Source organism: Lethenteron reissneri, unplaced genomic scaffold, assembly GCF_015708825.2.
Source record: "Lethenteron reissneri isolate LAM-NWPU_2019-01 unplaced genomic scaffold, ASM1570882v1 scaffold_1436, whole genome shotgun sequence".
Taxonomy (NCBI): Eukaryota; Metazoa; Chordata; class Hyperoartia; order Petromyzontiformes; family Petromyzontidae; genus Lethenteron; species Lethenteron reissneri.
This window is the reverse complement of record NW_026891153.1, coordinates 8,646-69,203: the sequence shown is the minus strand read 5'-3', so window position 1 is coordinate 69,203 and position 60,558 is coordinate 8,646. Positions and strand designations below refer to the sequence as shown.

Below are 60,558 nucleotides of genomic sequence, written 5' to 3'. Positions count from 1 at the left end.
ACTATTGCTGCTACTACTGCTCCTATTGCTGCTATTACTGCTACTATTGCTGCTATTACTGCTGCTACTACTGCTACTATTGCTGCTACTACTGCTACTATTGCTGCTATTACTGCTGCTACTACTGCTACTATTGCTGCTATTACTGCTGCTACTACTGCTACTACTGCTGCTACTACTGCTACTATTACTACTACTACTATTACTGCTATTACTGCTGCTACAACTGCTATTACTGCTGCTACTATTGCTGCTATTACTGCTGCTACTACTGCTCCTATTGCTGCTACTGATGCTACTACTGCTGCTATTACTGCTACTATTGCTGATATTACTGCTGCTACTACTGCTCCTATTGCTGCTATTACTGCTACCATTGCTATTACTGCTGCTACTACTGCTCCTATTGCTGCTACTGATGCTACTACTGCTGCTATTACTGCTACTATTGCTGATATTACTGCTGCTACTACTGCTACTATTGCTGCTATTACTGCTACTATTGCTATTACTGCTGCTACTACTCCTCCTATTGCTGCTATTACTGCTGCTACTACTGCTGCTATTACTGCTGCTACTGCTGCTACTATTACTGCTGCTACTACTGCTACTATTGCTGCTATTACTGCTGCTACTACTGCTGCTATTACTGCTGCTACTGCTGCTACTATTACTGCTGCTACTACTGCTACTATTGCTGCTACTACTGCTGCTGCTGCTACTGCTACTATTGCTGCTATTACTGCTGCTACTACTGCTACTATTGCTGATATTACTGCTGCTACTACTGCTACTATTGCTGATATTACTGCTGCTACTACTGCTACTATTGCTGCTATTACTGCTACTACTACTGCTACTATTGCTGCTATTACTGCTGCTACTACTGCTACTATTGCTGCTATTACTGCTGCTACTACTGCTACTATTGCTGCTATTACTGCTGCTACTACTGCTACTATTGCTGCTATTACTACTGCTACTGCTGCAATTACTGCTACTATTGCTGCTACTACTGCTGCTGATACTGCTACTATTGCTGCTATTACTGCTGCTACTGCTGCTACTATTGCTACTCCTGCTGCTGCTGCTACTACTGCTGCTACTACTGCTACTCCTGCTGCTATTGTAACGGGTTAATGTAGTGACATAAGAAGGGAGGGGCTGCTGGGGGCTCTGGGTCCCTGGGAGGGCCAGGCGCTTAATCCCCTTGGCGCCAGGCGTGGGTTCTCAGGCGCTTAATCCTTTTGGCGCCGCCAACGGGGGGGGGGGGGCTGTGTGTGCTCTGTGGGATATCTGGGGGCGCACACGGCCCCACCCCTCGTTGGGCTAGGCATAAAAAGGGGAGCTCCCTAGACGATCGGGGCCAGTTGTAACTCAAGACCCAAGACCCACGACCAGCCATCTGAAGACCCTGGGATGTTGTGAGAGCGGGTGGTGGGACTCTGGAACTCCCGACTCTACGACCTTGTGAGGGCGAGTTCCAGAGCGTAGCCAGAGTAGAGTATCTAGGCTGTGTATCTAGGCTGTGTACCTAGGCTGTAACAGAGTATCAGGACTGTTGGAGTGTTGTGTTGTAATAAAGAAGTTACCTCTACAAGTGTCTCCGGAACCCGTTACATTTGGTGTCAGAAGTGGGATTGGAGACAAAAAGTAAGCCACGTACCTTCAGTCCTGACGGCGATGTTGAGGAGCAAGCGGCGACGGGGCAGCCAACTCGGGCCGACAACGACGCCGCACCGCCGGCTGAGCAGTCGTCCACCACACCTGCCGATCCTCCTCCAGCATAGGGAGCAGCAATGGAGGAAACGCTGCTTCGCCTCACCGAGCTGCTCCACGCCACCGTCTCCATCCTGGACGACATGCGTCACTCACAGGCGGAGAGAGGAGGGAGAGAGGCGGTGCAGCGGCCGCGCCATTCCGCCGGCTCCCACACAAAGATGGCAGCCGTTCCCGCCGCAAATACATCCGGGTGTGTCGTCACTTCTGCTGGGGGAGCAATGACCGCTGGGAGCGACGTCACTTCCTGGCCCAGCGTGTGCCAACCCGACGACGCCGCGTCATCAGCGCTGCGTCCCTCACCGCCGAGTGACAGGGCTGGGAACGCGAAACCAGCTTCAGCCGAGTTGCCAGGCAACGAGCGCGGGGCTCACGTCCACCAACGCCTGCCGGAACTCAAGGCATTTTCTTCAGAGGGAGGTGAGTGGGCAGCATTCGAACGCCGGTTCGTCTCTCTTATAGAGACGTCCGGCTGGTCGGAGTATGAAGCGCTCCAGGGCCTTCCGGCCATGCTCGACGACGACTCCCTCGCAGCACTCCTTGCGGTGCCACGGGCGAAACGTGCCACGCTCACGGATGCCCTTCATCAGATACGGCTGATTTATGGACCCCCGTCCGAAGCACGTCACCGCTTCGATGCGAGAAGGAAGAAGGCCTCCGAGTCGGCGATGGGGTACCGCAGCGCGCTGCTGGCCATGGCGCGGGTTGCCTACCCTCGCATGGATGAAGACGCTGTGGAGTCACTCGTGCTGCAGAAGCTCATGAGCTTGGCCTGCCAGCTTCGAGTTGCCATGCCGACAGCCGACGACGACGACTTCACGTCGCTACGTGCTGCTAGGTGCATCCAAGCACACCTACATTGCGATGAGGACACGACCATCGCCGCCTGCGCAGGCCCACCTGATGCACAAGCCTATGACGTGCATTCGGAGCCTCATCAGGCCTTCGCGGCAACAGAAAATCGCGGATCGTCCAACTGGCGATCCCAGCGAGATCACCACCAGCGGAACCGGCCAATCTCGCGCCAGGATGGGGCGTCCATCGTCTGCCACAACTGTGGCCTTCGGGGCCATGTGGCGTCCGGCTGCCGGGTCCCCCGACGCCGGACTTCAGGACCTCCGGCGCCTCGGCCACCACCGTATCCTCGGCATACCCAGGCGAGTCACGACACCTCGCACTCTCGGCCCCCACTTACAACAAGCACGCACCCTCACACCACACAGGGGGGTCATGCTTCGGAGGAGGGGGATTCGGGCCCATCATTGAACAACCAGGCGCTCGGACCAGGTCAATGGTCCGAGTTGGCCCATAGGGTCGTTGCCGCGGCGGCAGGGTCCTCTGCCGTAGTGGGTTCCATTGAGGGCGTTGATGTTCGTATGTTGATCGATACGGGTGCGTTGGCGACCATCATTTCAGACATAATTTATAACATTCTGCCCGATACATGCCGTCCCTTGCAGCCAGTTGATGTGCCATGCTATGCCGCAAATGGGGGTTCGTTGGGCATCACCGGACGGATCAATGCTCAGATCCGCATTGCTGACGTCCAATTAGTTGGGCCCATTTTGGTCTCATCAACCCTCGCCGTTCCGTGCCTCCTCGGAACAGATTTCTTGGGGAAGATGCCCATTAAAATTCTCATTAACAAAGGGTGTATTGAGCTCCCCTCCGGCCGACGCATGGCCTTCCTACCCACACCCACTCGGTTGAACTCCGCATCTACGACGGTGCAGGCGTTGGCGGCGTGCACAATTCACATTCCTCCAGGCTCTCAGATGTTAGTTCCCCTCCGGTTTCGTAAACCCCTTGATTACGACGCGTTCATGGGGGGTGCTGTGATCGGGCCTTCGCGTTCAGCTGAGCGGGTGTCGGACCTCGTGTGTGCACAAACACTCGTGCGAAGCGACTACGACCCCTTTATCCAGGTCCTTAACGCGGGATTGGAAACGGCCGTTATCTGTCAGGGAATGGTGCTTGCTCACGCGACGCCAGCCCCGCCAGAAGATGTGATCGTGGGTCACGTAGGGGGCGAGTCCTCTTCCGTTGCCAAGCCAGGTCCTGACACAGGATGGCTCGACGCGCTTTGCTCCACTTCTGCCGATTTGTCACCATTACAGCATGCTAAATTACGCACGCTGCTGAGCGATTTCGCCGACGTTTTCAGTCAAAGCAAATTCGACATTTGCTGCACTAAATTGCTAAGCCACCACATCGACACGGGTGATGCCGCTCCAATTCGTCAAAACCCATTCCGGTTGAGCCCGGCCGAAAAGGAACATGTACAGGTGGCCGTCAACGATATGTTGGCGGCCGATGTCATTGCGCCATCAAAGAGCCCATGGGGGGCGCCGATCGTTCTTGTTAAGAAGCACGACGGGAGCCTCCGCTTTTGTGTTGACTTCAGGAAACTTAATAAGATTTCTGTGGCCGACGCCTACCCGCTTCCCAGGATGGACGAGTCGCTCGATGCCTTAGCAGGTGCGCACTACTTCTCCACCTTGGATCTCCTCTCGGGGTTTTGGCAGCTACCCCTTGATGACGCATCCAAACCAAAGACGGCCTTTCGCACGCCGCAGGGACTGTTCCAATTCAACAGACTTCCCATGGGTCTTCACTCGGCCCCGGCGACGTTCCAGCGCCTGATGGAGCTGGTCCTCGCTGGGCTCCAGTGGGATTCCTGCCTAATCTACCTCGACGATGTAATCGTGTTCAGCAAAACTTTTGATGAACACCTCACGCGATTGAAGGCAGTTTTCCTTAAAATGCGAGCGGCTAACCTCAAATTCAAACCGCAAAAGTGCCACCTCATGAGGGATTCGGTTCGTTATTTGGGCCATATTGTCAGCCGCTCTGGAATTGCCACAGACCCCGAAAAGACAAATTGCGTGCGCTCATGGCCAACTCCTACCTCTGTTGGGGAGGTGCGGAGTTTTATTGGCTTCGCCTCATATTATCGACGATTTGTTGCGGGATTCGCATCCATCGCGAAGCCCCTCCACGCATTAACGGCCAAAGGGGTCAAATTCCGCTGGGGAGAGTTAGAACAGGCATAGTTCAATGCCGTCCGAAAAGCACTGGTCGATGCTCCTATCCTGTCTTATCCAGATTTTACCACTCCGTTCATTCTGAATACAGACGCCAGCAACACCGGAATTGGAGGGGTGCTGTCGCAAATTGTCAATGGAGTGGAGTGCGTCGTCGCCTATGGCAGCAGGGTGCTGTCGCCCGCGGAGCAACGTTACTGCGTGACGCGCCGCGAATTGCTTGCTATCGTTTTTTTCATAAAGCAGTGCAGACCATACGTGTATGGCAGGCATTTCACAGTACGCTCCGACCATGCGGCACTACAATACGCCTTGCGAGTGGACCAACCATCTGGACAACTTTCGCGTTGGCTCGAGATCCTCCAGGACTTTGCGTTCACTGTCATTTACCGCAAGGGGATTCAACACGGGAACGCCGACGGGTTGTCGCGACTGCCGACCAATGGGCGCTGTGCTTGTTTTTTGGGTGCGGGGCGTTGTAGGCAGCCTGACGGGGTACCGCCCCCATCCCTTGCGGCCGCGGCCGGGGATGGGGTCGGGGACCACGGGGATCCCTCCACGCAAGTTCCGCAGGACGCATTGCTGGGCCTCAGGTTGGACGACTGGGGACATCTTCAGATGGAAGACGTCTCCCTCCTCAAATTGAGACGCCGCGCTAGAGATGCCGAGGGTCACAGGGGGCAGGGGGGCCCCGTATCATATGTCATCCGGGAAGGCGTCCTCATGCATTGGGATGGGGGGTCCCAATCCCACACATTGGTGGTGCCCACCTCCCTGCGGGGGCGACTTGTGTGGGAAACCCACAGTCGCCTCTTGCACTTGGGTGTTCAGAAAACACTAGCTAAAATCCAATTGGAATTTTTCTGGCCGGGCATTGCAAACGATGTGGCTGATCTTGTGCAAGGTTGCACAGAATGTGCACGGCGGAAACCACCTGCTAGGCCGTCCTGCCCGCCGCTCCAACCCATTAAGATTTCCCGGGTCAATGAGATCGTCGCATTGGATATTTTGGGTTCGTTTCCCGCTACTCCTCGGGGTAGTAAGTACCTTTTTGTTGGGGTCGAATATTTTACCCGATGGGCCATGGCCTGGCCACTCCCCAACCAGTCTGCAGCAGCCATTACGGAAGCCTTTTTCCAGGGCTACGTCCTGGATAAGGGTGCTCCCGAACGACTGCTGACCGACCAAGGGAAAAATTTCTCTTCCACCCAGTTGCGGGATGTGTGCAACCTGCTAGGGACACACAAAATTCGCACCTCGCCATATCACCCCCAGACTGACGGTATGGTCGAGCGATTACATAGGACACTTACCTCCATGCTAAGCCACCAGGTGTCTGAGTCACAGACTGATTGGGATCTCCACATACCTGGTGTCTTGGCCGCCTATAAAATGGCGCCCCATGCTGCCACGGGGTACTCGCCATTCTATCTTATGTATGGTAGGGAGGTTTGCCCCCCAATCGACGTACAATTGCACATTAAACAGCCCGCACCTAAGGCTAAGATTGCCGACCACATCCGTGCTAATGTGCGTCATCTCGTGGATGCCCGGGAGGCTGCTCAAAATAACTCAGAAGCCCGTCAGCTTGCCAACGAGCGGTTGCGGAATCTCCACACGTCCCGCCACGTTTGGGTAGAAGGGGACCGTGCCTGGCTTCACTGCCCGCAGGTACCATTGGCTACTTCCTCAAAACTGCTTAAGCCTTGGAGAGGCCCGGTTGTTATTATTCGCGTTCTCCGCCCGCAGTGTGTCAGGATCCAGCATGGCAAGCGACGTTGGTTCGTGCACCCGTCACGTCTAAAACCTTACATTCAACCCTACACACCTCCTTCACTTCTCCGGGGCCGAGAGCGCGACATGTCTGACGAGCCGCGCCGCGATGATGCTGCTTCTAACTCTCGGGCAGGTCCCGCTGTCCCGCCCTCAGGTGCCTTGGGAATGAAATCCGCCACGGCCGACCAAGCGGGAACAAGCTTGCCCGCGGGATCAGCGACCCAGGACACAAGCGCAACAGCGGGTCGTCGGTCCCCTCCCGCCTCCGTCGCGACCGATGGACCTGCCACTCCGACTCGCTCAAAACTCAAACGATTTTCATGACCCCCGCCCACGAACTCTCGTCCCAACGCGACGCCACTCACCTTGCCATCATGTATAGTGGGCGATTGGGGCGTGCGTTCATCCTGGATATATGTGTTTATACAGTGTTGTTCTGCATCGGTGGCCTGGAGTTTTTTTTTATATACGCGTGACCACAGGAGGGGGAGAGGCGCTTTCTTCTCATTTTTTTTTTCTTGATTGTCACACACTCATTCTGATGGGTAACAAATAATTTATTGTACAATTGTATTTTTTTTTGACAGCCGGGTCGGCTGGAGGCTACGTAGAGGGGGGTAATGTAGTGACATAAGAAGGGAGGGGCTGCTGGGGGCTCTGGGACCCTGGGTGGGCCAGGCGCTTAAGCCTCTTGGCGTCAGGCGTTGGGTTCCCAGGCGCTTAATCCCCTTGGCGCCGCCAAAGGGGGGGGGCTGTGTGTGCTCTGTGGGATATCTGGGGGCGCACACGGCCCCACCCCTCGTTGGGGACTGGGCATAAAAGGGGAGCTCCCTGGACGATCAGGGCCAGTCGTAGCTCAAGACCCAAGACCCACGACCAGCCATCTGAAGACCCTGGGATGTTGTGAGAGCGAGTGGTGGGACTCTGGAACTCCCGACTCTACGAACTTGTGAGGGCGAGTTCCAAAGCGTAGCCAGAGTAGAGTATCTAGGCTGTGTACCTAGGCTGTGTACCTAGGCTGTGTACCTAGGCTGTAACAGAGTATCAGGACTGTTGGAGTGTTGTATTGTCATAAAGAAGTTACCTCTACAAGTGTCTCCGGAACCCGTTACACACACACTAGCAATCTAAAGCAACGCAGTAAATTCAAAGGAGCAATGTTCCAAAGCCAACAGCCGGTCAACTTTAATCTTCGCCAGACACTTCACCACGGCCAATGCGCCAATATAAATTCCGCAACATTTAATGCCGCCTTGTGAAATACAAACACAACTCAATTAAATTGTCATGTCCATGCTCATTTCAGATTAAGACCGGTCGCACAAAAGCACCCATTTCAGGAGACAATTTAAAGTCCGACTTAACAGACATGTTTTACCTTCACCCATTAGACTAAAGTTCAAAACTTTCTTTAAAATTATAAACGTCTAAAGTGTTCAACCAAACGCGGTGTATACCTTGTGTACACACCATAAACATTGCAAGAATCGCGTATCAATTAACAAAACCCACATGCAGACTTTTTGGTTCTTCCAGTAAAGTCACGTAGAAGGGAAATAATAAAACATCATAAATTACAATTCTCACCACGTTTCGGCCACAACGCAAGCAGCCGTCCTCAGGTGAAGAACAGGTCTGTCGGAAAGACAGCGTCTGAATGAAACACCACCAGGTTTGGCAGCGTATATTGCTGTGTATATTGCTGCCAAGCTTGGTGTGTTCATTCAGACGCTGTCTTTCCGACAGACCTGTTCTTCACCTGAGGACGGCTGCTTGCGTTGTGGTGAAGAACAGGTCTGTCGGAAAGACAGACGCTGTCTTTCCGACAGACCTGTTCTTCACCTGAGGACGGCTGCTTGCGTTGTGGTGAAGAACAGGTCTGTCGGAAAGACAGACGCTGTCTTTCCGACAGACCTGTTCTTCACCTGAGGACGGCTGCTTGCGTTGTGGTGAAGAACAGGTCTGTCGGAAAGACAGACGCTGTCTTTCCGACAGACCTGTTCTTCACCTGAGGACGGCTGCGTGCGTTGTGGCCGAAACGTCGTGAGAATTGTATTTTATTATGTTTTTATTATTTTATTATTTCCCTTCTATGTGACTTTACCGAAAGAACCAAGAAGATGAATCCCTGCAGTCACGAAAGAATCTTTAAATCGAAACCCACATGCAGTCCTTAACGTAACGTTTCTTCAGACCCAACAACATTTTTTTTTAAATCAAATAAACCCCCGATATGTGTACGCTCTGGGTGGGAGCTGTGGTTCTCTGCAACCTGCAACAACAACAACAGCAGCAGTAAGCAGCATTAGCGACGTCAAGAAGCAACACGACAGATCGTGGTCAAACCCCGCAAAGGGCTGGATTGTCACTTGGAGAATTGGCGATTGTGGCCGAGATTTCTCCGTGTCATCCAAACTCTAACGTGGGGCACGAGAGCGTTGACAAGCGACTGCCGTTTGAAACAAACTCCTCCACATCTTTATCTCACCGGGTGAGACCCACGCAGCTGTGCGAGCGCTCTTTGATTTAGAAGTTGTTCACGATATAATACGCAAATTATATCACACTGGTCAACAAAACAAAACAACAACATGTAGTTCTGGCCTGGACTTTTGCAGCTGTTCTGGACTAAATTCAGGGTGCCGATTTCAAATCTGATCTCAGATTTGCTCCGTCCGTCGCATCTCATTTTTATGCTATCGGCATACCCCGTCAAATGGTCTCTCTCTCATCCTCCAAGGAGCAGCGTGTTCTCACGAGGAGAACCTCACAAGCAACATCAACAGACTTCCGTCATCGTGTTGCAGCCGGAAAGACAGCGTCTGAATGAACACCACTAAGCTTGGCAGCGTATATTTAAGCTGGGTTAGAGGAGGAAGAGCGCCTTGACAAAGGGACTCACATATCAACAGATGAATGTAGTATATTTATAGGAAATTCAGATATGGGATTAGTCACTACTTGTGGAATGTGTAGGAGGTGGGCGGGGGGTTTCAAAGTCATATTATGCAGGATTAGCAGCATCAAAGGGAGGGAGTAGGGGTAGCATTAATAAAGGGAAGGAATCATATTCTTAGGTTTTTTTCGATAAAGTCACGTAGGTAAAAAAATTTAAATTAATAAAAGTTAAATAAAAAAAGCTTCCGGAAGCTTGTGTTGCCTCCGAAACGTCGTGATTTTTATTTTATGTAACTTTTATTAATAAAAATTTTTTTTTACCTACGTGACTTTACCGAAAAAACCTAAGAATACGAATCCTTGCAGTCACGAAAGCTTCAAATCTAGAAAGGGAAGGAATGTTAATAGTATGGGAGCTGCAGCAACTAAGCCACCACGTAAAAAAACTAAAATATAAACTACATCAGTATCATCAATATACTAAATATACTCTCCAATAAGCCGAGCTGCTGTCACCGTCACCGTGGTCGTCACCTGTCTAGGCTGCACCTCGGCCAGAGGAGGGGAGGTCCGCCCCGAACGTCGCCACGTTCAGGCGCCGCTGCTCCGCCAACGTCACGCGGCAGTTCCTGGCGGGGCGGGAGGAGGAGGAGGGGGGAGGGGCGGGGGGTGGGGGGGTGAGCACGGCTGGTCAGAGGTCGCAGATGGGTTTTGATTCCTTACCCGTACCCGGCCGCACCAGGGTCGCAAACGGGTACCCGTACCCTACCCGTACCCTACCCGTACCCTACCCGTACCCTACCCGTACCCTACCCGTACCCTACCCGTACCCTACCCGTTCCCTACCCGTACCCTACCCGAAATGAGTGACAAACGGTGACTCACCAGTGACTCACGGCCTACCCGTACCCGGCCGCACCAGGGTGGCAAATGGCTACCATTGGAACCTCATTTGCCAGCAAAAAATATTATAATTGGTTTTTTACCCTTTTATCTGGCAAACAAAACTGACACCTTTGCATAGACCACAATACCTGCAGCCATAATGCGTCATCTGGTCCAACCCATGTGAAACTAGGCTCTAAGGAAAGCTGTCTCGGGTGTGGACCAATCAACTTCAAGGACAGTGCATACATTATCAGAGTTGTCTTTTTTGTTTGCATTATGACCGCAGGTATTGTGGTCAATGCAAACACGACTCCTCGTAAAAAAGGTGTCAGTTTTGTTGACAGATAAAAGGGTAAAAAAACAATGATCATATTCTGCTACTGCTGACAAATGATGTTCCAATGGTCTAAACCCGACATCAGAGAGGTCTCTGCACGGCTCCACGCCATCCTGCGTCTAGACAAATGTTCGTCTGGTGCCCAGTCAAAGAGTTGCACGTCCTTCTCTTATTCTCGGGGCTGGGATTTTTTCCGAATCAAGTGCAACTACGCAATTCACGCGGCGTGCAATTTTTTTTGGCGCGCCGATTCAAGTTAACGTCACACATTTTTGCGACGCCCAAACTTTCCAGATGTGCCAGGAACGGCACAAACAATTTGCCCAAGCTCTGTCATCCTATAATGGGATGGTTAGGCCAACTCCGTTTGTGAGTTTCTATACACGAGGTGGGGGGTGGGGGTGGAACAGCAACACCATCTCCGCACAGACGGAGACGGAGCCCGCTTGCTGTACTGCCGCCTCCCCCATCGCCTCCCCCAGCAGGCGTTGCACTTGAAGGCGAGGAGATCCAACAAGAACACACACACACCACGAGCGAGTGGCAGAGGCGGCCGTTACCTCCCGCCGTCTTTGGAAATGTTGTCAAAGAAGCTCCTGGTTTTGTCGTAGAAGCAGCCGTCCAGGAAGACGGGGGAGCTCGTGCGGGGACCCCTCAGCTTGTCCGCTGCTCAAGGGGAGACGCAACGGCAGAAGTGAGGGGGTGGCCTGGACAATTAAACACACAAAGATCCGCCCCCCCCACCCAACTCAGACTCCACTGGTCAACACACATTCAGACGCTGTCTCCTCGACAGACCTGGTCTTCGCCTGAGGACGGCTGCTTGCGTTGTGGCCGAAACGTCGTGAGAATTATTTAATGTTTTATTTTTATTATTTTATTATTTCCCTTCTACGTGATGACTTTACCGAAAGATCCAAGAAGATGGTCAACACACTTTTACTGGCATAAGGTATTCCAACGGTTTTAAGGTAATTTAGTTAGTCAACATCTCCTAGCCACCGTGATGATGATGATGAGAGAAACACACAAACTCCAAATATACAGCAGCAGGCATCGTCAGGGTTGGGATCGAACCCACGCCCTCCTGCACACCAGGCGAGGTAGTTAACATCTCATAGCCACCGTGATGATGACAAGTTTGCAGTCGGTACCACATTGAGAAGTGTGTCAAAATTGAGTGACAAGATTTCTATTCTATGAGATCTCTTTTACCATTGGCAAAATATAGTAGTAGGTTTTTACCCTTTTAAACTGGTACAAAACTGACACCTTTATTCAAGGCATCATGTTTGCAATAACCACAACACAAGTAGTCAAAAAAGCAAACAAAAAGAAGCAACTCTGATAATGATGATAAGGACAGTGCATATTATTATCATTATCAGAGTTGCTTCTTTTTGTTTGCTTTGTTGACTACTTGTGTTGTGGTTATTGCAAACATGATGCCTTGAATAAAGGTGTCAGTTTTGTACCAGTTTAAAAGGGTAAAAACCTACTACTAAGATTTCTATTTTGCCGATACAGCAGCGGAGGACGAAGTGAGTTGTTGAGTGGCGGCAGCGTGTGAGTGAGTGAGTTCCCCCACCCCAGTATGACGCAGCTTTACCAAGTTTGCAGTGGGTACCACATTGGGAAGTTTCTAAAAATTGAGTGACAAGATTTCTATTTTGACGATACAGCAGAAAAATTAAAATTAATCGAAACGTCGTGATTTTTTTTTATTTTTTTTTTATTTTACTTTTATTAATTTTAATTTTTTACCTACGTGACTTAGTTGTTGATCAGTGGCGGCAGCGTGTGAGTGAGTGCCCCACCTTCTCTCCGCTTGGCCTCCCTGCCCCGGAACTCCCTGTCCAGCGCCTCCCGGTCCAACTTCGCGTTGGCGCTCGCAAAGTCAAACTCCGCGTCCAACTCAACGCACGGCTCCGGGGCCCCACGGGGAGTCTGGGCGGCAATCCGCTTCGTGCTCCGACACCGTCGCTGCTGACGCTGGGGGGACGTCTGCACCCCCCGCTCCACCGTGGCGCTCTTCCTTGCGGCTGTGGGAGATAGTGCAGCTGCGTGTGAGTGTGTGTGTGAGTGTGTGTGAGTGTGTGTGTGAGTGTGTGTGAGTGTGTGTGCGTGAGTGTGAGTGAGTGTGTGTGTGTGTGTGAGTGTGTGTGTGAGTGTGTGTGTGAGTGTGTGTGAGTGTGTGTGAGTGTGTGTGAGTGTGTGTGAGTGAGTGTGTGTAGGCTGGCCTGCCTACGATCCATCCTGGGTTTAACCAGGCTGGATTGTGTGAGGAGCTCACAAATCCTTGAAAGATCTGGGCAAAGTCCCATCAGTGAGCTCCTCCGGCAGGCAAGGCTGCGTTGGCTGGGTCATGTAGCCCGCATGCCCAGCAACCGCATGCCTAAACAGCTTTTGTTCGGCCGGATCGAGGGGGCTAGACGGGCGCGGCACGGGCTGGAGAAGAGATGGAGTGATGTGGTACAGGAGGACGTGGAGCTGAGTGGACTTGCCGATGACTGGTACCAGCGGTGTCAAGATCGGCCTCAGTGGAGGAGGCTCGTGAAGGACGCTACTGGGCAGTTGGAGGCAGTCGCCCTCCAACAACAACGGAGGGCGGAGGAGCGACGCTCACAACAACGAGCGGAGCGCCGGGTGGCTAAAGCACAGCAAGTTGGTACAGTAGGGGGCACAGGTGGTGCATTAGCCAGTCATCTCGGTCAGTCGACCCGTGGCACCTGGGTCTGCCCCGTGACCTCCTGCCAGCGGGCGTTCGACACTTCACGTGGCCTCAAGGTGCACTTGGCACAAGCATCGTGGTGACGTCACCGCCACTTAGTGGCGAATGGCGGTTGTTGTTGTTGTGAGTGTGTGTGAGTGTGTGTGAGTGTGTGTGTGAGTGTGTGAGTGTGTGTGTGTGAGTGTGTGAGTGTGTGTGTGTGAGTGTATGTGAGTGTGCGTGTGTGCGTGAGTGAGTGTGTGCGTGTGTGAGTGTGCGTGTGTGCGTGAGTGTGTGCGTGAGTGTGTGTGAGTGCGTGTGTGCGTGTGAGCGTGTGAGTGTGTGAGTGTGTGCGTGTGTGCGTGTGTGTGTGAGTGCGTGTGTGCGCGTGTGTGTGTGTGCATGTGTTTTTCACTATAAATCCTTTATATGCGTGGCATCGGTTTTATTTTATTATTCAATTCTGTTTTTCTTGAGTAAGAGTTTCATTTTTATCACATTGGTATTTTAAATTAAATATTAATTTTTTTTAACGAACATTAATTGTCACGCACAACGAGTCTGTGTGCAAAATGTCAGCTCGATCGGATCATGGGAAGTGGGTTAAAAAACGACCAAAAATTTTGCATGGTCGTAAGCGCGCAAGCAAGCAAGCTAACTTAATATAAAGGATTTAAACAAGTATAACCCGTAAAAACTAAGTTTTTCACTATAAATCCTTTATATGCGTGGCGGCTAGAGTCCTCTCGTCCTCTGGCTTGAGATGGCTGCCACCTATGGGTCAGATGATTGCGTGGCAGCATTAAGAAATTGGTAATTAAATATATTTTTGTCCTAAAAAGTGTAAAATTTTGGAAAAAAAATTTCACGAACATTACTTGTCACGCACAACGAGTCTGTGTGCAAAATATCAGCTCGATTGCATCACGGGAAGTGGGTTAAAAAACGACCGAAAGATTTGCACGGTCCGAAGCGCGCAAGCAAGTGAACTTAATATAAAGGATTTAAATAAAAAAACATCGGATTTCCGTACGACGTCAGGCTAAGCTCCGTTAGCGAGCACCTGCAAAGGCTGTGGCACAAGAGGGGGGCGGGCGGGCGGTCGGTACAATGCCCGGCCACCTTTGCATCCCCAGCGTTTACCGCGCCGCCCGTACCTGTGGCTCCTCCGCGCGTGCCGCCCCCGTGGCCGCCGCGGGCTCCGTGCTGCGTGTCCCGCACGAGGGGGCGGGCTCCGTGCTGCGTGTCCCGCAGGGGGCGGGCGCCCCGTGGTGGCGAGGAGGACTGGACGGGGGCGAGGGTGGGTGGTCACGCAGCGACGGGATCAATCGTAGCCTGTCCAGCATCTTACGCACCACCATCGGAACCTCATTTGCCGGTAACAACAAATATGATAATTGTTTTTTTTACCCTTTTATCTGGCAACAAAACTGACACCTTTTTTTAAAGTTGTGCGCCTTTTGGCGTCATCTGGTCCAACACCATGTGAGACTGGGCTCTAAGGAAAGCTGTCTAGGGTGTGGACCAATCAACTTCAAGGACAGTGCATTCATCATCAGAGTTGTGTTTTTTGTTTGCATTCCAACTGCAGGTATTGCGGTCTATGCAAACACGACTCCTCGTAAAAAAGGTGTCAGTTTTGTTGCCAGATAGAAGGGTAAAAAAACAATTATCATATTTTTCTACTGGCAAATGAGGTTCCAATGGTGTAAATGCTTACCCCGAGCTCTCATACTCTGATGGTGCATTGTCTTTGAGTTGTGCGCCTTTTGTCGTCATCTGGACCAACTCCATGTGAGACTAGGCTCTAAGGAAAGCTGTCTCGGGTGTGGACCAATCAATTTCAAGGACAGTGCATACATTATCAGAGTTGTGTTTTTCGTTTGCATTCCGACCACAGGTATTGTGGTCAATGCAAACACGACTCCTTGTAAAAAAAGGTGTCAGTTTTGTTGCCAGATTACAGGGTAAACAACCAATGATCAGAGTTAAATATCTCGGTGGGGTCCTGCCCGCTAAAGTAACCAACCAGTTTGGCGGCGAAGAGAATGGCTGCCCCCCTCTCACCTGCACGACGGCCAGGTGGGGGTGCAGAGCAGAGAGCGGGCACCCCAACGCCGCCAGGTCCTTGATCTCGCTGGCACGGAAGATGATGTAGTCGTAGATCTCCTCGCGAGGGGCGACGGCGCGCTCGGCGGGGCGACCCTCCGTGCCGCACACACGCACTGCGCACGCACAAAGACGACGCTAACGCCACTAACGGTGCCGTGGTGGTGGTGGGTGTGTGGGCGCCACGGTGGTGAGAAGTGAACCACCTCGCCTGGTGTCTATCGGAGGTCGCGCTTTTCATCCCAACCCTGGCGTCGGTGTTTGTCCATCACGGCGGGTTTTTGAGATGATGTCAAATATTGCATTTTCAATAAAAACTTGCGGAAGAAAAATATTAAGTGAATGTGGATATCTACGTAAAATGATATTGTAAACACACTATCCTAAAAATACAGCACCGTATTTTAACACTAAAGCAGTCACTGACTTTTTTCGATTTAAAGCTTTCGTGACTGCAGGGATTCATCTTCTTGGTTCTTTCGGTAAAGTCATCACGTAGAAGGGAAGTAATAAAATAAAAAAAATAAAACATAAAAGAATTCTCACGACGTTTCGGCTACAACGCAAGCAGCCGTCCTGCTGTTTAAGCCCTCACCCCCTTTGACCCGTGACCCCACCCCACCCCCCCGTGCGTGACATTTGGCCAAGGCGACGGTGCAGTCGTCCGAGTTGACCCCGCTGAGGGTGCCCTCGTAGCGGATGCCGGCCATGGAGATCAAGCTCGTCCTGCTGCCCAAGCACAGCGTCCACGTGGGCATGATGATGATGCTGCTGCTGATGCTGCTGATGATGATGCTGCTGATGATGATGATGCTGATGATGCTGCTGATGATGCTGCTGATGATGATGCTGCTGATGATGATGATGCTGATGATGCTGCTGATGATGCTGCTGATGATGCTGCTGCTGATGATGATGATGCTGATGATGCTGCTGCTGATGCTGCTGATGATGATGCTGCTGATGATGATGATGCTGATGATGCTGCTGATGATGCTGCTGATGATGATGCTGCTGATGATGATGCTGCTGCTGATGATGCTGCTGATGATGATGCTGCTGCTCCTGCTGCTGCTCGTAGCCGCCGCCGGTTCTAGCTGCGGGAGACGACGAGAGGGGAGGGTGGGGCCGGGCAGGAGGAGGGGGGGTCATGGTGGTGATGATGGTGGTGATAGTGGTGATGATGGTGGTGTTGATGATGGTGGTGGTGATGATGGTGTTGATGATGGTGATGATGTTGTTGATGATGGTGGTGATGTTGTTGATGATGTTGTTGATGATGTAGTTAATGTTGTTGATGATGCTGTTGATGTTGTTGTTGGTGGTGATGTTGATGGTGGTGATGTTGTTGATGATGTAGTTAATGATGTTGATGATGATGTTGTTGATGATGTTGTTGATGTTGATGATGTTGTTGTTGGTGGTGATTATGTTGTTGATGTTGTTGATGTTGGTGGTGATCACCACCCACGATGCGCCCCGCGTGTTCACGCCGTTTGAACTGAGCTGCTCACCGAGTCGCGTCGTGCAAAGGGCGCCAAATTGTGGGGGAGGGGATTTTTTTCCCTCTTCCTGTCAACGGGGGCATTATTTATTTATTTGTTAATTTATTTTTTTGTATTTTATTACATTTTTATATTTTATTATTTTTATTATTAACATTTTGATCCCTATCTACGCGACTTTACCGAAATAAACAAAGAATTGCGCTCAACGTCTGTCGGGTCACTTGAGTTCACCCCCAAACCCGCCCCCCTCGCCCCTCGCCCCGCCCCCCTCGCCCGACGACTTCCTCTTGTCCACTTCCGGCCCCCCGCCCCCCTCGCCCCCCTCCCCTCCTGGTGGTGGGAGGTGGTGGGGGGTGGTGGGGGGTGGTGGGGGGTGGTGGTGGGGGGTGGTGGGGGGTGGTGGGGGGTGGTGGTGGGGGGGGGGTGGTGGTGGTGGGGGGGTGGTGTGGGGGTGGTGGTGGGGGGTGGTGGTGGGGGGTGGTGGTGGTGGGTGGTGGTGGGGGGGTGGTGGTGGGGGGGTGGTGGTGGGGGGTGGTGGGGGGAGAGGTGGGGCTGGGTGTGGAGGGTGGGGGCTGGGAGGGGTGGGGCTGGTCACCCCGTGGTGCCCTTACAAAACTCAATGTTTAACCTACTCACGCTGATGATGCTGCTGCTGATGATGATGCTGCTGGTGATGATGCTGCTGCTGCTGATGCTGCTGCTGCTGATGATGCTAATGATGATGTTGCTGCTGCTGATGATGATGCTGCTGATGATGCTGCTGCTGCTGATGATGCTGCTGCTGATGATGATGCTGCTGCTGCTGATGATGCTGCTGCTGCTGCTGCTGATGATGATGCTGCTGCTGCTGATGATGCTGCTGCTGTTGATGCTGCTGTTAATGAAGGTGATAAGTGGAGACACGTGGATGGGCTAAACCATTTAAACACTCACGCGCCACCTGCTACAGCAATTAACCACTCAGCTAATTAAGGCGATGGGCTTGGGCACTTTGAACACCCAATGGTCACACGACACCCCTCACACACACACAGAGATGGTGGTGGTGGCATCTCCTCTTCTCAAGTGAAAACAAGCAGGTGGAGCCATGGAACATTTAAAATCTCCGCTGGAAGTGAGTTGATAACCCCCCTGCCCCCCATCTCTCTCTCTCCCCATCTCTCTCCCCATCTCTCTCTCCCCATCTCTCTCTCCCCATCTCTCTCTCCCCATCTCTCTCTCCCCATCTCTCTCTCCCCATCTCTCTCTCCCCATCTCTCTCTCCCCATCTCTCTCTCCCCATCTCTCCCCATCTCTCTCTCCCCATCTCTCTCTCCCCATCTCTCTCTCCCCATCTCTCTCTCCCCATCTCTCTCTCCCCATCTCTCTCTCCCCATCTCTCTCCTCATCTCTTTCTCCCCATCTCTCTCTCGCCACACAACCACGTGACTTTTTTTCTTTTGTGTTGTGTGCGGTGCTTTCAGCACCACAGCACGTGGATTTGTAACGATATGTAACGTTTGTTTTATTTCGTTTGCTGGTTACTGTTTTTCATATTGGAATCGCCTCTGGTGCTTTTGCTGCTGGCGGCAATAAAAGTTGTTTTAAAGTCTCTCTCCCCATCTCTCTCTCCCCATCTCTCTCTCCCCCTACTGCCTCGTCCCCATCTCCCGTACCGTGTCACTGTCCGCAGTTTCGACTTCTGCAAGTGACTCAAAGTTGCGCCACGAGCAGTCTTCTACAGCACCCGCGTCACGGTTCAGAGTCATCCTCGCGTGCTGTTTGATATTAGGGGGAGCCCCCCCCCCTACATACAATGACTTACTGTGCTGCTGTGTGAGCTGCGGGAAGACAAAGGTGGTTGGAGAGGCTCTGATCCTATGGAATGTATTGTGTCTTGGTGGTGTGTCGCATTGACCTGTGTTGCATTGCATCTGTGGTGCCACAGCGACGGGGCCGCTCTGCCGAGCCAGGGAGCCGCCCGGCTTCCCCCACCGCACTGCCCCCAATCACCCGCCCCACATAAGCACACACCCGCACGCATCCCCCCCCCCCCCCCCCCCCCCCATAGAGCTGGAAGGGAAGGTTACCTGATCGACCGGTTTTTATCCGAGAGACCCTTATCGGGATTAATTCTCACGGTTTCCGGCGATCAGGGAATTGGATGACCTCCCCCGTGCTACGTGGTACCGCGGCGCTGCTGCCGGCCTTAATATGGTGTGGTCGCGGCGTGGGGCATTCGGCCACCGCGGTTGAGGCGCATTTCCCCCCACACACACCCCCACGAGTCGACGGGGCAAGCAGGGGAGGCCCGGGACAGCATGAATAGCGGGGTCACAGGGGCTGTTGCGCATAGTCATGGAGGGTTGGGATAATTGCGCTTGAGCGCGCAAGCCCCATTGTTAGGAAGGGTAAGGGAGTAATTAGGATTTACGCCTTGCACGCAGCACACTGATTAGCATATCAACAGCGCCTGGGGACTGCCGTGCGCGGGCTTGGGGTGCACGAGCCCATTGTTCAGCGCAGCATCCCCTTTGGAGGTAGGGAGGATAAATAGAGGAGCGCAGAGGGGAAATCGCTCTCTTACTCCAGCGCCAGGCGACCAGACGCAGCTCGAGCCAGCGACCCGGACGTCCGTGCGACGCACCGAGGCACGCGGTTAACACAAGGATCAGCGGACCGCCGTGGACACTTAACAGTGAGTAAGAAGGGGAATTAGAATCATAGCCGATAAATAGGGAATAGGTACAGGTTTAGTGGAATAGGCCAGCCTCGTCGACTCACTGATTCAACATCAATTCGCAGGTGGCATATAATAAATCATTAATAGCGAAGCGTGGTCTCGCGTGATCTTGTCGTGCAGTGTGAGCGTGTGGGTGCGCTGTGTGCACAGTGGTTCGCCACGTGAGTGAGCGCTGCGCGGAGCTGAGCGCGCGGGTTGCGTGTGGGAACGCGTGTGGTACTGTGTGTGCGTAAGCTCGCGGCGTGCGTAATCGGCGTACCCCAGGTGCGCGATTGTAACGTGAGCGGCCAGCGCGGCGCAGAGAAGCGCAAGAGTGAGTGCCGTACAGAGCTGTGTGTGTGGGTGTGCGCGTACGTAATTAACCATGCCTGCTACGCGGACCCGCGGTGGAGTGGAACCCTCGGGCGACGGCTCCCACACCATGGGTGAGGAACTTAGCAGCGGTTCGCTTAGCAGCGGGGGGGCGATTGATGATGCTAGCCCGGCCGTTAGCATTATCGAGGGAGGGATTTCGGGGGCTAGCGACCCCCACAAATTGGTGTCGGAAGCGGTACGGACCCCCGCGTTACCTCACGCTAAAATAAGACTAATATTTACCGGCCGGGGGGCCCCTTCGTGGAAGGCATTCGCCCGCAATCTCTTAGGGGCCAAGGAAATTAATGGATGGACGGACGCGCAGGCAGTACGTCAACTTAATATGAATCTTGATGGGCGGGCAGCCGATTTTGTAGAAGCGTTACCCGCGAGCGCACAGACAAAGCTAGAGGAGCTGATGCACCGACTCGATCAGCGCTTTGGCACGCGTGACGAGGAGGAAGCAAAATCGGCCTTAGAGGCGCGCCGGCGCCAACCTGGCGAAGATCTACGTGATTACGCCGAGGATGTGCGCGAGTTAATAAAGATCGCACGCCCGGGGTACGCAACTGATGTTATTGAGGAACTGGCCGCCGAGAAAATCCAGCGGTACCTGTCTCGCACGGCGTGGTGGCAGCCAGACATGAGCTGCCCACGTCTTCCCTTTAACACCCTTGTCGAGCGCGCACGTAAGTGTGAAAGAATTCACAGCGAACGCGCGCAGCTCCGGGGGCTGGGACGAGAGCGCGCCATTGCGAGCCTGCTCTCGGAAGACGAGGAGGAGGAACAGGAGCTCGCGAGGAAGGTAAGGGGCCGGGAAAGAGAGCCTCCAGTGTCCCGCGAGACAACCCCGGGATGGGTTGCCGGTATACAAACGGGTATAAAGGATGTCTCCGGCCAGGTAAACCAGGTACGCGAGGACGCAAATAAAAATATGAAGACCCTCCAGTCTGAGATGGGTGAACTACGCTCGACAGTAGGGGGACTAGCCGGGAGGGTGTCCCAATTAGAGTCCGATTTGGGACAACTGCGTACTGGGAGAGGGAGCGGACAGGGGACCCGCTACGGAGCCGCCCCCCCTCCCCGGGCATGTTATATGTGCGATCGCCGAGGGCATCTAGTGAGGGATTGTCCGGAAATCACCCGAGCTAGACAGACACGGGGGTTAAACTCCAACGCCCCCTAGAGAGCGGACCAACTAGGGGTGCAATCGACGCGGTCCCGATACAGATAGACGATAATGAGAATAATGGCGAGCGAGTGATCTCCACACAGGTTCCAGCAACAACGCCCACAGAAACGGTGACTCCTGGCGACTGGCTGCGGGAGCTGGTGGCGGGGATCACGGGGGCCACGTCGCTGGTGGAAGGGGAGGTAAACGGAGTGCGTACCCGCATCCTACTGGACACGGGGGCGGTGGCCTCGCTCGTGAGCGCAGCGCACTGCAGCGCGATCGGGGTCGACGTGCGTCACCTGCAGGCCCCGGACCGCGCGCTGCACACTGCGAGCGGAGCCGGAATGGGGCTGCTGGGGAAAGCCACCCTAGAGGTCCGCATAGGCAGCCAGGTGTGCACGCAGGAGTTCTACGTGTCGAGTGCGTTGTGTCACGAGTGTATCGCAGGCACCGACCTCCTAGAACGGTTGGGACTCAACGTGCAACCCCGCCAGCGATGCGCCACCATGGAGAGCAACGGCGAGCGGATACCGTTCCTGGGACGAGAACCAACGCGCCGCCGCTTTGCACCTGTGGCCGCTATCCTGGCGACGGCAGTCACCATCGGCCCGCTCACCGAGATGCTGGTGCCGGTGGCAACATCCCCCACCGACCCCGCGCTCCGACCATCAGGGGAGGTAATGCTAACTCCTCACCCGGAGTTGGCAAAACGGTATGGGGTTGTGGGATCCGCCACGTTGGTAAACGCAGATGGGGACCGATTGTTTATGCGGATGTTTAACCCCCACAATACCCCCGCGATACTGCGACGGCGCACCCCGATAGCCACAGTACACCCCCTGCACGCACGCCACTCTAACGACTCGGTGTTCGCACTCTGGGCTGAGGACCCCGGTCGTCCTGAGGGTGAGCAGGACCTGGCCTGGCGAGTCGGCCCGACTCCCCGAGCCGAGGTCGTTCCCCTGCTCGACGCGTTACATGTACCATGGGCGGACTTACCTAAGGGAGAGGCCGATCGGCTGCGCGAGTTACTGCGGGAGTATGCCGACGTGTTCAGCGAACACGACTCGGACGTGGGTCGGACCGACCTTGTTAAGCACCAAATTGACACCGGTGCAGCCCGACCCATCAAACTCCCTGCGTACCGAGTGGGCGCACCCGAACGCACCCAGATCAAGGAGGCGGTTGGGGACATGCTTCGCGATAACATAATTCAGCCCTCGGCGAGCCCCTGGTCAGCCCCAGTGGTACTAGTAACGAAAAAGGATGGGTCAACCCGGTTCTGCGTCGATTACCGTAAACTAAATGCAGTCACGCTCGGCGATGCCTTCCCCATACCCCACATCGACGACACCTTCGACAGTCTCGCAGGAGCGCGGTATTTTTCCACCCTCGATCTGGCGTCCGGTTACTGGCAGGTGGAGATGACGGAGGAGGATCGGCCAAAAACAGCATTCACCACCCCGATGGGCCTGTTTGAGTTTCGAGTGTTGCCGTTCGGACTCACTAACGCGCCCGCGACGTTCCAGCGGTTGATGGAGTTGGTGATGCGGGGTTTGCAATGGGAACAGTGCCTGATTTACTTGGACGATGTGATAGTGTTCAGTAGATCTTTGTCTGAGCATTGGTCCAGGCTTCGAGAGGTGTTCCAGCGACTGCGAGCGGCTCATCCCAAGCTCAAGCCACGTAAGTGTTACATCGCACAACGCGAGGTGGGGTACCTCGGGCATCGCGTCAGCGAGGCAGGCGTGCGCACCGATCCGGAGAAGGTACGCGCCGTAGTGGAGTGGCCACGGCCAAGGAATCTGACGGAGATCAGATCATTTTTGGGGCTCGCCACCTATTATCGTCGATTTGTAAAGGGATTCAGCGAGATTGCACGCCCCCTCACCCAACTCACCTCCCCTAAGCACCCCTATCAGTGGACGGGGGCCTGCCAGACGGCCTTCACCACTCTCAAAGACCACCTCACCCACGCCCCCACCCTCGCTTTCCCCGATTTTACCACCGATTTTATTTTGGACACCGACGCCTGCAGCAGCGGGCTGGGCGCGGTGTTGTCACAGGTACAGGATGGGACGGAACGAGTCATCGCGTACGCCAGCCGGACCTTGAGTGGGGCCGAACTGAACTATTGCGTGACCCGCCAAGAGTTGTACGCCGTGATTTTCGCATGCAAACAGTTCCGGCCGTATTTGTACGGCAGGAGATGTCGCGTACGCACTGACCATTATGCTCTGCAGTTTCTGCTTACATTCAAGGAGCCGCGGGGGCAGATGGCCCGGTGGTTGGCGCAGTTGCAGGAGTACAACCTGCAAATCGAGTATCGGGCTGGCCGGACGCATGCAAACGCGGACGCCTTGTCGAGGCGACCCACGGTGTACGCCGAGACGAGGGCGGAGGAGGCCTGCCCGTGTTTCACGGGGGGACGCTGCCGGCAGGCAACGGACCCCCGAGAGGCCGCGGCCACTGACCCCCCCCCAGCGAGAGAGAGTGCAGTGTGCGCCACGGAAACCCTCACAGGTGGCACTGAGGATCCCGTCGACCGCCCGGCAAGCGCGGGACCCGCGGCTCGGGACCCGATTGGACGGATCCAGGAGGACGTCGGCTGCGCCTTCCCGGGCCTAAACGACGAGCAGCTGAGACAGACCCAGCAGCGAGATCCGGATCTGGCGGCAGTGGAGGCGACACTGCGGGAGGAAAAGAGCGCCCTACCAGGACCCTGGAGCGGTTTGTATGCCCGGTTGTGTGTGCGGAACGGAGTGGTACGGGAGTTAACCGAGGCCGGCCAGCCGGGGTGCATCTGTGTTCCTGCCCAGGTGCGACCCCAGCTGTTACGGCTGGTGCATGACCACCCACTCGGGGGCCACGATGGGGAACGACGCACTCGAGAGACCCTGCGTCGCCAGTATCTCTGGCCCAAATTGGCACAAGATGTGGCCGCCTGGGTGCAGGGCTGCCGGGCCTGTCAGCAGTGTGGGCAAAAGCCGGCGAGGTACCAGGTACCCCTGAGGCCGTTCCGAGTCAGTCGGACGAATCAGTTGGTCGGAATCGACCTGCAGGGGCCCTTTCCACGATCCCACCGGGGCAACCGGTATATTCTCGTAGCGGTGGAATACTTCACCCGCTACCCCGTGGCGGTGGCTATCCCGGATAAAACAGCCCTTGTAGTGGCCCGGGCCTTCGTGGAAAACTACGTACTTAAGTGCGGGATCCCCGAACGAGTCATTACCGACCAGGGTAGTGAATTCGAGGCCGAACTATTTCAGGCGCTGTGCCGAGAGTTCGGGATCCAGAAGGACCGAACCACGGCGTATCACCCCCAGGCGAACGGGATGGTAGAGAGGATGAACCAGACTCTGGCCGGGAAGCTTAAACGCATGGCGGCCGCGAATCAACAGGACTGGGACGAACACCTTCCCTATGCCCTGTTCGCCTACACCACCGCCGTTCACACCTCTACAGGACAGACCCCGTTCCTAATGATGTTTGGTCGCGAGTCTCGCCTGCCCGCAGATCTGCTGTTCGGTGTTCCTCCGCCGCAACGGGAGGAAGGGAGCCACCCCGTGGAGTACTTGCTGGAGACCCTGCGAGGGGCCAGGGGCCGAGCCTGCCCGCACGGAGAGGCCGCGCACCAGCGGCAAGAGCAGGGCGCCCGACCCCGTATGGAGCCCCCCTTCTACACTGCGGGCTCCGAGGTGTGGCTGTACACTCCCCGCGTCGGTGCCGGACAGGTGGGGAAGCTGACCACCTACTGGCGAGGACCCTGGATTGTGAGACGGCAGATCTCACCATGGACGGTGCTGATTCAGGGAGGAGAGAGGGGCCGGGAGATGGTGGTCAACATCCGCCGACTGAAGCCGTGGCGAGCAGCCCCCGAGGGGGGGAGCCCCGCCGTCCAAGTACCCCGAAACCCCGGGGTCCCCCCACCCCCCGTGCCCGGGGGCCTCGCGCAGTACATGGGCCCCACGGAGCCCCGGGCTCCGAGGGGCCCCGGGCGGGGCCGGGGGCGACGAGGACGGCGACCCTTAAACCCCACCGCCTCTGAGTTTGTTCCCCAGCCCGCAGGTGCCAGGGGCCGAGGGGAGCCGTTGGAATGGAGGAGGAGACCACCGCCGGAGCCCCAGGAGACGGAGCCGCCACCCCCGAGGCCAACCACAAGGGCCGGGCGAATCCCGCGGACCCCGCGGCGATACCTCGTGGGGGCAACCCAAGCGAGGTGCTCAAGTCAACCCGGGACGGGGACTGGCACCCCGGGGGGCTATGTGGTGCCACAGCGACGGGGCCGCTCTGCCGAGCCAGGGAGCCGCCCGGCTTCCCCCACCGCACTGCCCCCAATCACCCGCCCCACATAAGCACACACCCGCACGCATCCCCCCCCCCCCCCCCCCCATAGAGCTGGAAGGGAAGGTTACCTGATCGACCGGTTTTTATCCGAGAGACCCTTATCGGGATTAATTCTCACGGTTTCCGGCGATCAGGGAATTGGATGACCTCCCCCGTGCTACGTGGTACCGCGGCGCTGCTGCCGGCCTTAATATGGTGTGGTCGCGGCGTGGGGCATTCGGCCACCGCGGTTGAGGCGCATTTCCCCCCACACACACCCCCACGAGTCGACGGGGCAAGCAGGGGAGGCACGGGACAGCATGAATAGCGGGGTCACAGGGGCTGTTGCGCATCGTCATGGAGGGTTGGGATAATTGCGCTTGAGCGCGCAAGCCCCATTGTTAGGAAGGTTAAGGGAGTAATTAGGATTTACGCCTTGCACGCAGCACACTGATTAGCATATCAACAGCGCCTGGGGACTGCCGTGCGCGGGCTTGGGGTGCACGAGCCCATGGTTCAGCGCAGCATCCCCTTTGGAGGTAGGGAGGATAAATAGAGGAGCGCAGAGGGGAAATCGCTCTCTTACTCCAGCGCCAGGCGACCAGACGCAGCTCGAGCCAGCGACCCGGACGTCCGTGCGACGCACCGAGGCACGCGGTTAACACAAGGATCAGCGGACCGCCGTGGACACTTAACAGTGAGTAAGAAGGGGAATTAGAATCATAGCCGATAAATAGGGAATAGGTACAGGTTTAGTGGAATAGGCCAGCCTCGTCGACTCACTGATTCAACATCAATTCGCAGGTGGCATATAATAAATCATTAATAGCGAAGCGTGGTCTCGCGTGATCTTGTCGTGCAGTGTGAGCGTGTGGGTGCGCTGTGTGCACAGTGGTTCGCCACGTGAGTGAGCGCTGCGCGGAGCTGAGCGCGCGGGTTGCGTGTGGGAACGCGTGTGGTACTGTGTGTGCGTAAGCTCGCGGCGTGCGTAATCGGCGTACCCCAGGTGCGCGATTGTAACGTGAGCGGCCAGCGCGGCGCAGAGAAGCGCAAGAGTGAGTGCCGTACAGAGCTGTGTGTGTGGGTGTGCGCGTACGTAATTAACCATGCCTGCTACGCGGACCCGCGGTGGAGTGGAACCCTCGGGCGACGGCTCCCACACCATGGGTGAGGAACTTAGCAGCGGTTCGCTTAGCAGCGGGGGGGCGATTGATGATGCTAGCCCGGCCGTTAGCATTATCGAGGGAGGGATTTCGGGGGCTAGCGACCCCCACAACTCCCTCTCCTCTTCAGTCCCTCTCGACGACGCCCAGGCATTTCTGGCTGCCGCCCACGTGCTCCGAGCCCGGGATGTGGGCACCGTAGCGGTCGACGCACCAGCAGAGGCCTCGCTTGCGGCCCTTCGACGGGTTGCACTGCACGCGGGCACCGAGCAGACAGACGGTGGGGGGGGGGTGACATCGTGAGGAATTAAAGCAACCGTGCCCGCTCACTCATTCTCCCCTTTGATTGCTCGTTTGTTCATTGAATTGGAATGTTTTTGCTCGACGAAGACGAATCGGTCGTTGGAATCGAGGATGTTTGTTGTTGTTGTTGTGCACTGCACGCGGCGTGCTCTTGACAAATACGTCCGGTCATTGGGCATCTTTTTTCTGGCAACAAAACTGAAAGCTTTTTTTTACAAGGAATCATGTCTGCATTAACCACAATACTTGTGGTCAGAATGCAAACAAAAAACACACTGATAATATTCTTATATTTTGGTACTGGCAAAGGAGATCCCATGATGTAGATGCTTACCCCGAGCTCTCATTACTCTGATAGTGCATTGTCTTTGGGCTGTACGCCTTTTGGCGTCCTCTGGTCTAGCACCGTTTCAGACGAGGCTTGAAAAGAAAGCTGTCTCTGGTGTGGACCAATCAGTTTCAAGGACAATGCATACATTATCAGACTACGCTTTTTGTTTGCATTCTGACCACAAGAATTGTGGTTAATGCAGACATGATTCCTTGTAAAAAAAAAGGTTTCAGTTTTGTTGCCAGAAAAAAGGGGAAAACCCCTATTCTTATATTTTGGTACCGGCAAAGGAGGTCAACTCATGTCGAGCTCTTTGTTCGTCAACTCGTGTAGCCCGCACGGTATCCACTCGCTCCTGAACAGCGAGACGACTCAGAGGTGCGAGCAACTATGTCGAGGTGGGAACTGGCGCCAACGTTTGCAGTAGCGCCACGCTCCTCAATACATTCAGGCGCTATCAGCCACTGGCGGCTGATATGAACGTGTTGAGTTTCATGTCCTTCCACCGCACCTCCCGATTGGCTCAGTTGGCTACGTACGTTGCGACAGACGTTCAACATACACACGTGCACGATGAATCAGTGTTTACGTGTAAATAAGACCCAGGCGCTTAAACAAATGCCGCTCGATAATATTGGTTTGGAAAGCCAATAAGCCGATGGGCTAAATATATTGATATGTAGAATTCTATTTATATGTGCATAGCTGGGAGTAGCTGAGGGTTGGTGATGATGCTAATTGTGTCGCTGAACCTGCTGCTAATGATGATGTTGCTGCTGCTAAAGATGGCCATGCAGCTACTACTTCTGATAATAAGTCAATGATTAAGGCGATGCTGATGATGGTGATGATAAGTCAATGGCTAAGGTGATGCTGCTGAAGGTGATGATGCCGCTGCTGCCGATGCTGCTCTGCTGCTGCCATCTAAACATTCAACACGGGACCAACCCTCCATCAAAAACTCAGCGAGGCCTTCTTTGGTGTCGACTTTTAAACAACAGTTCAACGCAAGAGACACCACGTGAGCCCTCCTGCTCCCAGGGGAAGGGTGTCCTCGTCAAGTTACCTGCTTTCTTTTGTAAAAGCCCTTGCGGTCGCAGTTCGGGATGTAGATGCCTTTGGGGTTAAGCAAAGTCGTTTCTTTAAACAGCTTGATAACGCCTTCCATCCTTCTTTTGCACGGGCCCTGCAAAAGCGTTTTCGCGTGGCAAAGTGACCGCGTGGCCGTTAGCGTCTTGCGAGCATCGCCGTGTCTCAGCGCGCGACGGTTTGCGACGTGACCTCTAACGAGCAAAGCGTTCAGAAGAAGAAGATAAAGTGATTAGCCGGTACATGCCGAGGGTACCCTGATCACACACCGAATGCAAAGTCTCAGTACAGGATGGCCGTACCTGCCTTTGGTAATGCCAAGTACAGTAACAGAGGCCGCTCTCTCAACTGTTGAGAGAGCGGTTGACTCACATTTTAAAATAAACGTCCCGCTTGATGTGTTTTAAAACGTGTATATATACACACACGCACGCACATCTATATTCGGCATGGAAGAGGAGGCCAAACCACCCTCTTTAGTGGAGGCCCTTTCGCCAGCCGTGGCGTGAGCTAGATATTGAAGGGCTGCACCTTTGCCTATGTATGTCGTTTTTTTCCAAAAATATACAGATTAATAAAGTACGTAACTCTGCAAATCAATAAGCCTATGTTATTTTGGTGGTGCGGTGGCGCGGTGGTTAGCACACTACGTGATGAACCTGACGAAATTAGGTTCATCCCTTCCTCCTAACGTATGGATCCATTACAGGAGATGAAAGATGCAACTTTAGATTTGCTATCCACTCGATTGTCTGTTCAGACGCAGAGTGGATGTCTCGTCCGTTCCTCCTTCAAAGGCGTTAAGGCAGCAGCTGTTCATCGCTCGTCAGTGGTAACCACATGGTCCTGCCCCAAGCCTCTCCTTTACCAACAGACACCAAACCACGTGGTGAAGTATGGTCAACCAACCCCCCGTGACTAACACCGCGCGCGTGGGGAGGCTTCCGTCGAGTGGTGACTTGGTGAAGGGCCGTAAATGATCCTTTAGACCGGGGGTCCTCAAACTACGGCCCGCGGGCCACATGCGGCCCACCAAGGACATCTATGCGGCCCATGGTCACTAATTGGGCTGCGCTGGTGGGCACTCATTGGGCTGCGGTGGTGAGCACTGATTGGGCTGCGCTGGTGAGCACTCATTGGGCTGCGGTGGTGAGCACTCATTGGGCTGCGCTGGTGAGCACCGCCATGTGAGTTTGTCTCATCTCCGTATCGCAGGGGCCGAGTGTGGGCTGTGCGTGGCGAGCCGGGGCGTGCGTCCGCTCTGTCGGCTTCGTGTGCTCTGCACGTGAAGGACACGACGACCCGGTCGACTGCTCTTCGTGGGGAGTCAGCTTCCAGGCAGAGGTCGCAACCGGGTACCCGATACCCGTACCCTACCCGATACCCAGCTACCCGTACCCAGCCGGGTACGGGTAGCCGTTTGCGACCCTGGTGTGGCCAGGTACGGGTAGGCCGTGAGTCACTGGTGAGTCACCGTTTGTCACTCATTTCCCAACGTCTTGTCTCTTCTCACAATTCAAGTTCCTAGAATCAACCCACCCGCGCCTGCAACATGGCTTCATCCCAGAGGTCGCAACCGGGTACCCGATACCCGTCCCCTACCCGATACCCGGCTACTCGTACCTAGCCGGGTACGGGTACCCGTTTGCGACCCTGGTGCGGCCGGGTACGGGTAGGCTGAGAGTCACCGGTGAGTCACCGTTTGTCACTCATTTCGGGTAGGGTACGGGTGGCGTACGGGAACCCATACCCGGCCGGGTACGGGTACGGAATCAAAACCCGTTTACGACCTCTGCTTCCAGGGCAGATGAGCCCAACCCGCCTGGAGGGCCGGCGTCACGGACTCGCTCAAAGACTCGACTCTCACGATCCCCGCGCGTTGCACGCTCCCACACCGCCGTGGCTTGTCGCGCGCTCGTGAGTCGTGGCGAGCGTTTGGCTGATCCTTTCCGCCATCGAGCTCACGGGCGTCGTTTACACGTTGTGGGTGGGAGATGTTTATTGTGGGGATCTTGTACGACGCGATTGTTGTTGTTCATTTCTCTCGCTGCTGTGTTTTTTTTTCTCTCTCTCGGTGTATATATTGTACAGTTGGGTTTGGGTAATTTATCGTGCTGTCTTGTTATTGTTGGAGCGCACCTGCTTGTTGTTCTGTATAATTGTACGTCGGTTGCTTACTTGCGGGGGAGTTGGCAGCCGGGACGGCTGGAGGCTACAGAGAGGGGGGTGATGTAGTGACTGTGAATGTCACCGTGTGCTGCCGGGCTTAAGAAGCTACGGCGGATAATGTGTTGGCATTACGTGCAGTCACTGGGCGTAGTACAAGCCCTAGCGGGGCTTCGGTGAGCGCTGGTCAGTGCGGAGGCACCGCGTGCAGTGTGCGGTGCGGGCTCCCGGTGAGGGAGCGTCAGCCAGCCAGGGTTGCGTTGGGGCATGATACGCTGATTGACCTGCCGACACGTCACCGGATGATATTGGAGGGGGGCCACCGGTGGACGGGGGCCGCTGGGCGGTCACGTGGTATAGAGAAGCCCTCGGGATCCTTCGGGAAAGAGGTGGGCGGGGCGAGGGCCGGAGTCAGCCCAGCCCAGGCCGATATAACGGGGGTGGGGGGGGGGGCTCCGTGAGGCGGTCGTGGGTTCGTGTGGCCGGTGAAGAAGATTCACGTCGGGGAGAAGAAGCCTCTAGCCACGCGCTCCAGGACCCAGCAGCTCGCGGTCCGGGCCGGGATAGCGAGCCGTGTCTAGTTGTGCCGTAGCGTGGGATAGATGGGCATTCGACACCCAAGTGTAGCTCGTGTCGTGTTGTGTTGGTGAAATAGCGTTGCTCCCAAGACGTCTTCCGACTCAGTTGGATTCACTACGGGTGTCATATAAAACATGGATTTAAACAAATGCAACAAGCCTCCAGGAAAATTGTTCTTTAAGCACGGCGAGAGAAAAAAGGCACAAATGTTTTAAGGGACGCAGCACGTCATTTATTGCAGATAGTTTCACATCAATAATGTAATCTCAGTCAACACTCACCGTGTTTTTATTGATCCCCCCATTATTGGCAGACATTGTGTCAAAGGTAGATGGCACAGCCCTGCAATTCCTGCTCGTGCCACCGCTGGCAGATGGGGCACCACGAGAGGCGGGGGGGGGGGAGGGGTAATTTTGACTCTTTCACGTTGGCCAGAGATCTTTGAAGAGGACTTTGTACACGATATAAATACGTCATGACCAATGCCGACAGGAACTAAACGATGTTTGTCGTGAGTGTTGCTGTGTTGTGCATGTTGTCGACTTCCCACAGGATTATAAGATAAAAGACGTCGTGATGTTCTCACAGGTCAACAATCTTTAGGACCCGACGGGACATTCCATGACTAAAGCTTCATCCTCTGTTCCTGAGGATATCGTTTTTGGTTGCTTAGTACACTAAGAGAACAGATTTAAAAATAATCCATTCTAGATTTGACGCTTTCGTGACTGCAAGGATTCATACTCTTAGGTGTTTTCTGGTAAAGTCACGTAGGTATAAAATAAGTAAATACAATTTATATAAATAATAATACAAACAAAAAATAAAATAATGATATAAAATTTTCTTTTATTTCTATTGTTTTTATTCTTTTTATTCTTATTTTTCCCTACGTGATGTAGAAATACTAATGGATAATATAAATAAAACAATTATCTTTTAATATATATTTTTTTATCTTTTATTTTATTTTCTGCCTACGTGACTTTACCGAAAAAAACGAACACTTTCAAAATAATCCTTTTGTCGGAACATGAAACTTACTTTTTTTGAGGTGACTGCGAGTATCCAGCTATATATTTTCACAGAGCTCTATTACTTAAGATTTATGTTCCATTAAAAGTTAAGATTACGTTTAAAAATCACGACTTACGTCGGTAACGCTGAACACACAAAATTCATTATGAACGATCAAAGACAACAACAGTCTGACATTGTCACTTAAACAGTGTTTTACAGAAATTCAGGCAATTTAAAACAACACGTCACAATTTCTTGGCTGTAAGTTTTGTTTCTGTGTAACCAGTTTTCAAGACTTCAAGTCAAATTGTGTAAACGCACACAATCAACACGTATCCCCCGACAATTGTTTGAACATTTAGGTTGGTAGTTAGCACGTTTTAACTCCTCTGAATTTTCATCTGATTCAAACCCTGAGCCATTTCAATGTTTGCATCTCTCATTGCCACTGCCAAAAAATTAATTCCCTCAAGTTTAAAAATATTAACGATGCAGATATTACGATGCACTTTCGAACGACTTGTACTATTTCACTGTTCAACGCCTGACAGAGGTCGGACCACACGTTAATGGAAGCCTCATTTTTGTAAAGAGAAAAGTAAAAAATTGACATGGCTTGGTGATGGCCGTTCTCTCTCTTCTGAGGCGCTCTCTCGTCACCGTGGCGTGCGAGATGACCACCACCACCACAACCACCACCACAACAACAACCACCACGTGACTTTTCTTTCGTGTTGCGCTGCATTTAGCGCCACGGCGTGTGGATTTACAGCGTTTATTCGTTTGTTTGCTGGTGACTGTATTTCATATCGGAATCGCCTCCAGTGCTGTTGCTCCTGGCGGCAATAAAAGTTGTGTAAAAAGTCAAAAGTCTCTGTCTCTCCGTCTCGCTCTGTCTCTCTCTCTGTCTCTCTCTCTGTCTCTCTCTGTCTCTCTCTTCTTGTCTCCACAATCGCCGCCCATCGGAGCTCGGCGTCTGCGGCTCCTCTCCTAGGTGGGCGTCCCCGGCCCGAACGCTCGCAGGAAGCCCTCCTGTGTGGCAGCACAGAAACAGAACGGAAAGAGAGCCCCACCACCACCATCATCGTCATCATCATCACCTTTTGGCGTTGTTCTATGATCTGATACTGGTGGTGAGTCACTGGTACAGAGACACTGGGTAGAGAGACACTGGGTAGCGAGACACTGGTACAGAGACACTGGGTAGTGAGACACCGCTAGTGAGTCACTGGGTAGTGAGATACTGAGTAGTGAGACACTGGTAGTGAGACACTGGGTAGTGAGATACTGAGTAGTGAGACACTGGGTAGTGAGACAATGCTTGTGAGACACTGGGTAGTGAGACACTTTGGTTGAACGTGTGGAATGTTCGAACGCTCACTGCTGAGGAGAGGCTGCCACTCCTCTGTCGGGAGCTGGACAGGTACTGCCTGGATCTCTGTGGCATTCAGGTCCGGTGGACCGGCTCTGGCTCCTGACATCATGAGGGGTGGACAGTCCTCTACTGGGGGCAGGAGACTGCCAAACAACAGGTAGTGGCTCTTCTTCTGAATAAAAGAATGAAGGGGGCATGGGAGCGTGGCGGTGAGGTGTGGGAATCTGTAAGCCCCAGACAACTTTGGGCTCGCCTTTCCATCAACCAGAGGCGAGGAGTGGTGGTCGTGGTTACTTATGCCCCCACCGAAGACGAACATCCGTGGAGGGATGCAGGCAAGGCCGATGAGTCAGATGCCTTCTATGACCTCATGTCACAGGTGCTGGCTAAAGTGGCCCCTCGGGATAGAGTCATCTTGTTGGGTGACTTCAATGCCAGAGTTGGTCATGATGCTAGCACCTGGTCTGGAGTGATTGGAGGACATGGGTGAGATCAACTCAATAACAACGGTAGGAGGCTGCTCGATTTTGTGCAGCCCATGGGCTTTCAATTACCAACATGCTGTTCCGGCGCAGTGGTGTTGATGGTAGCGGTGTGTAACCCCTCACCCAGCCTCCCTGTTCCATGAGCCAGGTCTTGCGTGTGGTCAACAGCACAGCGGCCACCGCGTCCGTCAAGGGCCAAGTCTCCTCCGAGTCGCCCAGACGACCGGAGGCCCTCAGGTTCTTGACGAGCAGCGCGCAAAACACCACCATGGACAGCACGCAGCCCCAGCTCATGGGCCCCGCGGTGAGAACCTGCCAGGCCAGGGTCACGACCAGCCGGCGCGGGTCCACTTGCTTCGCCAGCTCCTCCGCGCGCCTCACAAAGTCTGGGATGGAGGCTTCGAACTCCGCCAGCAACGCGTCTCCTCGGGTGTCGAGCGCCTCCTGCAGAAGCTCCACACGCAGCCGCACGAGCCGCCGGGAGGTCTGGAGCAGCGAGCGCACCTCCCGGAGCTGCCGCTGGATTTTCCGCGCCTGCCGCTGCAGCTCCTGCCACTCCTTGAACTGCTGCAACTGCTGGAAATGCTCCTGCTGCATTTGGTGCAGCTGCTTGAACCGACGCATCAGCTGCACCTCCTGGAGCTGATACTTCTTCTGCAGCTCCTGCAGCAGCTGCTGCTGCTGCTGCACATCCAGGAGCTGCTCCTGCTGCTGCAGCTGCTGCACAAGCTCCTGTTGCCGCTGCACCTGCTGGAGCTGCTCCTGCACCTGCTGCATGTGCTGGAATTGCTGCTGCCAGAGCTTCTCCATCCACTGCTGCTGCTGCTGCTGCGACAGCAGGAGATGTTGCTGCACCGCCGGGAGCTGCTCCTGCAACTGCTGAAGCTGCTGCTGCAGCTGCTGCTGCAGCCCCTGCTGCAGCCCCTGCTGCTGCTGCTGCACAGGCTGCTGCTGCTGCTCCGTCTGCTGCGTCAGGTGAGCCACGTAGCCGGAGATGAGATCGCCGGTTACGATGGTCAGCAACTGCATCGCTTCATCCTCCTCCTCCTCCTCCTCGCCGCAGCCACCGCCCCTCGCCTGAATCTCCCCCGCAGAATGCGACGCGGCTTGGGCAGAGACCGCAGGCTGCATGGCGGTGTAGGCCTCAGTGGCGGGTGTTGACTTCGTTGTTGCTGATTCCGCTGCCGCTGCTGCTGTGGGAGGGTTGTTGATGTCGCGAGGCAATTGAGGAGGTAGAGGAGGTGGAGGAGGTAGAGGGGGAGGTAGAGGAGGAGGTAGAGGAGGTGACGACTTCGCGACTCGATGGAAGCTGTTGGCTTCTACCTCCATTGCGATTTGGTTAACGGTGATGTCGTCGGATCGATCCGTGGATCGATTCCTCCATGCGATTACGTTAGAATCGACTTCGATTGCAAGCCGTCGGTCGATTCTGACCTCGATTCACGATCCGCACGGGGGGGGGGTCACAGAGACCCGTAGACTACAGTAGAGATAAATAATAATAAAATAATGTAAATAATAATAGAAATAAATAATAAATCACGACGTACAGTTTTTTTGTGTGCCTTTTTACACCTGATGAAGGAAGCTTGTGTTGCCTCTGAAACGTCGTGATTTATTATTTTATTTATATTATTTATATTTTGTATTTTTACCTACGTGACTTTACCGAAAAAACCTACTCCTGGCAGTCACGAAAGCTTCAAATGTAGAATTACTGATAGAGACCCATCGACTATCTAAGTTGTCTTGTGGTTGTTGTTGTTGGTTGTTTGACTTGCATCCCACAGGGATTCTTGCACACAGTGTTGGTGTACACGGTGACTTTTTTCTGCAATGTTTTGCTGTCTTTTCTCGGATTTTCTGTTTGCACTCAGTCACATATTCACTACAAGATGTTTTTTGTTCATGTTTTTGTTTTTTGTTTGTTTTTTCAGTTTGCACATAGTCACTTTAAGATGTTTTTTGTTCATGTTTTAGTTTTTTGTTTGTGTTTTCAGTTTGCACATAGTCACTTTAAGATGTTTTTTTGTTTTTTCAGTTTGCACCCGATTCAAGAACCGCATGGCTCACAGGGCTCTACCTAATACATGAACTTGACTCACCACACAGAGACCCACAGACGACACCACGCAGACAGCCAATGACACCTGGGGGCTCTGCCCACGTGGTGCTTAAGCTCCGCCCCTTCCTGACACGTGACCCGCGCTGGGCGTGGCCAGACGCTGTCACGTGGGAGCTGCAGTGGAGCCACGTGTCTCTCTGCTGCTGCTGCTGCTACTTGAAGCCGGTACGGTTATAACAGCAATTGATTAACAGGTCACTTGCCTTGACGGGTTAGCGGATCAATTTTGACTTAAAACTTTAGTGACTGCAGGAATTCATATTCTTGGTTCTTTTGGTAAAATCGCGTCGATGGAAAATAAAAAATAAGAAAAAAAATGGAAAATAATAAAAGCAAAACCCGCCATTTTTTCAATATTTTATTATAATTTTTTTCTATTTACGTGACTTTATAACAGAAAGAACCAATAATATATCGAGGGTTAGCCGATTTCATTCGTTAATCGATTTGTTGTCTGCTGGGATTTTTGCACACAGAGTTGGTGTAACTGTGATTTTTTTCCTGCAATATTTTGCTGTCTTTTCTTGGATTTTCTGTTTGCACTCAGTCACATATTCACTTTAAGATGTTTTTGTTTGTTGCGGTTGCACCCGATTCAAGAGCCGAATGGCTCACAGGGCTCTATACCTAATACTTGAACTTGAACTTGCAGTAGTGCAGCTCATCAGGGGGCGGATTCAGCAAGTTGCAGCAGCCTCTTTCGAAGGTGCAGCGACGTCTCTCCAGCAGCAGCTGCAGTAGCAGCATCATCAGCAGCTGCAGTACACGTGCACAATTCATTCCAAGGTGTGGTGTGTGTGGTGTGTGTGACTGTGTGTGACTGTGTGTGGTGTGTGTGGTGTGTGACTGTATGTGGTGTGTGTGGTGTGTGACTGTGTGTGGTGTGTCTGTGGTGTGTGTGGTGTGTGACTGTATGTGGTGTGTGTGGTGTGTGACTGTGTGTGGTGTGTGTGACTGTGTGGTGTGTGTGTGGGGTGTGTGACTGTGTGTGGTGTGTGTGACTGTGTGTGACTGTGTGTGGTGTGTTACTGTTTGTGGGGTGTGTGTGGTGTGTGACTGTGTGTGGTGTGTGTGACTGTGTTTGTGTGACTGTGTGTGGGGAGCGGTAGTGTAGCGGTTAGCGCGCTGCGCTATGAACCTGGCGACCCGGGTTCGATTCCCGCTCACGGCTAACACCAGTGACGATTATCTGAACCGGTCCTGGGCCTCCCCTAGGTCGACTCAGCCTTAAATGAGTACCTGGTGCGGTGTGTAAACATCGCCACTAGGGAGACAAAGGCGGTCGGGCGTGGTGCTGGCCACCCACCCCCTCGTGTACCGTTCCGGCCTTCATAGGTGCTCGCTAACAGCACTTGCCCCTACAGTCTGTTCAGGCTATACGGGGGATCTTTGTGTGTGTGTGATGTGTGACTGTGTGTGGTGTGTGACTGTGTGTGGTGTGTGACTGTGTGTGGTGTGTGACTGTGTGTGGTGTGTGACTGTGTGTGGTGTGTGACTGTGTGTGGTGTGTGACTGTGTTTGTGTGACTGTGTGTGGTGTGTGACTGTGTGTGGGGTGTGTGTGGTGTGACTGTGTGTGTGACTGTGTGTGACTGTGTGTGTTGTGTGACTGTGTTTGTGTGACTGTGTGTGTGTGGTGTGTGCACAAGCATCGTGGTGACCCACCCCCCCCGTGTGCCACAGTGCCGGCCTTGATAAGTGCTGCTACTCGCTAACAGCACTTGCCCCCGACAGTCTGTTAGAGGCTATACGGGGGATCTTTGTCTTTGGCAGTGGCGGTGCACAAGGTGCGTGCAGGAGGTGCGTGCAGGAGGTGCGTGCAGGAGGCCGAACGGCGCCCGGAGAAGACGCGTCCCACGAAGAGCTTCCATGAAGAAGTGCGGGAGCGAGGCGAGAGAGGGATGGGACCAAGGAATTGTGCGTGGGAGGTCTCGTGAGGGAGGGGAGCGAAGGGGGGGGGGGGCAGATGAAGGTCAGCGAGGGGCAGGAGCTCGGCCTGAGGGGCACGGAACCGGGGCGGAGTCGGGGAGCGGGAGGGGAAGAGGGGAGAGAGAGACGGCGCAGCAACAGTCGAGGGCCAGAGACGCGGCGAGCGAGAGACGCAGAGACGAGGCGGCGTGGGGAGCGCGGCAAGAGAGAGAGAGAGACAGCCATCAGAGGAATTTCATTCAACGGTTCTTGAGGCAGAGGCTAGGGGGGTCCGGTTCGGACGGAGCGAGAGAGACGGGGCGAGATGAGGGGAGGGGCAGAGACGTCGCGAGAGATCGGCAAAGAGAAGGGGAGGCGAGGGGAAGACAGGAAGAGAGAGAGAGACATCAGAGGGCGCCGAGCCTTCGTCGATTTATAAGCGAGAGGTTAGGGGGATTCAGTTGGGAAGGAGGGAGAGAGACGGGGAGGCAGGGAGGGAGAGAGACGGGGGCCCAGGGAGGGAGGGAGATGGGGGGACAGAGAGGGGGAGAGATGGGGGGGCAGAGAGGGAGAGGGGGGCAGGGAGGGAGAGAGACGGGGGGGCAGAGAGGGGGAGAGAGAGGGGGACAGGGAGGGAGAGAGACGGGGGGGCAGAGAGGGGGAGAGAGAGGGGGACAGGGAGGGAGAGAGACGGGGGGGCAGAGAGGGGGAGAGATGGGGGGGCAGAGAGGGGGAGAGATGGGGGGGCAGAGAGGGAGAGGGGGGCAGGGAGGGAGAGAGACGGGGGGACAGAGAGGGGGAGAGACGGGGGGGCAGAGAGGGGGGCAGAGAGGGGGAGAGAGAGGGGGGCAGGGAGGGAGAGGGGGGCAGGGAGGGAGAGAGACGGGGGGGCAGAAAGGGGGAGAGACAAAAGGGCAGGGAGGGAGAGAGCTGTAGATGCCACTGGTTCTTCACATTCTGTAGATGTAAATGCCACTGGTTCTTCACGTTCTACAGATGTAGATGCAACTGGTTCTTCACGTTCTGCAGATGTAAATGCCACTGGTTCTTCACGTTCTGCAGATGTAGATGCCACTGGTTCTTCACGTTCTGCAGATGTAGATGCCACTGGTTCTTCACGTTCTGCAGATGTAGAAGCCACTGGTTCTTCACGTTCTGCAGATGTAGATGCCACTGGTTCTTCACGTTCTGCAGATGTAGATGCCACTGGTTCTTCACGTTCTGCAGATGTAGAAGCCACTGGTTCTTCACGTTCTGCAGATGTAGATGCCACTGGTTCTTCACGTTCTGCAGATGTAGAAGCCACTGGTTCTTCACGTTCTGCAGATGTAGATGCCACTGGTTCTTCACGTTCTGCAGATGTAGATGCCACTGGTTCTTCACGTTCTGCAGATGTAGATGCCACTGGTTCTTCACGTTTTGTAGATGTAGATGCCACTGATTCTTCACGTTCTGCAGATGTAGATGCTAATTCCCTTTGGCACGTGTTTCCTCTCTATTCTCTTGAAATACCTACTAAGAGATGTCTGCACAGTTGTTCTCTTCATCTCTGCACAAATCAACTTGTGATGGGCAATCGCATCGTTGAACTGCGGTAACGGGACATACGGACAGGTTTGTACGTATCTCTGAAAGTTCCCAAGTCGAATGTTTGTAAGTAGAGGTAGTCCCTGTACTACATCGGGCACAATCTGGGGGCAGGGGTGGGGGTCAGGGAATTGGGTGATGCAACAGATGTTCATTAGGGATAGAGGGGTTGGTTGTCCCTGTGGAGGCGGCATTGCCGAGGGGACAGGACAGGAAGGGTGGGTCACCCTTGACACGTGAAGGACACGGCTTCGAATCCCGTCTAGTGAGCAAAACGAACAAAGACGCCAAGGTCACCGTGAACCGATGTCACGACTCCCCCGCGCTGACGTCATATCGAATTTAATTTAAGTGACGCCACTATATTTTCAAAACGAGTGTGATTTTTACAGTATTTTTGTTTTAAGACGCGAGGTTGCCACCTGTCCTTGCTTTGATGTAATATCCCTGCATTGATGCATTTCATTTCATTAAATTGATATCAGTAGATTGCCACAGTTATCATTTGTAATTCTTTACGACGCGAGTTTGCCACCCGTACTGGTTCCCCCCCCCCCCCCCCCCAAGATCATCTTCTTATGGAGGTCGGCTCCCGTGGGATATCTCCAAGTCTTCGCAGAAACGTGACTTGGCAAGTCCTGGTTTTTTGCCAGTCGCGTGAAAGTTTGCCACTCAATAGCGTGCATGTACACGCACAGTCATCCTCCCCCGTCTCTCTTATGCTGTTGTGAATACAGGGGGGGGGAGTGCTTCAGAAACAAGTGAACACTTCTGAGACTTTGCAACAACAGCACAGGAGAACGTGCTGCCTCCGGCCTCTGGAGACCTGCACCTGTAGAAGATTCCGGGCGCGCGTTGACAATGTTGGCGAAGACTCTTCGGCTTTTTAAATCCTTTATATTAAGTTCGCTTGCTTGCGCGCTTACGACCGTGCAAACCTTTCGGTCGTTTTTTAACCCACTTCCCGTGATCCAATCGAGCTGACATTTTGCACACAGACTCGTTGTGCGTGACAATTAATGTTCGTGAAAAAAAATTCCAAAATGTTACACCTTTTAGGGAAAACAAATTAAATATTTAATTACCAATTGTTTAATACTGCAGACAATCATCTGACCCATAGGTGGCAGCCATCTCAAGCCAGAGGACGAGAGGACTCTAGCCGCCACGCATATAAAGGATTTATAGTGAAAAACGTTGTTTTTACGGGTTTACTTATTGAAGCTATTAGGACGGAACCACGATTGACCTCCGACAGTGGCGATGATGTTCACAATGGGTGAAGGGGCTGAGTTGGTACCCGCGACGGGTTTCGCAAACTCACAACTTTTCCGAGTGTATTTCCTTACGTTGAATACAAAAAAAGCACGGAATTGCTTGCCATTTTAAGCGCTTTAATTTTGAGCGAACACGCAACGAACAGAAACAACGAACGTTCACTTTACAATCAAAATGCAATCAAAATGTTTTTGAGCTATCAAAGATTGCATTTTCAATAAAAACTGCAGAAGAAAAATATTAAATTAATGTGGATATCTACATAAAATGATATTATAAACACACTATCCTAAAAATACAGCACCGTATTTTAACACTAAAGCAGTCACTGACTCGCAACAACTTGCTATCATAAGTGACAGAGTTAATTTCGGGTAAAATCAATGAAAATGGGGTATGCCGATAGCATAAAAAATTAACCCGTAAAAACAAAGTTTTTCACTATAAATCCTTTATATGCGTGGCATCGGGGCGGCTAGAGTCCTCTCGTCCTCTGGCTTGAGATGGCTGCCACCTATGGGTCAGATGATTGTCTGCCACCATTAAACAATTGGTAATTAAATATTTAAAAATTTCCCTAAACAGTGTAAAATTTAGGAAATGTTTTTTTCAGGAAAATGCATTGTCACGCACAACGAGTCTGTGTACAAAATGTCAGCTCGATTGGATCACGGGAAGTGGGTTAAAAAACGACCGAAAGATTTGCACGGTCCTAAGCAAGCAAGCGAACTTAATATAAAGGATTTAAAAATGAGATGTGATTGAGCAAATCTGAGATCAGATTTGGAATCGGCACCCTGAAATTAGTCTAGAACAGCTGCAAAAGTCCAGGCCAGAAAAACATGTTGTGTTGTTGTTGTTGACCAGTGTTAACGGCGAAAGTGTCCACCCCCCCACCTCCTCTCTGAAAATTGATGAAAATCAGCGACTTAAAACTGAACACCCAAAACATTTGAACTGCGGTGGCTAAAAGTCTCCACCCTGGCTACCATTTCGCCAAGAACAATGGAACGTAAAACAACGTCCCTCAAAACAAACTCCGATTCTCTTTTAATCCTCAGATTCAGAAGTGGTGTCGACATCTGGACCCTCAAACCAGTCAAAGGGTGAGTGTCGCCGTTTTGCAGGAAGCTTGATGGAAGGTGATGCAGAGACCATCTTCCCTTGTTTGATCTTTGCTGTCAACGTGTTTTTTCTTGAGATCTCAATCGCCTGTAACAAATGAACACATCGAAGACAATTGGGCATCGTCAAGAGTCTAAAGTGGTCCTCCTGCTCAAGTGAGCGTGGCTTGGTGTTCGTCTCTCGTGACGAGGTGTACGGCTCCTGCGGTGGATCGTGAGAGATGGCGATTGCGCGGGGAGGTCTTCGTCCGGAAGTGGAATGATTGTGGCCGATGAAGTCTCAATGCCACAAAAACAAGAATGTGAACGTGAAAACGAGGGCTCAAAACATCTGACACGAACACAATATTATTGTAAACATTAAACAGCATTTACATAAGAGGGGGGGGGGGGGGAGCACTCAAAAGCTCCACACTGATAGAGTCAAGAATCCATGGCTACACTGCCATCTCCTGACCACCTCGTAGCCAAGCCTGGCAGTCCCCGGCAGTCTCCCACCGACTCAACCCTGCGTCGTGTCTGAGATCTACGTTCATCAGTGGGCTCATTGCAGATTGGTCAAAACAGTTGGCTTGAACGGGTGGGGTGACCAATCAGGTGATTGGCATTGATGCCGCTACACGTGGACTGGGAATGAGAGCAACCGCCAGAAGAAATGCAGCGAGACACGTGGGAAAGAGAAGAAGTCATGTCACTGCAGGCAGAAGGAGCTCTGGTGGGAGTTCTACAGAGGGTGACCGCTGTACACGGCGTCTTGGAGGATGGTGGGAATACACCCGCAACTTGACCGCAGCACACACAAGCAGGCGAGCAATGAAACGGTGCGCCCATTTATAGAGAATGAGAAGATGTATTGATACTGGAGGAATCCGATGAGATATGAAGCTGTTTTTCACAGATGTCCAGTACTATTAACTTTTTATTTTTATTTTACCAGGTGAGGCCCACTGAGCTGTATAGCTCTTGTTCAGAAGTGTACTGGCCACAAATGACAGCTCAACCAAGTAGCCTATCATGTGGACATGTATAGTAGCCAAACACTCTGAGAGCGTGTTTGTAAATGTGGAGGGGAAAATCGGAGAACCTGGAAAAAAAGCCACGCGACCACGGGGAGACCTCCTGTATGCCAGGTGAGGTCGTTCACATTTCACAACAACAAACAATACAAAAACACAATAGGAGCGCAAAGTGTAGGGAAGGTAAAAAGTTTTTTTTTTAAATAAACAAAAAAAACCTAAACCATTTTTTTCTTGTTAATTGTATTTTTTACCCTTTTATCTGGCAACAAAACTGACACCTTTTTTTACGAGGAGCCATGTTTGCATTGACCACAATACCTGCAGTCGGAATGCAAACAAAAAACACAACTCTGATAATGTATGCACCTTCCTTGAAGTTGATGTTTATCTTACCAGGCAAGGCCCACTAAACCATCAGCTTCTCTCACAGAAGCGTCCCGGCCACAAGCGCGAGCAGCTCTACGAAGCGGCTCACCACGTGAAAGATTGTTGAAGAGCAACAATGATATTTTGGAGTAAGAGAAAAAAGTGCGTGACATCATCATCTTCGATAATTGGTTCTTTACCCTTCTATCTGGCAACAAAACTGACACCTTTTTGCAAGGAGTCATGTTTGCATAGACCGCAATGCCTGCAGTCATAATACAAACAAAAGAACATAACTCTGATAATGTGCACTGTCCTTGAAGTTGATTGGTCCACACCCGAGACAGCTTTCCTTCGAGCCTAGTCTCATATGGGTTGGACCAGATGACGCCAAAAGGCGCACAACTCAAGGACAATGCACCATCAGAGTATGAGAGCTCGGGGCAAGCATCTACACTATGGGGACCTCATTTGCCAGTAAAAATATGATAATTGGTTCTTTACCCTTCTATCTGGCAACAAAACTGACACCTTTTTGCAAGGAGTCATGTTTGCATAGACCGCAATGCCTGCAGTCATAATACAAACAAAAGAACATAACTCTGATAATGTGCACTGATTAGTGCACATTGCCATTTCCCAGCATGCCTTGCATGCTGGGAAATGGCAAAGGTTTGTCTGAGAGAGCTGGGCTTTCCATAACACAAGTTTTGTGGAGAATGCTCTCACGTTGTCATAGGCAGCACTGACGAGCTGCCCCTGGCCTTGTAACTTCTTGTTCAGTACATTCAGCTCATGCGTGATGTCAACAAGAAAAGCGAAGTCCATGAACCATTTGGGATCACTTAGCACAGGAACAGCCACCCCATCCTTCTCCATGAAGGCTTTCACTTCTGCTCTCAACTCAAAAAATCTCTTCAAGACGTTTCCCCTGCTGAGCCAACGTACCTCGGTGAAGTAGAGCACATCCTCATATTCTGACTCCATTTCCTCTAAAAAAAGTACGGAACATCCGGTGCTTTAAGCCCCTGGATCTTATTTGGTTGATGCATTTCACAACAACAGACATCACATTGTCAAACTTTAGGCATTTGCTGCAAAGGGCCTGCTGATGGATGATGCAGTGCAGAGCCATGGCCTCCTCCACACCCTCCTCTTCTAGTTTTCTTTGAACAAGTGCCACCAGTCCATTTTTCCTCCCTGTCATTGATGGCGCTCCGTCGGTTGTTATTCCAACAAACTTCTTCCATGGCAAACCGGCATTCACAATGGCATCACACAGCTGGCAAAATATCTCCCGAGCGGTGGTGTGGCCATGCATTGGAATTACTGTGAGCAACTCCTCCATCACTTCAAAATTGTCATCAACACCACGGACATATATTGTGAGCTGGGCAGTGTCAGTGATGTCTGAACTCTCGTCAAGAGCGACTGAGTATGCATTGAAAAATTTGGCTTTCTCACGCAGTTGATCATAAATGTCACTTGACAGGTCTGAAATGCGCTCTGCCACGTGTTAGCAGAAAGGCTGATGTTGCTAAACTGACCTTTCTTTTCTGGACAGACTATACTTGCAGCCTGTAAGATGCACTTTTTGATAAACTCGCCTTCTGTGAATGGCTTTCCTGCCTTAGCAATCATCTCACTAACCACGTAGCTTACTTCGACTGCTGCATTATTCTCTTTGGTTGCTTTCTTGAATACATTTTGTTGCCTCAGTAGACATGTTTTAAGATTGGCAACCCAGTTGGCTCTCTCATCTCCCTGGTATTTTGCATACTCCTCAGCATGTCTAGTTGAGTAATGACGTTTGAGGTTGTATTCCTTGTGCACCGCAACTTTTTCTGTACAAATAAGACACGTCGGGTTGCTCATGTGCTCAACAAATAAATATTGCATCTCCCACTTTTCCTGAAATTGTCTGTGCTCGTCACCAACCTTTCTCTTCACTGCAGGCTTTGAAAAAGACATGATTGGGGCTGTGTGACAAGATCTATATTCATTCCACTTGCTGTCGCTCACGCAATAAAGTTTCAGTCAAGTGTTTAGCCAACCAGCGACGCACGGAGACGTAATTTCCGCAAATGCACGTCATTTCCGCTTTTTACGGTAACAACAGGTGCGTAGATTATGGGGGCGGGGGGGTAATGCGTTCCCATCAGATTTCGTCCCCACACCCCAGTCACAGGCAGACATAGCTGTAGCGGCTGCTACTATACACGCTTCTCTGTTCTAAGCACGGGGATCTGAGCCGTGTGAGCTGTGGATCTGCGCTTTGACGCGCTCCGATGCGCGCACAGTGGAGAGCCGAAAGAGGGAGAGCAGAGGACTCTATGAGGCAGCGTCATTGTGTGACCACGGGGTTCAAATGCTGCTGGCCACTGTCGGGGCTTTCACTGCCTTCAGTCACATCATCACATTTTTCTATACATTTTTGTGCTTACTTTGTGCCGGCGTGTTGGCTTGCCTGCGTTCCGGGACTTATTTGAGCAGATCCGGTACCTCTCGTATCGAGAAAAAAATGAATATTAAAAAAGTTTTTTAAGAAATGATTAAAATAAAATATAACAATATAATGTAATCACTAGAAAATTACGGAGCCCCAGTTGACATCGGTGGATGAATTACTAATTTGTGGCCACGCAATAACAAGATAATCTGCAGACTTCTAAGATGAACCAAAATAATTATGCACATCGTCATGTACAGTCTGTGGCTCGGTGCGTAAATGTCACCACCAGAGGATGAGGGAATTTAAATCATTAAAATTCATCCACACATATCAGGTGTAAATAATAATGTAAAACAGCCCAGACTGTAAAATGTAGATATTAGCTCAATGGCGTGTTATAAACTGCTGCGGTTTAGAATAATCCATCTGCGTAAAGAAGCTCCCAAAACCTCACAGTGCAGCGTGTGCGTAAAGGAGCCGTGGTGTCCCTTGAATTTGCCTTCAATTTAACAAATGGTGTGTGTGTGTGTTCCGTTCGTTTTCTCCGCTGGACACAGAAGTCGCCTTTGCTCAAGATGCCACTTTATTGACACAAAGACTGATACCGTCACTGCAGTATAGCCTAAATAAGTCCCACTGCATTGTAAGTGGCATGTGTGTGCTGTTTTAAGCGTCGTTTTATGTGCGTTCCGGGACCTGTGCGCTGTCATATGTACTTAGTGTTCCGGCACCTTGTGATTTACAAATAAAGCACTGGATACATCATGACCTGCGCGAAAGAGGGCGGAAAACTATGAATTTCACCCTCCTGCTCTCCGCGCATCCAAAGCCACTCTTTTCTCTCCCGGCTCTCTCTCTCACTCACTCTCACACGTACACAAACACACACACACCCACGACCCCGCCCCCCATGTCACTCACATGCATGCCGCATTCACTGGACAGGCACAGTAGGAAACCAGAACATCATAACATTGTCCCACACAGCAGCTAACAGCGGGGTTGCTACAATATAAAACTCGCGGGCCACACTAACATTAAACTTTCATATTAAGGTGGGGGCCACAAAATATCGTCCCGAGGGCCGCAATTGGCCCGCGGGCCGCGAGTTTGAGACCCCTGATGTAAGAGAAGCGTGTCCCCGAACCTTCAGCGCTCGCGACTAAAGCGCATTGCCTCAATCTCTTCCGTTCGGCCGCAAGCTCATCCCGTGAACGCGCCGCACGCACCTCGTGATCGGCAAACACGTCCACGCCGAGTCGGGTCAAGACCGAGACGCCGCGCGCGCGCGTGTCCAGCAATGTACCAAATGTGCAGCTCCTTTGGTCAATCCGCTGCTGGATGAGGGTCTCGCCAAGCCCGTTCGAGTCGAGTTGGGTTCGTCTGACCATACTTCACCGCGCCGGTCAGTGCGGAGAGCGTAGACGTAGGGGAGCATAGAAGTGCAGCACAACGATGGGGATTGCTGTAATATCTGACGCGAACCACCAAGCATGCCCGCAGTAATACACATACATTCGTGTGCCAATTAATCGTAAAGCATTCTCATGTAATTCTTGTCATACCCCAGGGTGTAATCAGGTGTCGTCTCTAACTCGTCGTATCCTCTAACCTCTCCACTTGGCCTATGCACAAGGGTCATTGGCCGAAACGTCTATCTACGTAAAACAATAATTTGCCTTTCAGGGCCACAGTGTTATTGTCGAATGTGCCGAGGAGTTTGTTGTTGTTGTTCGTTTCTAAATCGGCAGTTGCGGAAGCGTTCACCAATCGCAGCGTCCGACGACTTCGTCCGCGGCTCGAGCGGAGGAGGAGGAGATGTTGGGCGAACGCCCACCGGGGGTCAGAGCGTGCACAGGGGCCGTCCATAAATGACGTCACGCGATTTTGGGCGATTTTTGACCCCCCCTCTCGTCACACGGCGTCACAAAAAGTCAGAACCCCCCCCCCCCTCAAATATGATGTCACAAAACATATTTCAATTTTGAAAATAAAACACGCTTCAAATCGATTTAAACTATTGTCATTGAAGTGCGTATTTAATGTGGCGCTGCACTCTGATGTTGTCGGAGTGTTGGTATAACAATTAGCGTTGTTATAACAATTCTATATTTATTTAAAGTTGCGCATTTTTACGTGACGTCACATTTCTCAACCCCCCCACCTCGTCACACATCGTCACAAAAATCTGACCCCCCCCCTCCCCTAGGTGCGTGACGTCATTTATGGACGGCCCCACAGGGAATTCCTTGCAGCGCGCCTCTGCGTGACGATGCCACGGCAGTGACTGCATGGAGGAGGCACGTGCCGTGCACATTCGCCGTAGATGGGGGACGGCGTCAAGGTTGCGGGTTCCACTCGGCCTAGCGGGAGAGCCGCTTTACGACACGCGACTATAGAACTCGTACAGACATCCTGCGTCTGAATAACAATTAATATTATTACGATGATAACGACGATTTCTTTTGGCTTCCCCAGGAGAGCCTCGCCGAGTCTCAACGGTCTGTTTCAGGAGCGTCCTCGTGAACACCACGGCACGTTTCGAAATATATTTCATTTCCTCCAACCGTTTACAAAAATAATTCTACGTTCTACTATGTGTCATTATATTTCATTACATTTACTTCATTATATTTTATTACATTTACTTCATTATATTTCATTACATTTACTTCATTATATTTTATTACATTTACTTCATTATATTTCATTACATTTACTTCATTATATTTTATTACATTTACTTCATTATATTTCATTACATTTACTTCATTATATTTCATTACATTTACTTCATTATATTTCATTACATTTACTTCATTATATTTTATTACATTTACTTCATTATATTTCATTACATTTACTTCATTATATTTTATTACATTTACTTCATTATATTTTATTACATTTACTTCATTATATTTCATATCTGCCGATTGCCTTCAACCCCTCTTCCGCCCCCTGCATCCCATCGTGCTCTGGGCGTCACGTGACAGAAACTCCGTTCGGATCTCCCACAGTGCAGCAGCGCGACGCGACGACCCCTTAGTGTCAAGGCAACGGCCCGCGGAAGAGGATACCACAGAGCTGCTTCCGAGATCCCCTTTAACAAACAAAACATAATACAAATATAACCCGTAAAAACAAAGTTTTTCACTATAAATCCTTTATATGCGTGGCGGCTAGAGTCCTCTCGTCCTCTGGCTTGAGATGGCTGCCACCTATGGGTCAGATGATTGCATGGCACCATTAAGCAATTGGTAATTAAATATAAAAATTTTGTCCTAAAAAGTGTAAAATTTTGGGGAAAAAATGTCACGAACATAAATTGTCACGCACAACGAGTCTGTGTGCAAAATGTCAGCTCGATTGGATCACGGGAAGTGGGTTAAAAACGACCGAAAGATTTGCACGGTCGTAAGCGCGCAAGCAAGCAAGTGAACTTAATATAAAGGATTTAATAAGGGAGCTCTGGTCCGCCGCAGTAAGAGGCCAGCATTTCCCCCACCAGCTCGGCAATCGGTGGGGTTCATGTTCGTCGCAAGGCCAACCGGATCAAGTGCGGAACCCAATGTGACGCGCTTGCTGCTGTTGTTGTTGTTGTGTTGTCACTGGTGACGGGCCTGACAATCCACTCGCTGCACTTGCGGGAACGTGGGCCGACTCTCACACTCGAGCGGTGTCGCCATGCGCAAGTTCACAGTGTCTCTAATCATATATTCTATAGAAATGTCTGAAATGTTCTTGTGAAAGCGTCACTCTGAGTCTCAAGACTCTTAAGTCGATTTGGTTTTTTTGAAGGTGGAACACTTATACTTACGTTGAAAGGTTTGACCAAATTCCAATGGCGATGAAAATTTTGGCTTCGCGGGAGGACGGAACGGGGGATGCCGGACAAAGCTGAGCTCAGTTGGGAGGAGTCGCCGCTGCCGCCGCCGCCACTCAGAGGGCGCGCGGTCTTACTGATGAACTCGTCGAGTGATTTGTTGCGTTTGTTGTTGACAATCTGTGACTGTGCACCGCTGCGAATGTAGCGGCAGCAGCAGCACCGAATCGCTTCGCTCGCTATTTATACATTGGAGCCCGGCGTTGCCAGCCGTCTTTGGTCATTTCTCGAATCGATTATCGCGCAGTTCATTCCCGTCGGCCGTCGTGAAGGCGGGGGGTCTTTCTACTCGCCAGTGATGTTACAGACGGATCGGGGTACACGGACACGGCCAAGACGAATCGATATATCGGCGAAACTCCGCCCTTGCTGTGCGAACCTCGATCCCAGGCTGCGTTCCCGGGCTGAAGCGCATTCGCTGTGGCTGGGCCAAGGCTGGTTGGGATTCCCTACCTACCGCTGGAGATTCGTTTATTCGATGGTGTGGACACTTTCAATAAGTATCGTCCTAAACCCACATCTTGGCAAGTCAATGTAGTCTTCATAGCTTCTCCGTCTCTCTTGGCCGTGTTCTTACAAGGCGCCTTGAGGCACTTTGACGAATACATGTTAATCATTATTACTGGATGAGCTTTGGAACAACAGCACGGAGAGAGACAGAAAGATTGAGCGCGTCGATCTGTGAGCCAGTGCAAGTTAAAATGTATCTTCTCGATTGTTGAGAAAAGTCAGTGGGACAGAGCAAAACAACTGGTAACACCCTAATATGGTCGTAGCTAATCTTTAGGCGGTACCCAGTTTTGTATTTGGCCGACGATACGCTAGGGACAGGCTTTTGTAACCTCACCTCATTTCCAACGCAGATAAATAGCAAGCAAGTCTTCCTCGTGCGTGTGTTGTGTGTTGTCCTTTTCACCCCCCACTGCGGCACCTCCGATTAGTGGAACGGTGGGGAGGCCTTCATTCAGCAGGGGAACTATCAAGGCTGACAACGATGACGATACACAAACAACTGGTTATCGTGATGCCCTGCATCCGCTGGAGGCGCTATGTCGGCCGCAAGGCTACAACGGAAAAACCAAATGCTTCTGTGGGAGTTCCAATCCGGATGGTGGCTACAACACGTGTAGTAGTAGCTACACGTGTAGCTACTACTACACGTGTTGTAGCTACTACTATACGTGTTGTAGCTACAACACGTGTAGTAGTAGCTACACGTGTAGTAGCTACAAATGCTACAGGCCCCGCACTTTCAAGGGCCCCGCGCTAAATGCTTTCAAGCTGTCAATATCGGTTCAGTTATTCCGCACTTGTTCTATTACTATAGCACTACGAGCTTTTTGCCCGTCCAAGGACGGGTGTATATTACAGTACATCTGAAATATTCAATAGAAAAATTGTTCAGCTCATGATTATTAATGAGGAGGGGTGGGGTGGCCCCATGTGGAGTGACGTCACCCCTCATTGTTATTGGGGAGGGGTGCGGCATGCGGAGTGACCTCAACCGCTCATGGTTATTAGGGAGGGGTGCGGCATGCGGAGTGACCTCACCCGCTCATGGTTATTAGGGAGGGGTGCGGCATGCGGAGTGACCTCACCCGCTCATGGTTATTAGGGAGGGGTGCGGCATGCGGAGTGACCTCACCCGCTCATGGTTATTAGGGAGGGGTGCGGCATGCGGAGTGACATCACCCGCTCATGGTTATTAGGGAGGGGTGCGGCATGCGGAGTGACATCACCCGCTCATGGTTATTGGGAGGGTGCGGCATGCGGAGTGACATCACCCGCTCATGGTTATTAGGGAGGGGTGCGGCATGCGGAGTGACATCACCCGCTCATGGTTATTGGGGAGGGGTGCGGCATGTGTAGTGACGTCACCCCCTCATGGTTATAGGGAGGGGGTGCGGCATGTGGAGTGACCTCACCCGCTCATGGTTATTGGGGAGGGGTGAGGCATGTGGATGTGTGCGACCTTCTAGTGCGTCAGTGTAAATTACACGCGTGGTGCATGAATATTAATGAAGGGGGGGGGGGGGGCTCTTTTCAGTGACGTCACACACGGATGTAGCACTGTGCTGCGTAGATTTATTTTTTGACGTCACTTCCTATAAAGAAACGCTGTCATATTGAAGCGACTCTGCGTTATAAACTATTTAACTCAGCTCGACCTTCCTCTGCGCTGGTGTAAACATCCACCCGCTCATGAATATTAGTGAGCGGGGTGTGCCTCGTGTGGAGTGACGTCACGCGGTGGGGTGTGCCTCATGTGGAGTGACGTCACGCGGTGGGGTGGGCCTCATGTGGAGTGACGTCACGCGGTGGGGTGTGTCTCATGTGGAGTGACGTCACGCGCGGGACGGACAGACATTTCTGGGCGATTATAGTAGGCAATACCGCCTTCAACTTTTACGAACGACTGCGTGTTTAAGATTAGCGATTTGTCGTATTATTTGGCTGTATAGCAAATGAAAAATTACAATTTTTTTACTGTGCAAGTAAAACAGTGTTTTAATATTTGCGTGTTTTTATTTTATTTAGGGCCCCTTCATAACGTCCGCTACCTCATTGTTCAACGTAACAACAACAACAGCAACAACAACAAACAACATATTTGGCGACACTTGCTTTGCAAGTGATGTACAATCACTGTTAACATTATAGGCAAGCTCACCTATAGCGTACAGGACCCTTGGCCAATTTTCTAGCTTGGACGAAGACCCCCACCCCCCCCCCCCCCCTAGGGAGCCTCTCCTGCCGCGAGACGCGTCCGTCACGTGTTCGAACACGACGAGCGAATTGGGGGAAACCCAAATCATCCTTCGGGCTGCACCGCCAGGTCGGCCGACGACTGCCCCCGTGGCTGCCCCTGGCACGGTGCCCATCATCGCGAACCTTCCCACTTGCCCGCCACCCGCGTCGACCGATCTGGTCCACCGAGCCACGGATCTGGCAACGTTTGCCTCCCCGGGAGCAATGGATCCTCATCCTCCTCCTGCCGCTGCTGCTGCTGCTGGCTCCTCCTGGCTCCCCAGCTGCTCACGCGCGGCCAGGCGAGAGGATGTGGAACACGTCTTCGCCGAGCAGCAGACGGGCGAGCGTTGTGGAGGAGTCGCGGGTACCAGTGAATTCCTTCTCCCTCCGCTCCCGGTGCGTTCTTGCTACTGCTGCTGCCGCTGCCCGCTGCTATTGCCGTCGCCGCCGCTGCTGCTGCTGCGCGAATGTATCCCGAGGCCCCGCATGAGCTCGTGGGCCGTGCGGAGCGGCGCGAAGGCGACGTGAGCCAGGCCGTGCGTCTCGACGGCCGCGTAGCACGACACCAGCAGCCCGTCGACGATCGCCGTGCCGTGGTGCGTGAGCGGCGCGTACGACCCCAGCGCCTCCACCCAGCTCACGCGCACCACGCGCACCGCACGCAGCCGCGGTGCTCCGTCATCGCCAACAACAACACCACTACCACCACCACTAACGCCACCAGCACCACCACTAACGCTACCACCAGCACCACCACTAACGCTACCACCAGCACCACCCCTAACGCCACCAGCACCACCACTACGCTACCGCCAACAACCACCACTAACGCCACCAGCACCACCACTAACGCTACCGCCAGCACCACCACTAACGCTACCACCAGCACCACCAGGAAGATCAACACCACCGCCACCACCAACACGACCAGTAGCAGCAGGATCAGCAAGAGCACCCGCCAGCTCAAAGACGAACATGCCGTGGCCGCACGCGGCTGGCAAAGAGGGCCACGGCGCGCTCCTCCGGGGAGGAACACCGCTGCCACTATCGCCGCAGCCGTCATCGTCGGAGTCTCCGGGCGCGGGCGAACACGAGGTGCGACGGGGGGTGACGAGGAGGCGGCCGCCGCCTTCCGTCTCCAGGGTGATGAAGCGGCGCCGCTGGCGGGGCTCGCGGTCGAGGAAGAGGAGGAGGTCGCTGTAGGCGGGCGGCGAGGTGGGCCCGCTCGCCGCCAGGACGCGCTCGCCGGCCCGCAGGTCGCGCAGCCTCTTGGAGCCGCCGCCCTCCACCAAGAGGCCGCGCGTCGCCGTGGAAGCAGCCCTCGCTGCCCTTGGCCGCCGCGATGTTGGAGTTCTCTGCACGGGTGGGATGGAGGTAGAGATGCGGGGGGTGTGGAGGGTGGGGGGGATGGAGAGAGACCGGTTAGAGAATGAGACATCGAGATGAAGAGAGGGGATATGGACAGATGGAGAGAGAGAAATATAGATTGAGACATAGAGATGGAGAGATAGAGGGATGGAGAGAGACCGGCAGAGACGGAGATGGAGAGAGAATGAGATGGAGAGAGAATGAGATGGAGAGAGAGGGAATCTGGTGATGCTGCTGCTACTGCATTGGCAGCGGTCCGCAGGCACACTGTTGTATCCTAACCCTTCTTCCATAATTGAGATTAATAATATTTGATGATTTTATATATTATCTTTTTACTTGTTTTTTTTTAATGAGTGAAACACACCAAGCGCAGCAAACTGCAAAAACACCAGGTGTTGTTAAGTAATGAACTGGAGGAGGGCTAGGATGGCAGAATTTGCAACCTTGCTTCAAGGAAAGATAAGGCCTGATGAACGGGACATGTCACCCGTGCAGGCGGCAGAGACAGTGGAGTGTCAGCCAGACATAGTTTAAGGCAAAAAGCCCAACCATCCTGCATGGTTTTAAAGTAACGTCAAAATTCGAAATTTCAACAACAGAGTAGGCTAAATTATCGATTCTCGCCGCTCCGCTCAAATTGGAGACCAGGCTGCGAGCTACATAAATGAACCATTGCCCATTTGCTAATCCAATAATGAATGTTAACTATTATGAAGTCAAAACGAATTCTATGACCCAGCACATGGGAAAATAATAGGGGCAGTGTCGACTCAAAGGCAATGGAAGAAACAGAGGCGCCTTTGTCTAAATCACAACCACAGAAAGCCAGGAATCATCACTGATTGTGTGTTAGGGATTCCGAGCTAATTAGAACACGTGCACACAGAAAGGGTAGAAGCACGCCTTGTTCTCCTGCAGCTGAGGAAACAAAGATAAACCCAAAGAGGCCTTGGACCTGAAATTAAGAATAACATTCCCAGAGCAGAAGGTTGGAGGGACAGGGGAGAGCTGATTTAAAAAAAGTGTTGTATATCTCAAGGCGGCAGACCCAGCTAAATAACACGGCTGCGGGGGTCACCAAAGTTCGCGTTCGCCTAGTTAAGACAAAAGCTCAATTATTCTGTATTGCTATTAAAGTAACGTTAAAGTCGGAATTTAACAACAGGGTAGGCTAAAGTTTATATTCACACCCACTCCAATTAAACCAGGTCACAAGTACGCCTACTGAACCATCACCATCATTAAGTCAATATGAAATGTTATTTCCATACTTTAATGCTTTCTATACAACTCGACCCGAAGCATATGCATGAAAAGACAAAAGTAAAACTTATGAAAAGCCAGGATAACGGGATGAATCACCACCAGGTCGAATATAAATACATAATAAAAAAAACGATGTGAAACCCAGGGTCGGAGAGAAAGGGAGATCCCGGCCGTCTTTGTATCCCCGCAACGCGGGATAGGAGTGTTATACGCTCGGGGAAACACCTACACTTGAGTCAAGCACCACGATGGGAAACGACAGACCTTAGGTTACATACAGAATCATAACTGTGAAATAGTAAGGGACAAATGTTAACTTAAAACTTTTTAACCATTTCTTGTGCGCCGGGTCGGAGAGAGTGTTGCCCCTCCCTCCAGGTTGTGCAACACGAACAAAGACGCCTATGAGACATTTGTAACGTCTGTGTTTTGGGTTCATGAAGAAGGCCAGACAAGAGATAATATTGCACCCAGACAGAGAGACGACCTCGAGGCAATTTGTAACATCTGATGTTTGCTCGTGGGTTTATGGAGGGAGTGTGACAACGAATATACCGTCAGTGATGCACACAAGGACACACGGACATACGGACAGACACATGGACACACCTGCCTACGGACAGATCCTGACACAGCAAAATCGGAAGAAGCCCCGCCTTGTGGGCGGGATCCAGGGGGATTTTTCGGCATAAAGTAAAGGATCCTGAGCATTGGAAGTCAGTGCGACGAGAGGGTCCACTCAGGAGTGCGACGGGAGGGTCGACTCAGGAACGAGTGCGACCAGAGTGGGTCCACTCAGGAGTGCGACCAGCGGGTCCACTCAGGAGTGCGACCAGAGGGTCGACTCAGGAGCGAGGGCGACCAGCGGGTCGACCCAGGAGCGAGCTCGACCGGGAGGGTCGACTCAGGAGCGCGCTGCGACCAGCGGGTCGGCTCGACTCATCTTCAGCTCGTCAACCTCTGCCGAATCGGGGGTCTCTGCTGCCACCGGAGTGGTGAGCATCGCGGATCGGCGACAACCCAGAGCTGCACGCTACGAGCGAGTTGTGGGCGCCACCTACCGACCGGGTTCCGAACTGCGACAGCGTATCACGGGCATCCGAACCAGTTCGCCACGGTGACAGGGGATCAACTGATACGTATGACGCGCACCGCCCCCTCACCACACGACCACCAGCGTCTGTTTGACCTAAAGAATCGACTCCGAACACTGACTATTCAAGACAACTCTTACCACTCAAAAACACTCGAACCCATAAGCCATCCGTGGCTGGAAAGCATCACAACGAGACCGAGTGATGGCCCTCCGTCGTTATTCGTTTATAAGAGTATTCTTAATTTTTATCTTTAATATTTAGTGGGCTGTACTCTTAATCGCATAAATTCCCAACAGATCCATCAATACGAACTGATTCTTGGCACCTCCTTCCGCCGAGCCACGCTCACGTGGGGAGTGGTGGCCCACCGGATCCTTATCAGGTGATCTGGTCCCCAATTAGTAAACTTGGTATAAGATAACGAGCTTCGGAAAAGGAGCACCGTCGCAGGCCCTTACTCCGAGCCGTTCTGTTGTCAGATAACCTGCCGATGTATCTGTTGAGATTGGTGCCTTTAAGAATAATAACTGTTTTTGATTGTGTTTTTTTTTATCGCCGTATAATCTTTCAAGTATCTTTCAGTCATAATCGCCGCACGTACTCGCATCCTCTACAGAATATTCAACTGTCCGTGACCCAAGGTGTTAACAACGTGATAAGGGTTGCGTATGATCAATAAGGAGTGTGGTACTGCGTGAACAATATTGAGTATAATCATTCATTAACGTTAAGGTTTTCTTAGCATAGTATTTGCGTGTTTTAACGACTCTCTCTCTCACTAACAACCATCGCGTTATGCGGGATCCATGTGCAGTTGTCAAAGTGAAATCAGACAATCGTTGATGATACTGTATTGATGCCGTGTTGACGTTCCGGGATTGAGAGTTCGCATACTATATCATAGTTAAGGTTGAATTAGTAATAAATTGATCAATACAGAAGTGGTTGTGTGATTCTTTCCTGAAATCTATGCATAAGATCTGCTTCTGCGTTGAGATTTGAACTTGGTGACCTTAATAAACACACTAATACATACTCAGTAAATGTTAAAGCGATAACGGGGTGAACCGGGGTCTGGTTATCATAACGACTTGCGTTATCATAATTACACCCACTCGCATAATTAATACGATTACCTCTCGAATTGGCATAATTAAAATGTGCGTAATTACATAAATTAACATATTTCCGGATAATTACACATTTGGCCAAATTTCATTTAATTATTATTATTTCCACTGAATATTCATAACCCACATATACAACATAATAATTTCACCCACGCACGCATACAAATAACAAATTTTCATACCCAACATATACAACATAATGGGGGCTCGTCTTCCGGGATCTCTCGCAGACAGTTATGCATGAATTCAGGAACGAATCACTGATGTGTTAATCAAAGTGTTGTGAACTAACGTTGCCTTGTGATTGTAAACGGGGGTATACAAACAAAACGCGCTCTGAAGGAAATACCAGAGTAGCAGAGTATAACAAAGACAGCTGGGCTGAGATTATTTGCTCGAGTTGAACTGACGCATCCTGTGATACAATTGTTTATATGCACTCTGAAAAGAAATATTAAGGTAACTCTTGCCATACTTAAGATGCTAGGATTAAGAATAATATTTGAATGGGTTACGGGATACGGGGAGGTCGTATTTAAACGTACCGACCAATCTGTTACAAAGCAGTACAGTCAGAGAGACATATGGGAAGGGAGCTGTATCGATAACACGAACACACCTCGGGGGAAACTAATTGACTGGATAAAAAGTAACGAAGGCAAACACGATGCAAAAACTGCAGAGAAGGCAGGACAGGACTCATACCTTCTCACACAGGCATACAGACAGGGATTGTGGAATGAGGAAATTTTGGAAAGGAAACGGGAGAGAAATCGTCTCTAATAAACGACGAGAAATGTCCTCACACCCTCGAGAGGGAGGAGAAATCAAAGCTCGCGACACCAGCGAAACTCACAGACGTTGAGCCACAGAATAAATATGGAAGTAACATCAAATCACTCTCTTGGGTACGTGGACAGAGTCCAGGGATTGATCGCACAAAAGTTAAAGTAAAATCGCCAGGACATGGTACACTAAGGGCAGAGGCAAAAACTGAAGGGAAATGGCAACACGAGCGACACGGCCCTGGGCGCGCACACAGAAAATGCACACCACTTAAACACAGGGACACAGCACAGACCAAAGTGACAGATTGCCTGATGATAACTTGTTTGATGATGACGCTGTCAGCAATCAACTTTCGGAATACCTGTTCACCAGTAAAACCCTTAAGTTGATGGACAAGGCTCTAGTCAGAATTCCCGATTTTGACCCCCACAATAAGACTATGGATATCCACACACATATCGCGACAGTGGAAGAGGAGGCAATGATTAGAGGGCTGAGGAGACGGGATGAAAAAGCGAGTTTGTTGAAACGGACCTTACATAAAGAATCTATTCCATGGGTAAAGTCACTACCACACAAGGTTAGAAATGATTTTAAACAATTGAGCCTGGCAGTGATTCGGAAGTTTGGAGAATATTCGACACTCACTGAGGGGTTTTATGCTGTAAAATCGATGACCCAGGGCATGGACCAAGATCCACGTGACTACCTCGTCCAATTTAAAAGAGCGTATTACGCAGGCGATGTGAATCAATACCACGAAGGGGATAAAATGTTCAAAATTATGTTTTTTGAATCCTTAAGCCCAGAGATTACAGAAAGGGTGAGAATGTTTTGAATCCAGAAACCGCATCCTTACGCCGCATAGAGAGCAAGGCGTACATGGCATGGTTATACAGAGCTAAGAATCATAATTCGGATCCAGAACACAGGGAGAGGGATGAGGAACCCAGCCTCTCAGAGAGGAATAAAAATCACCGAGCAGTCCCACCATGCAGAGAGCAGCAGAAACGCACGCACACATGGCAAAATAACCCAGAGAGAGGTTGGCACGAGAATGAGAGCGGCACAAAGCCGAACATTCAGGAGAATCGCAGGAGGGGGAGGTTCAGAATAGAACCATACCAACACCCCATGCCCCGACATGCGCAAGGTCAAGATTACCCACAGGGATGGCGAAGTAACAATCCAGGAAAAATTTGGCACCCAAATGGGAAAAACACTGGGCCAAGGGTGCAGGAGAATCGTAGGAGGGAGAGGTTCAGAGCAGAACCATATCAACACCCCATCCCACGACACACGCAAGGTTCAAATTACGCACAGAGATGGGAAGATAACCACCTAGCGGGAAGGTGTTACACATACCGCGGAGGTATGGATGCGAACATTCACGAGAATCGCAGGATGGGAGGTCAAACACAATCGATACAATTCCGACCAATTCCTCCACCGGCTATACCAGGAGGGAATAGAGGAATAACACAGAATACGGTCCAAATACGTGATGAACCATCCACAGTGATTGAGAGCGGGCAGCCCATACGCGCCACACCCGCCGAGGTGTTAAACCCGGCGCTCAATGTGAAATACAGGCAGGCTGCAAGTGACAGGGCGGGCAAAAACGTGGACAGTGCTCCCGTAAATGACGCGCGGATCGAATACAAGGACAGGGTTGCATTGAAGCGTGATCGGACAGTACAAAAACAGACAGCAGGGACACGCCCTGAGGAGCGCAGGCATGAGCCTTTGAATGGAAAATATCCAAGGGAAACCAAAAATTGTGGATCGGAGTGCTAAAATGGAGACGAATGTCCATGACGTATCGGGAATGGTGTTGAAATCCAACACACTAGTAAAAACAAAGAGGGCAACATTACGAGGGACAGAATTAAATCGACACACTGACTCGGCAAATGTGCATGTAATCGCAGAGAGAGCGAATGCCTCGAACCAAATGTCAAAGTGGGTCGTGTGCGCGAATTCTGGTTATGTGCAGCACAATTTTTCACCACACACTCCCACGACACAGAGAGTGAGAGAGGAAACTACAAAAACGAACCCGAAAACCGTGATCGAATTATCGAAGTGGTGAACGAGGCAACATGAGGAAGGTAACGCATAAATGCGTTCGAAACCGCTACCTAGCGTTTCCCAGGATTTAACAAAAACAAAAATGAATATTCGTCGGAGTCATGATGTATCAGAACCGATGTAACGCAATATCGATGTTTAACGCTTGTTTAATTTTCTTTGCTCAATTCAAATAACCATGTT

The 60,558-nt window shown here is 52.0% G+C and overlaps 4 protein-coding genes and 1 long non-coding RNA gene across 5 annotated transcripts in view; all 5 read right to left on the bottom strand.

The window, feature by feature from the left end:
* Positions 1 to 10,017: 10,017 nt before the first annotated feature.
* Positions 10,018 to 16,299, bottom strand: LOC133362330 (protein LSM14 homolog A-like). The gene is made up of 6 exons (XM_061581259.1): positions 16,179 to 16,299; positions 15,500 to 15,657; positions 14,590 to 14,716; positions 12,540 to 12,764; positions 11,283 to 11,388; positions 10,018 to 10,126 (listed from the first exon to the last, which is right to left on the bottom strand). Exons 1-6 carry the CDS (start codon positions 16,297 to 16,299, stop codon positions 10,036 to 10,038), a joined length of 828 nt encoding a protein of 275 aa, XP_061437243.1. The 3' UTR covers positions 10,018 to 10,035.
* Positions 16,300 to 26,914: 10,615 nt separating this feature from the next.
* Positions 26,915 to 28,603, bottom strand: LOC133362332 (insulin-like growth factor-binding protein 5). Its single transcript, XM_061581261.1, has 2 exons — positions 28,489 to 28,603; positions 26,915 to 27,040 (listed from the first exon to the last, which is right to left on the bottom strand). The coding sequence occupies exons 1-2, from the start codon at positions 28,588 to 28,590 to the stop codon at positions 26,915 to 26,917; spliced, it is 228 nt and encodes a 75-aa protein (XP_061437245.1). The 5' UTR covers positions 28,591 to 28,603.
* A 2,858-nt stretch (positions 28,604 to 31,461) lies between these two features.
* Positions 31,462 to 35,451, bottom strand: LOC133362327 (bromodomain-containing protein DDB_G0280777-like). The gene is made up of 2 exons (XM_061581257.1): positions 34,260 to 35,451; positions 31,462 to 33,308 (listed from the first exon to the last, which is right to left on the bottom strand). Exons 1-2 carry the CDS (start codon positions 35,265 to 35,267, stop codon positions 33,267 to 33,269), a joined length of 1,050 nt encoding a protein of 349 aa, XP_061437241.1. The 5' UTR covers positions 35,268 to 35,451; the 3' UTR covers positions 31,462 to 33,266.
* A 5,744-nt stretch (positions 35,452 to 41,195) lies between these two features.
* On the bottom strand, positions 41,196 to 48,951 carry LOC133362329 (uncharacterized). The gene is made up of 3 exons (XR_009757486.1): positions 48,907 to 48,951; positions 47,301 to 47,468; positions 41,196 to 42,245 (listed from the first exon to the last, which is right to left on the bottom strand). It is a non-coding gene; the product is annotated as an uncharacterized LOC133362329 (long non-coding RNA).
* Positions 48,952 to 53,038: 4,087 nt separating this feature from the next.
* Positions 53,039 to 60,558, bottom strand: part of LOC133362328 (indian hedgehog protein-like) — a gene marked incomplete at its 5' end in the record, with an annotated part of 15,423 nt that continues 7,903 nt past the window's right edge. Inside the window, 4 exon segments of the mRNA XM_061581258.1 lie at positions 53,039 to 53,257; positions 53,712 to 53,735; positions 53,738 to 53,926; positions 53,928 to 53,986. Of these exon segments, the coding sequence (XP_061437242.1) occupies positions 53,039 to 53,257; positions 53,712 to 53,735; positions 53,738 to 53,926; positions 53,928 to 53,986 (491 nt within the window).

Coding starts and splice junctions, on each gene's coding strand:
- LOC133362330 (XM_061581259.1), bottom strand. CDS start 16,299: ATGCCCACGTGGACGCTGTGCTTGGGCAGCAGGACGAGCTTGATCTCC. Junction 14,717..15,499: donor CCCACCTGGCCGTCGTGCAG/GTGAGAGGGGGG, acceptor GCCCCCGTCCAG/TCCTCCTCGCCACCACGGGG. Junction 11,389..12,539: donor GGAGGCCAAGCGGAGAGAAG/GTGGGGCACTCA, acceptor CCCCTTGAGCAG/CGGACAAGCTGAGGGGTCCC.
- LOC133362332 (XM_061581261.1), bottom strand. CDS start 28,590: ATGGAAGGCGTTATCAAGCTGTTTAAAGAAACGACTTTGCTTAACCCC. Junction 27,041..28,488: donor GCTTTTACAAAAGAAAGCAG/GTAACTTGACGA, acceptor GCCCGCGTGCAG/TGCAACCCGTCGAAGGGCCG.
- LOC133362327 (XM_061581257.1), bottom strand. CDS start 35,267: ATGCAGCCTGCGGTCTCTGCCCAAGCCGCGTCGCATTCTGCGGGGGAG. Junction 33,309..34,259: donor TCATGGAACAGGGAGGCTGG/GTGAGGGGTTAC, acceptor GCTGCCACACAG/GAGGGCTTCCTGCGAGCGTT.